This window comes from Blastomyces dermatitidis (genome assembly GCF_000003525.1).
Source record: "Blastomyces dermatitidis ER-3 genomic scaffold supercont1.6, whole genome shotgun sequence".
Taxonomy (NCBI): Eukaryota; Fungi; Ascomycota; class Eurotiomycetes; order Onygenales; family Ajellomycetaceae; genus Blastomyces; species Blastomyces dermatitidis.
In genome coordinates, this window is record NW_025544779.1 from 499145 (window position 1) to 571233 (window position 72089).

Here is a 72089-nt window from a genome sequence, read left to right on the forward strand (position 1 = left end):
ATTCACTGTGAGAGACACTCTTCAATGATTCTTCAACTCTGATTCTAGATGTTATATATTGACTTTATAGTGTATCTCAAGATTGAACTGAAGACAGAATTGATGTGAAATATGAAGATTTGAAGTAAGTATTTAAAGAAGTGTTCAGAATTCAGAGTTTTCAATTGATTAAAGAGAAAGATTCAGAGATATACATATATAAAGTAATTATTCACAGAAGTTATCAGATGAGAGTTATGAAATCAGAGTACTAATACAGAGTTATTTTCACATGATTTTCTTCAAATTAGAAAGTTAGTGTTATTAAAAATTATTATCTAATAGAGTAACTTATCAGCTCAGTAGTAATTTTCTAATTATTTTTCTTTTATTATCTGCATTCTGATGACTTCAGATGTTGAGAAATTTCTTCAGAGTTATAATCAGTTTATAATGAATGTTTCTGAATGAAGTTACAGTGATTGCAGCACAGAGATGACTCTTCAGTAATTTATAATACAATCTATTAATAATTATTTCATAGTTTATCTCAGTGTTTATGTTGAGTTTTTCATAAATTTTGTAGCCTGGAATCAGATATGAAGAATGAAGTGATTATTTATTATAATTGAAAGAGAGTATTCTGTGTTGAATTATAAATAATATAGACTTTGTGATTTACAGTGATTTCTTAAAGAGTTTGTGAATCTTCAATAGAAGTAAAAGAAGTGAAAGAAGTAAATTCAGAAGACATAATAATAATTTAAGAAAGATAATAATTTATTTTCAATAACTGATCACTGATGTGTGTAAGAAGAATTAATATAAGAGAAAATAATCTTATTTCTTAACTTAGTTATAATTTTAGTACTAACTCAGATTAAATATCATCAATGTATAAAAGTAAATAAATAATCTTGATTAATCTCTATCATATTTCTTGAAATATATTAATATTGTGAAAGAGAGTATTACTAAATTACATTATCAGATAATATCATTAAAAATATATTAATATTGTGAATATCAATATTGAAAAAATGTTAATACTTATACATTATAGTGATTTGTGAATCATGCTAGTTAAATATATATATATATATATATATTATTTCTGACTTGATTACAACTTGTACAATAATTTTTAAAAACTTAAAATTAATTTCAATTATTAATAATGATGAACTTATAACTAACTAATATAAAAAGAAAAAAACTTTTTCTACTCATTATCTTTCTTCTCTTTCTTATTCTTCTTATTATTCTTTATAATTCACTTCTCATTCTTCTTCTTCTTCTTCTTCTTCTTATCTGAGATGATAATCATCTCAAAATCTCTCTCTGCTGCCTTCTCAGAGAAGAGTTTTCACTGCTTCTTCTCAGCCAGATTAATCTGTATCTCAAAATCCTGCATTTCCTGATCTTCTGTCTCAGGTTCCATCTCAGTAGTAAGCAGATTGACATGCTCAGAGAGTAGAGCTGTCTTCTTAATATTCTGAATTATGAAGTGTATTTGAGATCTGAATAAGACCTCAATCTTCTTCTTCTCTGCCAGCTTCTACTAATCAATTAGAGAATAAAAATGTTATCAAAAATTATTATCTCTTAATAAATAAAAAACTTATCAGTTTTGACTTCTTTATCTCTTACTTTAACACTCTCTTAATCTTCTTCTATCACTGTTTATTTATAGTAACACTCTTCTTCTCTCTCTCTCTCTTTATTTTGATCTTAAATCATTCTCAGAACTTCTTCTGATCTCATCACTACTATATAAGACTCTTCACTGTCTTCTTCTTCAATCTCTTACAGATGATATCATCTGTATTATTTCTATACTTAGTTCAGTCTAAATCTATTAGAAGTGTTACTTAAAATCATTATTATTTTACTCTCTTATGAAGTCTCTTCAAGATATTATAATGTGTCTTACAATCTGTCTTCTCTTGTTTGAACATCTTCTTCTTCTCTCTCTTCAATCTGTGATAGTACTCACGCGCCTTGATAATCTGCAGAATCACAGAATATTTGAAGAGAGATGATATAATTGATTTCAGTGAGTGTTGAAGAGAGATGAAGATAGAAGAGATGATCAGAAATGATATAATAATAATAATAATAATAATAATGATGATGATAGTAATAATAATAGTAATAGTGATGATAATAATGATGATAATAGTAATAATGATAATGATAGTGATGATGATAATGATAATAATAACAATGATAATGATAATGAAAGAGAGAGTGCATTGAAATATATTACTGACTTATCAAATATAAAGAGACTCAAAGAAAATATTAACAGCTTTCAGTGATGTACAGAAACAGCTACAGTGTTACATAGAAATATTATCTTCATTTAATACATACACTGTTGATATTCTTTGTATGCAGTTATTATATAATCTGTATCAGAGATACATGCAGAAAACAGATCTTTATTGCTAGAGTAAATAATTACAGCAATTCTCTGTTTTTATATTATAAAGATAAGTTATTCTTATTTCTTTCTTCTCTCTTTTCTCTTCTTTAATCAATCACTAATTTAAAGCTAGTATGAAAACTATCAAAACACTCTCAGAAACTCTTAAATTAAAGAGTATAGACTAATCAAATTTTAAATGCAGAAGAAATCAAATTATCTTCTACAGATTCAATTACTCACTTTTCTCTTAAATAAAACAGCAGTTACATCCTCTCCTCCTCTCAATCAAATGAAACATGGCCCGCGAAAAGCGAGTACCATATCAGACTATAATGGCCAACACAGTCTCACTATGCAGAGCTGCATATACACAGCACATGCTGAACTGAGAGGCTGTGTGAGTTGCAAATCAGCAGCAGCATCTCAGAGAGAGTCATGCAGTGTTATTATTATTATTATTATTATTCTTTAATTATAGATGTATGCAGTCAGAGACTATGACATCTACCTGAGAACATTTAGTTCTCAGGGTTTTTCCTATATCTGTAAAGTTAACTATTATACATTCATCAATTTCAGATATACAAAATCAGAAAATTCCAGCTCAGAATACAAAAACTGTTTACAAATTGCAGTGTTTTAACATCTTCTGATACTTTGAAATCATTTGACAATATCATAACAAAGGAAAAGAGAACACAGTCTTAAAGATAGACACATTAAATAGATAGATAGAAAGAAATTAAAAGAAAAAGATAAAGTAAAGAAAGACTGTAATAAAATAAATTATTAAAAGATAGTATATAGCTGTTTTAACAGACTATATCTGATTGATTTCCTTCTCTTCATATTCAGATAATTCTGAATTTAGTCATTTTCTTATAGCTGCTTGAGTTTCTGATAGAAAGTCTATTAAATATTTAATTTCTGTCTCAGTTGAGAACAAGAATCTCATATTTAATTGATTTAGATCATACTTCTCTTTTAATCTGACTCTGAGACTATTGTATAATGCACAGTGTATTACAATATACTCAGAATTCTTATTTGCATTGCAGAATAAGTATTCTATTGAGTCAAATCTATCATCAAATCTTTGTATATAAGATTTAAAATAGTCATGTTCTAGTTTCAGCTGTATTATAGATGAGAATATTTTCTTTTTACATTTAATTGAATAAGATTTTCACTTAGGTTTTATTTCAAATCTTGAATAATGTATACTCTTCTTTTATTTCTGCCAGCTTTTATTTCACTTATCTAAATAAGATTCTTCTATTTTTCTCTTTATAAAAGATCAGAATATAACTTTTTGAATAGATCTGCTTAATTCTGCACTCTTTTTTACAGCTGAATCAGTCAATTCATTATCATGAATATTCATATAAGCAGAAACCCAGTGTAAATGAATTATCAGCTTTGATATTTATCTCTTTTGAATTTTCAAAACAGAGTTTAAGATCAGTTCAAGATTCATTTGATTATTATAAATCTGACTATTTCTAAGTCTTTTTAAAGCAGCTTGACTATTAGAGAATATTCATGTCTCTTTCAAACTATTTTCTCTTTTATAAGATTTTATTTCTATGAGTTTGAAAGCTTTCACTATTATAAATAGTTCAGTATCAAAGACTTCAGATTCACAGTTTAGATTTCAGAAATCTGAGATAAAATTGATATTATCTTCAGTATAAGCAATGTCTATATCTAATCTATTCAGATTCTCATTCTTTGAGTCATCTGAATAATTCAGAATAGAGTCTTTTATATTAATTGTAGAAATTCTCTTCAAATACTGTTCATATTCTTTCTCTTTTAATAGTTCACTTATTTATAAGTCTATAAGAGATTCAAGCTTTTCTCTTCAGAGAGATAACTTCTCATGATTCGCTTTTTCAATATTTAAAGAAGAAAATTGATTTTTAATCAGAGAGTATAGTCTGTAAAGTTGAGAAGATATTTTTTTTAAAGAATTATTTTCATTTCAATCAAGAAATCTATTTCAATTCAGTTCATTTTCAGAGTTAATTAATAGAAATGAAGATGAGACTCTTTCTCTGATTATATAATTTGAGCTCATCTTTATAACTCTCAGAGCATAGTTTATACAGGTCTTTTCAAATCTAATAGCAGAAGAAGAAATTGAAGCTTCAATTTTCATTGCTTTAATAGAAGATGATTTGAATGCTCTCAGAATTCTTCTCAAGACTCTGTTTTACAGACTTTGAAAGAGTTCAGTGAAATTCTCTTGATTATTTCATCAAACTTGAACTTCATAATCAGCTACTGATGTAATACAGGCTATATATAACTGTTTCATAGTCTGGAAGAATAGACCTCTCTCTGTACTACAGATGCTAGCCATTCACAGAATGCATCTTAAGCTAATTACATTTAACCCTCTATAATTAACTGATCATCACATCTGTCCTCTCAGGCCAGTCACTAATTTTCAGAGATGTTAGTTAGTGACTGTCATCACTCACTTGATAACATACACATCAAGCTTCTGGTTGCTGATCTCGGCCTCATTAGATGCTCATAGGCCTATCAATCAGCTGTCATGGCCTCACCCTGTGTTAGGAACTAATCATAGGCTTGATGACTGCAGTCCTCTCTGCCAGTATTAGGGCTTGATAGAGAGCTTGCAGGCTCTAGCCTATCAGAGTGTTCTACCTAGGGCCTAGATGCATGTCTAGACCTGCTAGTTAAGTGATTTTCAAAATCATTTCCTGTATTTGAAAGGGAGCTAGGCTCTGATGACAGCTCTAGTTAGGGACTCACTTAAGTAGTGTATAATCACTACATTAGGCTTGACTCTATATCATTAGAACCTTGACAGATGCACAGTAGAATAGTGAGATATTGACATCTCATACCAGCTCTGATAAGTGTTTACAGAATCTCACTTAACTAGTGACTTGGCTTGCAGTAGAGAGTTCTACCCTGCATCAAGCCTTACTAATTAGGCTCAGCCTCTATTACATGAGGGCTTTCATGAGTAAGAAGTGACAGGTGTCAGTGATGGGATTTGAACTCACACATCTCTAAGTCATGCAGTGTGAGAAAGCTGCAACTCTCAGTCACATGTACAGAGAATAAATCACTGCAGTAAGTGTATATGCATTGAAGTAATACTTTTTAATAACACTCAGTCTCTAATATGATGAAAATAGAGTCTCTCTGTGAGATTCATTTCTATCAGAAGTCAGAGAATCTTATATTTCTCAAGATTATCTTTATATATCTTATCTGTGAAATTAATGAAGAGAATCATCAATTTCAGCATTCTACTCTTGATATTATTCAAGTGATAGCAGAGTTCACTCTGATCACACTTTTTAAGTGTATGTTTTCTAATTATTCACATTTATATAGATATATACTGATTATTTATTAGATAATATTAAGATAATAACTTATTACAGCTATGTTATTCTCACTGTAAGAGATATATAATTGATAATGAATATTATAAAGACTCTGAGAAGTAAGTATTTTAAGAGTGCTATAACTCTGTAATCTTGATTTTTTTTATTTTTATTTTTTATTTTTTTCTTTTCTTTCTCTCTTTTTTTTTATTGTAATTTTTTCTGATTGTTTTGTTTTTTGTTTTTCTATTATTTTTTATATTTTATATATTTTTTTTTAATTAAAATGATATTAATTATAATCTATATTCAGAAAAGTAATAATATTTAATAACACTCTCTATTGAATTTTCAACAAATAAGTACTATTGTGATTCAAAGGTTGCTTAAGCCAGTGTATGATTACAGGTGTATGCTGGCTTCTTATATATTGAATCTTGTATGCTAAATTAATTAGTGATCACTAGAGCCCTCTTTACATTTGTATACTAGTAGTTCAGAAGTGACTGTGTTATTATTCAACAGTCATACATTCTTTCAAATCACATTCTCTCTCATCAGATTCAGTCACACTCACATGATCATATTATACACTCTAGCTTTATGTGAATTAGCTCATCACTAGTGTCTTGCAATTGTATAATCTATCTCTAATTTGACTAGCATTCTATGTACACTCTCACAAAGAAACTTTCACTATATTATATCACTCATTCACTAACTTTTCTCATTCTTCAATCATCATCTTTATCATCATCATCATTGAATGTTATTATCTTATTCAAGATTTCTACTTCTTCTATTTAACTCTTTTCATCTGTTCATCTATCATATTATACATGTTTCTGATGATGACTCTCTGTTCTCATAACAAGTGTTATCATAGTGCTCATACTGAGCAGTTCATTAGCAGTAAGTATAATGTATTGTGAAATGTACATGGCCAGGACTTGTTTATCTTCTAATGATTGCCAGAATGTACTATTATGAATGACATATCTTCTTCATCTTCTTATACACTCTCTTCATCTTCTTATACACTCTTGACTGTTTCTCTTCTCAGCGGGTTTCTGATTGTGTTTTCTGGCATGATTTTATATGAATGCAGATGCTGATATGTTTGTTTTTATTCATATAGAATCTTCATATGTTGACAGATCTGTGTCTGCTGATGATAGTGAACTCAATGTTGAATCATTGATCAAGAATCTGAAAAACATGATAATGAAGAAATTGTCTGTGTCATGTGTGACTGAGTCTCTTACATTTCTCTCTGCTCTTTCTATTTCTTTCTCTGCCACTCTCTCTCAATCTTCTACATCTGCCTCTGTATCTGATTCTCTCACTCTCACTATTTCTGTTTCTGTGACTCTCACTTCTGCTACTTCTGCCCTCTCTGGTTTTACTGTCTCTGCTTTTGTTATCAGCTCTCCCTGTTTCAAGAAGATGTTGTATAAACTTGATAAATCATGTTTCTCAGTATATACACTTTCACTCTTCTTACTGATCTCTAGAATAATCTATTATATGAAAACAGTGTATAATACAACTATCTGAAGCTTGATTATGAATACTGATTATTACATTCATTTTAAATATTTATAGTGAGATAATTGTCTGTTCATCTCAGAGAATCATCTTTCTTCTCAACAGTATTGAGATTATAAGTCTTTTTCTTTTTTCATCTTTTCTTTCTGATACTGATTTTTCTGTTCTTAGAGAAAATTATTATGAGTTTTACTGTGTATAAAGTCATGATGTTCACAGATATTAAGAAACTTTTTATAACTGTAAAGTTCAATATTACAGAGATATTCACTCTGATGAATTTCTTCAGAATGATAGATCTGTATCAGTCTATTCTCTGATATCTGTTATCTGACTTCATGATGCAGATGAAAGATATTCATGTTTTCAGAAACAGAAATATGAATGTTGTACTCTTTTACATCTGCAGATATGAGACTTGTACATCTTGTCTGAGATATTATCATGAAAATGAGCTGTTTGCATGCTGTATTCTACTTTCTGTATTCTTTCATGTCTCTCTCTCTCTTTCTGAGAAGTCTTGTATGTGTTGTAATTGTATGTACAACTCTAAGATCAGTGAGTGTTTATTCAGTAACTGTTCTCATCTCTGAGTTTGTAATTTTTGAACATTAACAATGATTCTTAGTTGCTTTGATATCAGAGATCATTCTAATTAAAGATGATAATATTGCTGAGACTACTTCTCTCTATTCTCAAGCTTCTTCTATTACTTTCTCTCTCTTCTCTGTGAGAAAGGTTATACACACACTGAGTCATAAGTATTCAGTACTGAGTGACTCTCACTGTTATTCATTCAGTTCTATGTCTTCTTCTTCTTCTATCTCTTTCATCTTCACTCTCTCTGCTCTGACTTCTGATTCTGCAGGTTCTGCACTCTTCTTCAATTTCTCTACATGTATGTGTATGCATTTCTATATTAGCATTCCAGTCAATCTTGTGATAAATGACATTAATGTTGTACACAGAGTGATAGAGGAATCAGAGATGTGTGTAATATTGTTATAAGAGTAGCTTGTGACTCTTGAATCTCTTACAGATCTCAAGTTTTGAGATTTTCTTTGTTTTTAATGTTTTTCAGGTGACATGGCATTGAAAATAGATTAAACATATAATATATGAAAATAAATGAGATATGTATGATAACATTTATCTTTTTATAACTGACTCTTATAATTGATGATCAATTCATTATTTCTTTTCTTTTCTTACACTTTTTTCTTTATCTGCTAGTCACTACTCTTACATAACCTCTATATAATACAGCATTCAGTGACTAGGTTCAGCAGCTTTCATCTTTGTAATTCTGTCTCATGCATTATACTGTCTCTCTTCATCTGCTCAGATCACTACAGTGAACAGCTCATTGAAACTAATCTTATCTAATCTCTGAGCATCTTCAGAGATTGAGATGACTTGATCTCACATGTCTGTGAATATTTCAGATAGTTCATCCTCTGTAATCTTCATAATTGAACTGATGTAAATAGTTGAATTCAACTCTGAATTTCTTTTTCTTCTGCAATCTGACTCATGTACAAGTCTACTACTCTGAGATCACTCTTTGTCATATTGCACTCACTGTCTGCAGTGTGTTATCATACAACTGACTACAGTTTTATCACTTATTAGAGTGTGATGTTCACCTGATTTCTTCATTACTTCTCATTCTTTTCTTATAATTATGAAAAGATTGAAATAAGTGAGATCTTCTGATTCATAAGTGTCTATGATTTCTCTTACTTCATAAGACTTTTCAATTGTAAGTCTCTTCTTTTTCAACACTGATAATAGTGCTGTAGATGATTATAATTTACTTAAGTCTTGTATCTTTGCTTTCATAAGTCATGAATCATTGATTAAGTTGTATAAGACTCATCTCTCTGATTCTTTCAATGTGTACATTCTCAGAGAATGTGATTTGAGTATTTTATATAACTCAAATCACCTAGATTGAAACTTCTCAGAACTCTCATTGTGTATGAGAACTCATGTTCTTATCTTGAGACTCAATTTCTTAACAAGTGAGTCTTGTATTCTTTTTAATTGAATTGCTCAGTTCAGAAGTAACTTATTAGCTTTTACATGTGTGTGACTGATCTCTTTCAATCTTGATTCTGTGTCTGTGACTGTTGTTTTCTTCCTCATCTTTTTCAAAGCATTCTCTGAAATGCGTGGATGCAATTCATACAACAGGTAGAATGATGAATGCTTAGAGACTGCATACTGTTGAATTCACATGGTCAATAGTGCCTGCCTGAGATATTCATCTTATAGTCTCATAGGCTTGCTCACTAGATATTTTGTCAGCATGTTGCTTAAGATTTCATTCAAGTGTTTCATCTTCTCATTTGTCTGTGAATGATATAGTGTTATTCTACAATGTCTTGTCTGTAACTGGCTTATAAAATGCCTCACTGCTTCTTCTACAAGGTTCACACTATTATCAGTTAGAATCTCATATAGTATTTCATAGTTGACATAGATCTCATTATGTAGAAACTTCATCATTATCTTCTCTGTCATTTCTGAAACTGCTTTCATGACTGACCAGTCAGTAGTGTAATCAATAGCAGTGATTATTCATCAATTTTCATTTAGTGTTTACAGTAATATGTCTATGAGGTTCATCTCTCATTGTTTAAACAGTTGTATTGTACACTTTATCTGATATTGCACTTTCTCATATTCTAATCCTTTCTTAGATTCTTTCATGACCTGATAATTCAGACACTTGTGAGTGTATGTCTGAATGTCCTCAGCCATGCTTGATCAGTATGCTCTTGATTTGAGTATGTTCATGAGTTCAGAGCTTTCTAAGTGACTGAATTTCTTGTGCATGCAAGCTACTAAGTCATGTCTAAATAAAGATTCTAGATAGAGAGCTTCTATATATTCTAGATTGTGATAAAGCATAACATTGTTTTCATTTCTCAATTTTTTCAGCTTGAAGTTCAGAAGCATCTCTTCTACTACTCTTATGAGATACTTGTCATTCAACATCTTATCATTCTTTAAGTGAGAGATCATGATGTTCACTCATTCTGTTTTCTTGCATCTTCTTAGTATGTTTAATATGAACATCTCTTGTATCTAATTCACAGAACTCTCACTCATGAAATTGAGTCTGTGACTGATTGCATCAGACATCACAGCATCTGATTTCTTTCAGTATTTAATATGAAGATTGTATACTTAGAACTCTGAGATTCAATGTACTAAGTGTTTGAAAGGTTTTATCATTGATTATAGATAGATAAGACTTTCATGATCTGTGATCATTATTGTTGTATGTCTGTTGTTAATATATCTATCTCACAACATCAGTGTGTGCTTAATTACTAGTAATTTCTTTTCATACACTGAGTAATTGAGCTTGATATCTGATAGTTTCCTATCATTGTACATCACTGAGTGCAGCTTGCTGTTCTTACTCATCTGTAGAAGAGTGTCTCTAATAGCTCATTCAAATGTATTCATCTCAATGTAGAAAGATTTATCACAATCTGATTGAATAAGTACTGAGAATGTTATTATATATTCTCTCAGTGTGAGAAAAGCCTCTTCATACACAGTATTTTAGATAATTGAATAAAACTTCTTCTTTCACAGATTTGTATTAATTTCTCTTAAGAGATCTGAGAGTGATGCAGATATTTGTATGAAATCCTTGATGAATCTGCAGTAGTATGAGACTAACTTAAGAAACTGTTGTACATGATATACATTTCTCAGCTATGACTAATTTACTATGATATTCAATTTCTCTGAAATAAGATATATACAGTCATCACTCACTACATGTTCTATGAATTTCAACTCTTTCATTTCAAACACACACTTGATTGATTTGATATAGAGCTTATACTCTGTCAGAGTTGTAAGCACTTCATTGAAATGCTTCAGATATTCATTGTATGAGTTTGAAAAGACTAGAATGTTATCAAGATATATGAGATATAAGATTTCATTCTGTTTATGAAGAATTGTATTCATCATTATTTAAAAGATGATGAGTGCATTTATCAGATCAAATGACATTGCCAGGAATTCAAACTTCTCTCATTGTGTATTAAATATGATTCATGAAACTGACAGTTTGTCTACACAGATCTGTCAGTATTCTGAGAGAAGATTGATCTTTGATAGATATCAGATGTTTTCAACTGTATTCAACTATTGTTGAATCTATGACAGTGAATATTTATTCTTGATCATAAGCTTATTAAGTGCTTGATAATTGATACACATCTGTCACTCTTCATCTGTCTTTTTCACAAATAGAACTGAAAAGCCTCACACACTTAATAAGAGTTGTATGAGATCACATTCTAGAAGATCTGTGATCTGATACTTCTGTTCTTTGAGATGCATTTGTGACAGAGAGTATGTATTCTGATTGACTGGTTTTGCATTCTCTGTGTCAATCTCATATATAAATTCTCATTCTGATAATAATTTCAGTGAAAGATCTGTTCAGAAGATCTTTTCATACTTCTTCAGAAGCTTCTTCATATACTTGTTCTTTCACATATCTTTTATCTTGAGTTTCTTCACTTCTGGGTCCTGTATGACATACAGAATGCTTTTGAATAAGATCTTGTAAATCATTCTCTTTACTTGTTAATGTGTAAGCAGATTTAATTCTTCTATATCAGAGATGTGAAATGTCCTTCTTATATCAGTTAATAGAATTATATGAACTGTTTTCTTTCTATCAGTTAACTGTATATAACATGTACATCATTGAATCTGCAGATTAAACCTTTGAAATCAATCAAGTCTGAGAATAAGGTTATATTTCATATTCTGCAGCTCTCACACTTAAATATAGCAAGATTATTCTCTGAAGTGCAAGGGAACTCTTACTTTTGCAGGTAATATCAAATATCAGTTATCAGATAATCTTATACATCAGAGATTCTTCACTCAGTGAACTTCTTTCAATCTTCAAATTATATAATCATTAATATATTACATCAAAGCTTCTGTGTCTGCTAACACTTTTACAGTTATCTCTTGATTCTTACTTAAGTGTCTCTTATACATTAACATTTCAGGTCTCAAGACATTGAGATGAGTGTTCACTTTATCATTCTTGCCTGCACTTCATTCAGAAGCCTGCTTCTTTTTTGCATTTGCAGAATTTAAAGAATCATCTAATACAGACATCTCTTTCACTTTGAAGACTTTTCATAGAATATCAGTGAGTGTCTCTGAGCTCATTGATTTTACTAGTTTTTTAACTCTCTTGCTTCTCTTAACTGTGCACACTGAGTGTAATCTTTTATATCATGATTTTAATATCTGCAGTTGAAGCAAGCTTGATGCTTATAATATCAAGATTTTCACTCAGAGAATTCCTTTTTCAGAGAATTCAGCACTTTAGTGATAGTATTCAGATCTAGATTCATTGCATCTGAGTGTATAACTTGTGTTATAGAAGTCTGATTATCTGTTCTTCACTGAGATATACTCAATTGCAGTATTTTCTATTGCAATTGACTCACTTATTTCTGTATGATGAGAATGTTATATACTTCTTTCACTATACCTGATTGTGAGATTAAGCATTTTTATTTCACTCTTAACTCAGATATAAGATCATGAATAAAGATCTGTAAACAGAATAATGTTAAAAGCTCTTCATTCAATATAAGATAGTGTAAACTGAAGTATGTGAAGTATGATGTAAGATCACTTACTTATCTACACTCAGTGAAGCATTTGTAACACTTATCTTATATATTCACTTTCTCAAAGTTATGCAAGATTCATTTGAAAAACTCATTTCATATTTATGAGAATGAATATCACTTCAGATCTGTGAGATTTATCTTTTCATCAGTTATTTATAATGACTTCACTTTTTCATGTAGAAATATAACAGATTTTAAGACTTGTTAAAATTCTGTTGACTATCTGTCTGTGAGTTCACATTCAATCTGATAATATAATTGCATCTGACTTAGCCAGCTGATTACAGCATTATTTTTTCAGTCATCATTGAAGCTTAATGACTCTGATAGATCTTCTGACTTAATGTATTTCATGCTTAAATTCTCATTCTGCACAGCAGTCTCTGATGATATGTATACTTCTGAAGAGATTGTGAATAATTATGATAAGATCTTCAGATTCAGTATAGTTATCTATCTGTATAAACATTCAATCTTCTGCTGCAGGTCTAAGATCTGATTTTCTCTATTCTTATTAATGATAATAATTGTGTTGATGAAGCTCTTCATAGTGAATACTTGATCTGCAGTGAATGTCAATTGTTATTTGACTTCTGTCTCAGCCTGTCACTGTATATACAAGGCCTCAATCTCATTTAGAATTCTTGTATATATATGAAGCTTTGATTTCAGTTCAGCAGTCTCAGCTGCTTTTCTTACTGCTTCAAGTAAATTCTCTGAAAGGTTCTGCATATCTTTCAGTTCAGATAGCAGAGAAGAGTGTTATTCATATTAACTAGAAGAGGTATTCATTTCAGTAGTTTCTGATTGATTGTATGATATCTATCATTATATCACTATATCACTGTATCATTATATCACTATATTGTTCTATTACTATATCATTATATGATTTCTGTTATCATTGTATGACTTCAGTAATGATCATCTCTTTCTTTTTATTCTTCTTTTGAGTAGAGAGTGGACTTCTTTGAATCTAGTTCACTGCTTTCATTCTCTTTCTCACATCTCATTCATTCGTGTCTCATACATGGCATTCGCCTGGGTGTGAAGTTTTCCCTTAATAAGCAAAGCAGTATCAATTAGATACTCTTTCACTCACTGCTCTTTATACACTATCTTTTGAGATGTTCTAGAATCACTCTGACATGATAACTACAAATCACTTTGTAGATGAAATTATCATGCTCTGAAGAAGTCTGTACTTCTCACCAGTTTTTAGACATGCTATCAGATGTGATTCAAAGATTGCTTAAGTCAGCATATGATTACAGGTGTATACTGACTTCTTATATATTGAATCTCATATGCTAAATTAATTAGTGGCCGCTAGAGCCCCCTTTACATTTGTATGCTAGTAGTTTGAAAGTGGCTGTGTTATTATCTGACAGTCATACATTCTTCTGAACCACACTATGTTATAATATTATGTAAGTAAGAAATGATTTCATAATCTCATTTAATATTATTTTCAATAATGAGATCAGAATGAAAATATGACTAAGAATTTAAATATATTCTTTATCTGAGACTAGATTTTTATTTGAAAAGTGAATCTGAGATCTTTAATATTTGAAGTAATATGATTTGAAATTAATGTAATGAACACAAATCATAATTAGAAGTAATACTTTTAGATAATATAATAACTGTAAAGTTTGATTCTGATTTCAGACATGATTATATAATCAGTCTAGCTGTGTTACTCTTACTACAAGAAATATATAATTAGTAATAAATATTGTGAAAATTCTGAAAAGTAAGTATTTTAAAAGTACTATAGCTCTGTGATCTTGATTTTTTTTTTTTAATTTTTAATTTTTTAATTTTTAATTTTTTTTCTTTCTCTTCTTTTTTTTATTTTTCATTGTGATTTTTTCTTATTTTTGTTTTATTTTTTATTTTTTATTTTTTTTGTATTTTATATTTTTTTTATAATTAAATTATATGAATTATAATCTGTATTTAGAAAAGTAATGATATTTGATAATACTCTCTATTAAATTTTCAATAAATAAGTACTATGTTATAATATTATATAAGTAAGAAATGATTTCATAGTCTTATTTAGTATTATTCTTAATAATAAGATCAGAATGAAAATGTAACTATGAATTTAAATATATTTTTTATCTGAGACTAGATTTTTATTTGAAAAGTGAATCTAAGATCTTTAATATTTGAAATAACATGATTTGAGATTAGTATAATGAATATAAATTATAATTAGAAGTAATGCTTTTAAATAATATAATAACTGTAAAGTTTGATTCTGATCTCAGACACAGTCATACAGTCAGTCTATTTATACATGTATATAATAATATACACAGTGAAGCTTCAGAGCGGAAGAATCTATACATATTTATAGCAGCTGAGAATTGGCAATTGAGAATGACTGAGAATTGAAGCATATACATTTGAGAATGAGATGATTGAAATCTGTGAAGTGTAATGAAATAGTCTATATAATTGATTAGATGTAGCTTATTACATTAACTCTCTCTTTTCAGAAGCAGTTTTCATCAGTTAAAAGCTACTATTTCAGATAATACAGAACTCAGAGTTCAGATCAGATAATTATATCTAACTCATTTTATAAGATATTATCAGTTATAGTTATAGAGTCTCTTATCAAGAATATTCTCAATCTCTCACTCAAGCTCATTATCTTCTTCTATGATATCTGATGACTATCAGTCAGAAGTCAGTTAAGAAGAGAATAGATTGATAATAGTGCAGTGAAGCAAGCTTGTATAAAAGATATTATAAATCTCTGATAATATATTAAGATAATAGTTATAACTATCTAGAACTTCTATCACTTTATACTTAATATAATAGTAATTCAGTGTATGAGATAAATATATAATCTGTATATTCTTAAGATTCAATCATATCAGATCTTCTATCTTATATTATTCAGCAGAGTCTCAGTAAATATTGATTCAATCTTTGTAATTCTATTTAGTACTCATTATAAAGACTTCTACTTAATCATAGATATCTCAGAGTTTTATTACTATATTATCAGTGATCTGAATCAGACTGCAGAGATTTAGTGTGAAATGTGTAATCTTTAGAGAATTTAGTACTTTCATATGATACCTGTGTATGAGAAAGAACAGACTTATATCTGTTAAAATAGTATCTTGACTATTAATAGTAATCACTGTGTATAGAAGAAGATTATATCAATCATCTTATAAGTAATTACAGAACTTATGAAGATAATTCTTCATTGTCTGAATTGTTTATTCTGATACATCATCAGTCTCAGAGTGATAAGCAGTTAATAGATAGTATGTAATCATGAGAACTTGATAGATTCTTATTCAGAGAGTGCTTATGAATTAATAATTTTGATCTGATACTATAAATCTCAGCAATTCATGTATCTGATAGAACAGGCTCTGTAGAAAAGCTTCAGTAACTTATTCAGTATTTATTTTATTATAAGATTTCAATATTACATCTTTGCTTAATTAATTCATAATAACTAGAATGTTTCTATAATTCTTACTCTCAGAGAGATCAACAGTGAAGTCAATTATCACATTTTATCAGATTCTATCAAAGATATTGAGTGATTTCAGCAGATCTTTTCTACAGTTCATTTATAAGATGATAGAAGAATAACAGTTACAGTTTCAGATAAAGTATCTGATACTGTTTAATATCTCAGACTAGTAGAACTCTCAGAAGATTATTCTATACAGTTATTCACAGTCTGAATAATCAGTTATATATGAATTATACATCTATTGCATTATTCAGATGCATAAGAGTTCAGAGTGAGAGACTCAGCATTATTTACAGAATTATAGAGTATTATTGTCATTGATTGAACATTCTGAGATATCAGTTCTTATATATAGTTCTGAGGAAAATCAGGTTACTTCTTAATATACTACTTCAGTGAGTATTTAAAGAAGTTCATCAGTTTGAGCTGTTATATATTACAATTTATTCAGTGTAGATCTGAAGAATGTTCTGATCAGTGAAGTATATATAGTATCATGAATAATCTTATCATAATTAACTAATATCTTCAGATTTAAGAGTCAGTGTTCTTAATTCATTCAGTGTATATTTGATATATTGAATAGTATATCTTATTCTCATTATAAGAGAGCATCTGTTATTGAGTTCTGACTGCTGAAGTGATAGTGTATTATAAAATAAAAGCAGCTTAGAAACTCTGATCATCATATCTGTTATTCAGTGAGTTTATAAGTTATTATAAAGTATTTAAGATTCTTATAATCTATGATTATCTCTAATTCAGAGATACTTCAGAGTTCAGAGTCTTATTCTTCTAAGCAGTGTATAATTATGAGAAGTTTCTTATCATAGATCTCATAATTACATTCAGCAGAACTTAGTTTCTTAGATATAAAGATACATAGTTATAGAATATCTTTATTATTATATTATAATATTGCTTCTTCTATCACATAGTCAGAGAAATCAGCTTTAACAACTATCTCACAATCAGAGTTAAATATTATTAGTAAAGAAGTATTAATGAATATCTTCTTCATCTGTATGAATACAGCTTCAGTGTCTACTGATCACTGAAATACTGAGTTCTTCTTTTTAAGTTCTATAAGTGATTTCATGATATCTGAGAAGTTTTATATAAATCACTGATAGAAGTTAGCAAATCTGATGAAGCTTTATACATCTTTCACAGTACACAGAGCTTCTCATTCAAGAATGACAGAGACTTTCTCAGAATTTATTCAAATCTTCTTATCAGCTTCTATGATAAAACCTAGATATTTAATACTCTTGACTTTGAAGTCATACTTATTAATATCTATTGATAGTTCTGCTTCTTATAATTATTGTAATACTTTTCACACATGTTCTTAATATTCTTTTCTGAACTTATTAGTGAAGATGAGAATGTTATCAAGATATACAGATACAAATTTATCAAGGAAATTTCAGAGTACTTAGTTGATATACTTCTGAAATGTACTGAGAGCATTGACTAGTTCAAAGAGTGTAACTATTTATTCAAAGAGATTATAACATGTTTCAAATGCTGTAAGTCATTCATCTTCTTCAGTGATATAGATTTTATAAAACACAGTAATAATATTTAGTTTTATAAATCATTGAGCTTGTTCAATGCAAGCTAGAGTTTTATTGATAAGAGATAAAGAATAGCAGTTCTTTTTAATTAATCTGTTCAATTCTCAATAGTTTATACAGAATCAGAGTTTTTCATCTGATTTCTTTGTAAAGAGAATAGAAGCTGCAGTGAAAGAGTTACTAATATGTATAAATCTCTTATTTAACAGATTATTTAGTGTCTTCTGAAGAAGAAGAAGTTCATCTCAAGACATGTTATAAAAAGAGTCTTATAATAGCTCAGAGTTCTTATCATTCTTCTTCTCTAACTTGATACTGTGATTCACTTCAGAACCTTGTAAGAGAAGTATATTTATAATATTATCTTATTAAAAGATATCTAAATATTCATGATATTATTAAGAGAGTTTTATATGAGAATCTATTATTATAACACAGAATAACTTTTCTAGAGCCTTTTTAATATCAGTCAGACTGATAGAATAGATTATTACATAGTTCTGCTATTAACAACTTCTTTTTTAAAGTATTTCATACACATTAACAGAGATCTGTGTTAGATTCATGATCTTGTGAATATTATCTTTGTGAATTTTATTATTATTAGAGAATATCAAGCTTCTGTTTTAAGTGTTCAATAAGATGCCTTGTTCAGATAGTCAGACAAGTTCTAATATAAAATTATAATCAAGATTATTAACTTCATATGCATAGACATCTTTATATTGATGTTCTCTTACATCTATAATTAACTTCATTATATAATGAGTATAAATGTCTTTTAAGTCATCAAATTCTGTGAGAAGTTGAGGTTTTGATAAGAGAATATACTGAAGATTATAATATCTTATAACTGAAGATTTAATCATTGCATAATAACATAGATCTAGACTGGCCGCCGGGACCATGAATTTCACGTTTGATTTCATTTGGTCTGGTCCCATACATTTCTTGGCGTGAATCCTGCTGGGACTAATCATTAAATAAACATGCAAAGTGACTATATATCAGATCTCAAAATGAAACCATGACTTGAAAAAAATGAGAAAGTGGTCTCATTTGGTCCCATTTAGTCCCATTCTTGGCATAAAGTTACTATTTTTAGACATTTTAAGGTTTTTTTTAGACTATTTTTAATTTTTTAAAAAGTAATGCTTTTTGGTAACGCTCAAATGAGATTTAAAGCCATTTAAAGCAATAAAAATAATTTAAATTGAGAAGTGGAAATCATGGTCTCATTTGGAAAATGTGACAAGAGTAGACAGTAAGTTCCACTGGGACAGTATGGGACTACTATCTAATGTTAGAACTGTGTAATGGGATCTGTCGAATTGACAATGAGACTATCAAAAATTCTGGTCCTGGTCTCAGACATGGTCACACAGTCAGTCTACATAGATCACTGTCTATCATGACTTTCATATTATACATGTTATCAATTACAGTAGATACAAGAATTGCATTCATTGTTATTTTCTCTTTAAATTGTTATTATCTGATCTCTTCAAGCTTCTGTTTATAAATTTGAACAAAAGCTAATTATTTCTCTATTTTATTGAGATATTCTCATAGTTATCTTCTGAATCTTTCTTCACTGCAATGTGATTGATATGAACAGGCACTAATTTATTCTTTGAATGAGAAGATACTGATCTTTCTCTTGAGTGAGAAGATGCTGATCTTTCTCTTAAGTATGAAGATACATAGGTTGATCAGCAGTTGAAAGTGATATGTTCTAATCAGTTACAGTTAATGTATACTTTATATTAATATTGATCAGCAACTTTCTCAGAAGTAATCTCAGAGACTCAGAAGTCTGTTCAAATAGTGAAAACTCTTGCTTATATATAGATATTTAAGTCTATTCAGTTCATGACATCTGTATCATTACTGATATTTCTCAGTACAGATATATAAGTGTAACATCTTCTACTACTGTTCTGTATACTCTTAAGCTTGATAAGATGATCATTTAATATTCAGAGCTGTGTACAGAAACCTTTATAAGTCTGATCTTTATCTATACTTATAAGAGTCTATAAGAGTTTGAAAGTTAATATCTTCTTAAGTATACTAATCTTCATTCAATTCTTTCAAGATTGATTACCTGCTTCTAGAATCTTGATGTTAAAGTCAGAGATAAATGTTGTAAGAGAAGTGTTTCTCTGTTGAATACTCTGTAACTAATCTAACACTTTCTGTTATATAACAGTGTCTCAGAATAGAACATTAAAATATTTGATAATATTATCAGATGTTTGCAACACTGATTTACATGCTTCTATTCATGAATAAAACTTCTGTTTCACACAATTCTTCAATTATTTATTGAGATATCAATCTTGATTAATTAATAAACTGATGACATCTTCATCTACACTCAGTTTCGTGAGCATTTTCATTCTTCATGATGAGTAGAGAGTGAGATTGAAAGTATTGAAATATATGAAAGTATTTAAGCATTCTTTCAGTGCTTTTGTATTTGATTCTGTAGATGTTGAAATTGCATGAGTTTCTTATTATAATAATTGTTAAATCTCTTTATATTAGTATTATTAAGTTGCATGTATATTAGCTATTTATTATTATTATAATTTAAATGTTGCTTAGAGTCACTGTGATATTATATCTATACTTGCATTTGAGAGTTCTCTTATATTATTGTTAGACATGATTATATCAATTATCAGATATATAATTATATAAATATCTCATATATCTGAGATATCAGAACTCTTGAATCTTTTACTGATATTCTCTTGTAAGATCTTACTCTCTTTATAAGATCTTGTTACAGAGCTAGAATAACTGATGAGTAAGCTTCTATCTGAGAACTCAGTGTTCACTTAACTATTTAACTATTTCTCTATTTCTTACACATTGTTATATATTTGAATATCTCAGTGAAAAATCATTTCTAATGAGAAGATAATATATGAATAATCATTTCTAATAAGAAGATAATGAATATTTTTCTAGTATAAGAGACCTATGCTGAATAGATCAGTATGATATTAATAGATCTCATACAATAAAGAGAAAAATATTAGAGAAGAAAAAGAAAGAGAAAGTGTGAGAATCAGTAATTAAAGTGAATATTTATATATGTATATAATAATGTATGCAGTGAAGCTTCAGAGTGAAAGAATCTATATTCATTTATAACAGCTGAGAATCAGTGATTGAGAATAGCTGAGAATCAGAGCATATATATTCAAGAATGAAGCAGTTGAAATCTGTGAAGTGTAATGAAATAGTTTATATAATTGATTGAGCGCAGCCTGTCATAGTATAAGAAGAAAGTAGTAATTAACTATCTAATTATTGTGGTTCAGAAGAATGTACAACTGCCATATAATAACACAGCCGCTTCTGAACTTGCTTACAAATGTAAAGAGGCCATAGCGGCCATCAATTAATTTAGTGTACAGTATATAAGAAGCCAGCGTACGCCTGTAATCATACACTGGCTCAAGCAACCTTTGAATGATATTATCACAATTAAAGAGAGCTATTTTATAGAGTTATAAGAATAATAAGTATAGACAGTATTGAAGATCTTCTAAAGAAATATAAAAAATAAGAATCTTTATAATATTAAGAGTTTCAGTAATTTATAAAGTAATGATATTAAATTCAGCTTTTAAGTCTATTATAACTGAAAGAGTAAGTATATCAGTACACTGAAAAAGCTGAATAATATTATTAAGAGTGAGTGCTGTCTATAATATAAAGATATTATATTATATAATCTGAATAGATAGAGTATAACTGTTAATTAATTGAGAGAATAAATTAATTTAAGACTTTTATTTATATATTATCACTTCTAGTAATATACTGATTCATTTTTTAACTTTAAAAATATAGAGTAGATATGTGAAGAAGCAGTGTATAAAAGTATTTCATTATTAAAAATAGTAATAGAAAGCAGAGTACTTTAATAGATAGATATAAAAGTTATAAATACTAGATAAATATAATAGTTATTAACTTAGTATCTTATACAGCTGTATTAGATACAGAAGCTTTTATACTAATATTTTCAATATTCAGTATTAGTAATATTAAGATTCTTATTAATACTATAAGAGAATCTGTTAAAGAAGTAAAAGCATGCTTAACTAGATATAAGATTATTACACTTATATATATTATATATTAGATTGAATTTAATATACTTATTATTATAGTTATTAAGAATCAGTTATTTAAATATAATAATATAATTTTCTACAGTGATTACAGTCTTCTTTCAGTCAGTGAAAGTAATAGATCAGATATTAAAATATATTTAATTAATCTAGTATAGAATTAGTACAGTTAGTTTAATATAAAATATAAAGTAAATAATAGAATTATTTCAATATAAATTAGTTATTAATATTTCAAAGTCAGTAATAAAGTTAATTATATATTAATTATATTATATATATAGACTATTTATACACAGCTTTATAGTTAGAGCTGTATTAGTTTTATAATAGTTATTATAAAGTTATATCTTAAACACTTCTCAGATTACTATATATATATTATAATTAATTTACATGTATTAAATATATTAACAGATCTTAAGAGTTATATAACTAATAATAAAGACTGTTTTAAATATATCAGTATCTTTTGTGCTGATTAGCAGGGCGCTCAGCCTGTTAAACACTGTTATCATTGATCTGCTTACTGCACTAGACTTGTTACAGCAGTATCATTACTGCTTCAGAGATAACATACTCTCTTACTACTTTTATACTCTCTTACACTGCTTCAATGACTGACTACTCAATTTATAAAAATCTGTTCTATGCTTTTATAATAATTATATACTCTCTTCTTCTCTTTCTTTTCTCTCTCTCTTTCTCTTTCTCTCTGCTTACTCACTTATATCTGAATACACTGTCTTCTCTCTCTCTGCAGAGAATCAGTGCTGTTTTACTCAGCTCTTGTCTCTTTTTCTTTCTATATCTATGAAGTTATCAAATAGATATCTGATGATCTCACAGGCTGCTACTTCATTAATTTCTGAATTATTCACACTGCTTCTTACAGTGTTACTTTACTTAATTTAAAGTCTAGACTGCTGAGATATCTGCAGTTATATTATAATAATAATAATCTTTACTATATTATATAATTAATAACTGTGAATCATAGATTGTCAATAATTTATTTTTTTATTTTTATTTTAATTTTTTTTTATAATTAAGCTTTATTCAGTTAATCTATTCTTCTATACTTTATTATTTTAAGTATTTTTCATCTGTGAAGATCTGTGTGAAAAAGCAATAGATAATAATTAATTAAAATTATAAAGAAGATCAGTGAGTGAGTCTTCTGAAGTCAGAGTACTTATTAAGTTCTAAGTGATAAAGAGTTATATCACTCTTTAACTTATTAAGATAGACTGTCTCATTCTCTTTTCTTGATTAATAGTAAAATTGCTGTACTTCTTTTTTAATATCAGTGTATATCTGCAGATTAATCAAGTTAAGATTTTATTCAGATTGCATACTTAACATGTCAGAGTTAAAAGTAATAATAGCTATATGCAATTGATGCAGAGTATCAGTTATTAATCTTCAGATAACTTTCAGATGAGAATAAATGTATCAGTAGTCTTAAAGAAGATTCAGAGATTAGAGAAATTTATCTGTTACTTTCTTCTCTGATCTCTGTAATAAGAGTAACTATAAAGAGTGACTGAGTCTTCTATGAAATTGCTGGCACTTGATAATCTGTTTCTCTCGCTCTCACATGCTCTTCTCTCAGACTTAATTCTCACTCTTCTTCTCACTTTCTCAATTCATCTCTTACTCAGAATCTTCTCTCTCAGATTCTCAATCTTCTATCTAGATAACTCTTATATTTCATGTGAATAACTTCAAACTGTGAATACTATAATACTCTAAGTCATTCTCACTGTGTAAATGTCTCAATTCTTGTATCTCAGAAGTCAGAAAACTCTCTCTTTCAGTCTTATATTGTAATGTCTCTCTCAACACTCTACTGTCTCTTAAGCATGATCTTTCTTTGAAGCTATTAACTGAAGTTTGTATATCTATTAGTAATAATTAGACTGACTGTATGACTGTATCTGAGATCAGAACTAGATTTTTTAATAGTTTCATTATCAATTCAACTAATCTTATTACACAGTTTTAACAATTGATAGTAGTTTCATACTATCTCAGTGAGACTTACTGTCTACTCTTATCACATTTTTCAAATAAGATTATGATTTTCACTTCTTAATTTAAATTATTTTTATTACTTTAAATGACTTTAAATCTTATTTAAGCATTATCAAAAAGTGTTACTTTTTAAAAAATTAAAAATAGTCTAAAAAAAACCTTAAAATGTCTAAAAATAGTAACTTTATGTCAAGAATGAGACTAAATGAGATCAAATAAAATCACTTTCTCATTTTTTTCAAGTCATGGTTTCATTTTAAGATCTCATATATAATCACTTTGCATGTTTTTTTAATGACTAGTCTCAGTGAGATTCACATCAAGAAATGTATGAGATCAGATTAAATGAGGTCAAATATGAAATTTATAATTTCAGCGGTCAGTCTAGTAATAATACTCAGCTGTATACACTGTTGAACTCTCTCTCTTAATTAAGAGAGATATTTATATCATCACTCAGTTTAGAGAATTCTCAGTATAATATATCAGATCACAGATATACTCTGAATTTGTATCTTATCTCTATCTGTAATATCTAAGATAATATCTCTGATACACTGACTGAACTGTCTTCTCTTAAGAGAGATATCACAGAGACTGATTCATTATTACTGAGTATAATCAGCTTAGATAACAGCTTAAAAGTTTTCTTCAGACTTCTGAATCTTCAGAATAATATTCTCATTAACTCAGCAATTCTTGTCAATGATATACTCTGAAATATTAGTAATCTTCATCAGTCTGTTCAGTAAGATGATGATCTTGCAAGCTTAAAGACTACTTATTCATATTCTGAATCTCTTCTATCTATATTCTGTGACACTCTTAATTATTATTAAGAATTCAGAGAGAGACTTGACAGCTGAAATAGAAATTCTTAAATGAATAATAATACTTATGTTCTGAATTATTAGCAGATTCACTCTGTCTGTTACAGTATTAATATTAATATATCTTGCTTCTACAGTATGAGTGATAACTTTCTTAGCAATATACAGATCAGAAGATGTAAACAAGAGTTATAGTAATTAGAAGAACTGACTGTAAAGCAGCTTCATATTATCTCTATATTATTTATAAAAGATCTTTTTATAGTTCTTTACTTTCATTTTCTGTCACTGCAGCTCAATGAGTGTCTGCAGTTTCTTTCTTAATTATTTGAAGATACTTTGATAAGTTGTATATCTGACTCAGTATCAGCAATGTAAGAAGATAAGAGTATGCAGTCAGCTGATCACTCTGCTTCTTATAAGATCAGAGAAACTCAGTGTGAGTATAATAAAAAGAGAAAGAATCATAGAGATAAGCTGTGACAATGACTTTCTAAGAAGAACACACAGCTTCTGAGTATGATAAAGAAGCATCAACTCTGACTGAAGATAAAGAGATGTTTTTCAGTAAGAATGAAATTAATACTATATCAGTGAGTATCTATACTTTGAAAATAAGAGAGAGAAATGTATACAGCTGAACCTGCTGATGTCATAGTAGTATCTATAGCTCTGAAGAGTGAGACATAATGCTCATTTATGTATATGAAAGTAATATCATGATTGATTATAAAAGACAGTCTGTCTCTTCAAGCTGTTCATCAACAGTTCTTAATAGACAGATAAGAGTAACCTTATTTAATCACATTCTTATCTTTCTTCTCAGAGACTAACTGTACACAGTTACAGCTGAATAATACTTATTCTTTTATCTCTCTCTCTCTCTCACAGTGATTTGCATGTGACAGCTGTGAAATGAATACTGTTGCTGTATAAGTTCTATTTTCAGACTTTGTTCTCAGATATTATTAACTACTGTACTGTGCTTTAATATCTGAAAAGAGTAACCTGAGATGAGCACTCTGTGACAGTTTCTCATTTTCTAATATATATAGAGAATCTCTCTTCTCTCTTAAATTCATCTTTCTTTCAATTTCTTTCTCACTTCTCATTCTATATCACTGTGAGAGTGAAACCCACTCAGAGACTCTTATTAACTTAAAGATAACTGAGTGAAATCAAAGAATCTATTTCTCTCTCACTGAAGCTCTTCAGAGTTCTTTTTTTTTCTATTCACAGTCTTCTTACAGCATGAGCTGTTTCTAGTGAGTTATATTTTCAGAGCATAATTATTCTTCAATTATAACATCAGCTGATAGTCTCTGTGATGAGCTTTGTAGCATCATCATCATCAGTTCAGATATAGATATGAATAAATATCAGCTCTTAGTATAAAAGCTGTGAAGAAAGAGATCTTATACAGACTATAGCTATTCAGTGTATGAGACTCTATTTAATGACTCAGCACTCTCTGAAATGAGACAGTCACTGAAAAAATGTAAAATTCTTAACTTGAATATAATTTTGATAAGACTCTTTCTCATATGACTCATGATGAGATTTATTTCTTTACTGATATTGAGATAGAAAACTGCAAATCAGGGAATTCATAACATTTTTAAGATAGAGTATATAAAGAGAGAAGTACTGAAAGAAGAAGTACAGCATCTGTATACAGAAATCACTAGAAGAAATAAGCTGATTAACAGACTTGAAACTGAAGTCTGTGAGCTAAAGTATTAATGTCAATATCAGATCTGTTATATTATTTCATCAGAGTGAAGAACTCTTCTATATAAATATCAGTATTGCTCAGAATATCTTTCTCTCATTGATATAATCTGTGAAATGTGTTATCAGATTATCACTGATGTTATCAAGAGCTACTAGATAGAGATTTTTATGATCAACTTTTTGTCTAATATCAAAATCATGAGTGATGAAAAGAGATGAGAGAGTTGAAGATCTACATGTTAATTACTGAGTCAAAGCTAAGCCAAGTCTCACTGAGTTCTTTGACACTCTGTCTGATATTCTCTTTTTTCAGCTTGATCTTCTCTTCAGCTGATTCCCTTTCAGCTCATACTTTTTGAGTCACACTTCTTCAACATGTACATTTATAGATGTATTTAGAAACTCTGCCAGACTGGGGCATCAATGTCTCCTTGAAATCACATACTCAAAGCTGTAAGTGGGACACGCCTAAGTCTTCTCTAGAACAAGTGATTATATACTATTTCTCTGCTTCATTCTCACAGTAATGCTCACTGATCAGTATTTACTCTATTTATATATAATTGTTTTTCATTACTAGATATGTTTTACAGTTCAGCTAATTCAAAGATGTATTAAAAATTTCTATCTGCTAATACTGTTGCAATTGCAATAACATAAAAATTACCTGCACTAGAAGGTCTCATTCAGAGGCATCACATAAGTCATTGACACAGCCTCAGTACCCTTTCTGAGAGGTTATTGTAATTAATCATCTCCTCATCAGTGACAGCTGATGACAATGAATTATGCATTTCTCCCCGCGATTCATTTCACTTCTCCATTCTCATATTGCTACAGTACTACAAGGCATTTACTGTCACTTAATGTTTATTTGTTAGATCCCTTCTCTCTACATTATGTAAGTGCTCATTCAGATAATTTAGATAAGTTCATTGTTTATTTAGAAGTTCTCATGCAATCTTTGTTTGAGAAGATTTGAATGTGTAGAGAAGATCTAACTCTATCAACTATGTAATATCATTGAAAACCCAACATCATCTATGAGGTATGCTGTTTTATAGTGAAGTCATCATCTGTCATAGAAGTGCTTTATGCAGTAACTAATAGATCATGAATATTGTCTGAATACTGTGACTTCTTTCATTCAAAAGTGTATGTCTTCTGCTCATCCGCAGTCAGGGTTGAATTGAGAATAACAGAATATGAATAGGTCAAATCATTTTATGATGAAGCCCTGACCTGTTTTTATGAATAGGTCATGAATCTTGTTTAAATACTGTTGCCTCTTTCTGTTCAAAAGTGTACTCATGCACTTGTGCTTCTGTGTCTCATTAATTTAGTTTCATGTGATGTAGCTCTATAGATCTTTCTACATTTATCTCAGCAGGCTCAGACCTCTGACTCAGTTTGAACAGATTGCAGCATTATTATTAACTAGTTAATCTAGCATGACACTAACCTACTTTTGATACAAGTCATGTGCTCAGAGCAATTCTCACCAGAGAGTCTGAGAAGAAATGATTCCATCTTCAATGAAGATTTCTGAGATTTATAAGGATTTTTCAGATTCTTTAATTTTGACTTTCTATTACTATATATTCACATATCTTTGAGATTTGAAAATCACCTTAGCTTATAGCTAAAGAGAAGAAGAATAGAAATATTTCTTTAATATTTCAAAAAAATCTATATTTAAGATAGATATATACTCTTGAAAATGATCATATTTTTTAATCTCAGAATTTCTAAGAGCTTTTTTTTATATGAGGAATTGAATCAAAATTTCTGTGTTTAAAAACACACTGATCAACTTTGAGATAATACTTCTATTTTAAGAACTTGAGATATGAATATAAAAATCAGATACATTGTGAGTAGACTGACTGTGTGACTGTGTCTGAGATTAGAACTAGATTTTTTAATAGTCTCATTATCAATTTGACTGATCTTATTACACAGTTTTAACATTAGATAGTAGTCTCATACTGTCTCAGTAGAACTTACTGTTTACTCTTATCACATTTTTTAAATAGAATCATGATTTTCACTTCTCAATTTAAATTATTTTCATTACTTTAAATGACTTTAAATCTTATTTGAGTATTATCAAAAAGCATTACTTTTTAAAAAATTAAAAATAGTCTAAAAAAAACCTTAAAATGTCTAAAAATAGTAACTTTATATCAAGAATGAGACTAAATGAGATCAAATGAAATCACTTTCTCATTTTTTTCAAGTCATGATTTCATTTTAAGATCTGATATATAGTCACTTTATCTGTTTTTTTAATAGCCAGTCTCAGCAGAATTCACACCAAGAAATGTATGAGATCAGATCAAATGAAATTAAATGTGAAATTCATGATCTCAGTGATCAGTCTAATTATGAGAACATTATTCTTCTAAGATTTTAAAATAATATAGAAATGATGAATCTATGAAGTTGAATTAAAATTCTCTTTTATACTCAGAATACTGAGTAAATTCTTTCTGTATTACTAATAATCAGAGACTGTTTCTTCTCAGATACTTTGTAAGATATTATCACTTATATAATCTAATTTTACTATTTGAGTTAGCTTATTACTTATTTGAGATTAGCTTATAATATAATTATTAATTCAGTATTAAAACTGTTAAGAGTTCTGTAATTAATTAACTCTTCTATCAGCAGACACTAGTGATGATTGAGCTCTTTTATCTCAGTAGTCTACAGATTATGAGACTGTTAATTGAGTATTATCAAAAAAGCATTACTTTGTTTAATTTCAGAATGAACTTAAAAATTTCTAATAAATATTCTAAACATTTTAACAGTATTAAGAGATATTTTAGAAGTATGCTTTAGAAGTTCTATAAGTTCTAGAACTGAGTGATTCAGTTCATTATTAAAAAGAAGTTATTATAAAGAGATCACTGAAGAGAGTCACTGAGAGAAAGTACTGTACTCTGTGATAGCTGATCTGAGAGAGAGTATTAAGAGTTCTGTGATTGATCAGCTCTTCTACTAGCAGGCACTGATAATGATTGAGCTTTTTTATCTCAGTAGCTTACATTAGAAGAGCTGATCAATCACAGAACCTTTAATATCTCTTCTCAGATCAGCTATCACAGAGTACAGTACTTCTTCTCAGTGACTCTCTTCAGTGATCTTCTCACAATGATTTCTTTTTAATAATGAACTGAATCACTCAGTTCTAGAGCTTATAGAACTTTTAGAGTATACTTCTGAGATATCTCTTAACACTGTTAAAATATTCAAGAATATTTATTAGGAATTTTTAAGTTCATTCTGAGATTAAACTCATGTATGTTGATTACAGCAGAGCTCATACTTAACAGTCTTATAATCTGTAGGCTACTGAGACAAAAGAGCTCAATCATCATCAGTGCACTGCTGATAGAAGAGCCAATCAACCGCGGAACTCTCAACAGAAACAGCAATGAATATCTGAAGAAGTGTCTGAGCTTGCTGAGATAACTCTATATCTTGTTACTGAAATCAACTCAGAAAATTTCATAATCTAGCAATTTCACCTGCAATTCACTTCACTTGCAATTCATTGTCATTTCACTCACTTACTTGTGATTCATTTTGCCTGCAATTCTTTTGACTCTTCTACACAGCTCTCTGATTTCAAAGAAGCTGTGAATGTTGCCACGTGTGATTTCTTTCAATAAAATTTCAAATGACTGAGCTTTCTTGAACTGATGATGAGATATCAGCTAGTAGTGCACTGCAGTGCTTTCTGTTATTGTTTCTCACTCAATATTACTGTGTTTTTTATACTGAGAAGTAAAAGTACAGAAGTATTCTGAGTACAGCATTGAAATGAGATGATTACTCTGTCAGTAAGAATAGAGAGTGATGAAAGTTAGAACTGAAGAGTAGAATCATTATTCAAAATTTTATAGAATTGTTAAGAGAAAAACATATTCATTTGAACTGTGAGTTCTTAATTGTCACAGAGTCACAGAAATCAGTTCAATAGCCTCTGTCATTCACAGATCAGTATGATCACAAGTTGACTGTCTCTGAGTCTATCAGGTTCATGAACTGTAATTCATGAATCTGTCAGATCTATTAAACTCTGTCTTCAGTATAATGATCTAGGTCACTGACTCTACTGCACATGTTCTTAAGTACTGATTATAGTACTTCTTCTCTTAGTTATTATGCTACTGACTGTATAATGTAGTCTCTGATCTTTTATCAATCTTCTTCTATCACTGTGTCTCTGACCTGATTGAACTTCAGTTCTTGAGTGCAGATACAGTTTTAAGAGAGTATTAATATCAATGAAAACTCTCAGTAGAAGACTGCACTGTTCAAACTCTTATTATCACTTTTCTCACTCTGAGTATATATATATGAACTTCTTCTCATCTCAGATTCATCTCTCTTTCAATTTCTTTTTCATCTCTTATTCTACACTGTTAACTGAAATCTGCTGTGAAGTTCTTGCATATTTAAAGATGACTGAGTGAATATAATAGAATCTGTTTTCTCTCTCTAAAGCTCTTTATCATTTCACTTTACTGATCTGTGACACAGTTATCTTTTCATCTCTTAGCTATGATATCAGCTGATAATCTTCACACTGTAATCATCATTTCAGATAAAAAAATAGATAAACAGCTTCTGATATAAAGAATGTAAAGATTACAAAGAAACAGATTATATATAAACTACAGCTATTCAGTCTATGATGAATCTGATAATTTAATAATCTCTGATTCTCTGAAGTCTGAAATGAAGCAGTCACTGAAAAAACAAAAAATATTCAATCTTGATATGATTTTAATAAGACTCTTCTTTATAAGACTTGATAAGACTTCTTTCTTACTAATATCAAGATAGAAAAGAGTGAATCAGAAAATTCATACTATTTTCAAGACTGAGTGTATAAAGAGAAGAAAGCTAGAAGAAGAAGTGCAGTATCTGCATGCAGAGATAATCAAGCTTGAGACTAAACTTCAGAAGTTGAAGTATTGATTTAAATATAAGATCTGCTATAATATCTTATCAGAGTAAAGAACTCTTCTGCTGTATAAATATTGATTTTATATAAGATATCTTTATACTGTCATTGATAATAACTATTCAAAGTATTGTAGTTCTATCACTGATATTCTCAAGAGCTATTAGAATTAAATAGAGTTATTTTCTCTCATTTTTTTTAGTCAGTGTTAGAAACATTATCTTGATTGTAGTTTTATTCTAGTTTTGAGATATTGCTTGTTTCTTTCAAATACTACTTGTATAAGCTTTTTAAGAAGAGTTAGTACCTTCTTTTCTCTCTAAGAAGAAAATATATTTTTAAAGAGACTGTTTATAAGATGTCAATTAGAGAGTTTTAACTAGACTGACTACTGAGATTATGAATTTCACATTTGATCTCATTTGATCTGATCTCAATCATTTCTAGATGTGAATCCTGCTGAGACTAATCATTAAATAAACATGTAAAGTGACTATATATCAGATCTCAAAATGAAACCATGACTTGAAAAAAATGAGAAAGTGATCTCATTTGGTCTCATTTAGTTTCATTCTTAGTATAAAGTTACTATTTTTAGACATTTTAAGGTTTTTTTTAGACTATTTTTAATTTTTTAAAAAGTAACACTTTTTGATAACACTCAAATGAGATTTAAAGTCATTTAAAGTAATAAAAATAATTTAAATTGAGAAGTGAAAATCATGATTTCATTTGAAAAATGTGATAAGAGTAGACAGTAAGTCTCACTAAGACAGTATGAGACTACTATCTAATGTTAGAACTGTGTAATAAAATCTGTCAAATTGACAATGAGACTATCAAAAATTCTGATTCTGATCTCAGACACGGTCACACAGTCAGTCTAGTTTTAACTGAGTCAACTATTAATATAAAACAAATCTAAGTAGCTAACTAACTAGAAATGAAAAGGTTGAGTCATCTTCCTGCATCAGTGTTGACATAATTCACGTGATCTTGATAATGTTCAATTATTCCACTATTCATTCTACTTTATCTCAGTAAACTCAGTCACTTCACTCTGAGCTAACTCAATCTGAACTACTGCTACTTTCTGTCAAGTTCTACTAATATCTGAGTTAATCAACTGTTACAGAGCTTATACTAAATTTAAATAAGATATTCTCAGCAAACTCTTTATAAAGTATCTGAGAAAAAACAGTTTCTGTTTATTAGTAATATAAGAATAATTTACTTTAATTATAATATTTAAGATAGAATTACTGTATAATATTACTTATAGATTATTTCTCTATTATCTTGAAGAATTAATTTTTCAATTTTATATTAATTAATATAATTTTTATCTGAAAATATATATATTCTGAGTATGAAGTATCACATTGAAAACTGCTACTATAATTTTAAATATAAGAATAATTTACTAATTTTTTAATCATGATTATATCTAGTCATTCAATATCTTGATCTTGCTATTAAAACATCTATTCAGTTATCAGAGACTATAGTCAAAGTACTGAGTGTATTTTTCAGTAACTTTTAATAACTTCTGATAACTTCTAATCTCTTGACAATCTCACACAGTATAGATATGCTATAACTTGTTATAAGCTATATCAGATCAGATAGTATTGATAAGTAACAGAATGTTATTCAGTATTATCTTCAATAAATACTTTAAGACTTATATTCAGATTCTCAGTGTACTCTTCAGTTATACATAGAACAAGTCTGTATACTTTAGTACATGATATATGAATATAGCAACACTTTATTCATTGTCAGAACTGACTATGAAAAGAGTCTTATTCTTCAATTCTATACAATTCTGACAGAAAAGATAATCTATCTTAGAAAGAATTAACTTCTATTTAATATGAATAGAATGAACACTTCTGTGAAGAAATGCTGCAGCAGGTGCAATTTAAGTCACATATCTGTATTTAAACAGCTACTCACTATAAATATTATCAAGACATCTCAAGGCAATAGTCACAGTGCTATAAAGATCTTCATTTCTCAACTATTTTACTGTAATGTTTCGATAACATGAGATAATTTCAACTGTCTTTTCTATCAGTTATAAGGCATTGTAGACAGATGCTGTGAGTCATGATAATTTAATTATAAACAAGCTTATAAGATATTGATATCAGTATCAGTAATCTCAAATTCTGAAGAAGTATTAATAGATTCAAGCTCTGTTAACTCACTGTCTAATATGTTATATTCATCATCTACATTATTGAGAGACTGTATTGATTGTAGAGAGAATTCATCTTTAAGTAATAAAGAATATTAGCTGAAGTATGTCTGATATTGAGTGTCTTGAGATTCAAAAGATATACTGTCTTTTATCAATGATTATAATATGATGAGAAGAGATAGTAAGTTATAAAATAGCAGAGATGATAACAGAATGACTAAGAATTTAAAAAATATTGATTTAGTAATGATCAGATAGATATTTAGAGTAAATATATAATTTCAAAGTCAATTGAATATTTTATATAAGTGAAGTTGATTTTTTACATATAATGAAACTGTTTCTTCTCAGACTCTCTATAAGATATTAGATTGTGAGTATAGACTGGCTGCTGAGACTATGAATTTCACATTTAATTTTATTTAATCTGATCTCATACATTTCTTGATATAAATTCTGCTGAAACTAACTATTAAAAAAACATGTAAAGTAACTATATATCAGATCTTAAAATGAAACTATAACTTGAAAAAAATGAGAAAGTGATCTCATTTAATTTCATTTAGTCTCATTCTTAGCATAAAGTTACTATTTTTAGACATTTTAAGGTTTTTTTTAGACTATTTTTAATTTTTTAAAAAGTAACACTTTTTGATAACACTCAAATGAGATTTAAAGTCATTTAAAGCAATAAAAATAATTTAAATTAAGAAGTGAAAATCATGATCTTATTTGAAAAATGTGATAAGAGTAGACAGTAAGTCTCACTGAGACAGTATAAAACTACTATTTAATGTTAAAACTGTGTAATGAGATCAGTTGAATTGATAATAAGACTATCAAAAAATCTGATTCTGATCTCAGATATAATCATATATAGACTGACTATCAGAATTATAAATTTCACATTTAATCTTATTTAATCTGATCTTATACATTTCTTAATATGAATCTCACTAAGACTGACTATTAAAAAAACATGTAAAGTGACTATATATCAGATTTTAAAATGAAATCATGACTTGAAAAAAATAAGAAAGTAATCTCATTTAATCTCATTTAGTTTCATTCTGAATATAAAGTTACTATTTTTAGATATTTTAAGGTTTTTTTTTTAGACTATTTTTAATTTTTTAAAAAGTAACACTTTTTGATAACACTTAAATAAGATTTAAAGTCATTTAAAGCAATAAAAATAATTTAAATTGAGAAGTGAAAATCATAGTCTTATTTGAAAAATGTGACAAGAGTAGACAGTAAGTCTCACTGAGACAGTATGAGACTACTATCTAATGTTAAAACTGTGTAATGGAATCAGTCAAATTGATAATGAGACTATCAAAAAATCTAGTCCTGGTCTCAGACACAGTCACACAGTCAGTCTAGTCACACAGTCAGTCTATGTGAGCATGTGTAGACTGGCCGCTGGGACCATGAATTTCACATTTGATCTCATTTGATCTGGTTTCATACATTTCTTGACGTGAGTCCCACCAGGACCAAGCCTCAAAAAAATCTGAAAATGGACCATTTCTGAGAGAAATGGTGTGAAAAATGACCAGATTTAATTCAAGAACAGTGAAATGAGAGTAATTTTCCAGGATAAACTGTGAAAGATGATCATTCTTTCAAAATCAGAATAAGACTGAGACTGAAGATTAAAATCAGTCTCATTCAGTTCATTCAGTGATTACTTATATAATCAGAATTTGATAATAATTATTAATAACACTCATGAAATAACTAAATACATTCTTGTGCAAGTTTATTCTTCACTTTCTCATGAAAACTACACTTCTCTGATATACTGTGATCAGAGATATTAAACTGTCTGATAATTTCATGTTTTATAATTATAAGTTTCTTGATTGTTTCTTCTTATAATTATTCTCAGTAATAGTGATAAATATCTTGACTTAAGTTGAACTTTCACTTCAGTCTCACCTCTGTCAATGAAATTGCTAGAATATCACATATCATCAGTGTAACAGTTGAATATATACTCTCAACAATTTTTCATAACTCTAGAATTGATTTAATATGTAAATTCATCAGATCATTTTGAAGATAGTAGTCAAATTCAGTTTTATAAGTATATAGTTTTGTCTGATTTTCAGTTGTAATTAATATATACAAGTTCTGTTTCAAAGTTAGTATTATAGTTCTATATGATATGAAGTATTATCAAAGATCATTACTTACTAGAGAATTGTATTTCACTGTCTTCACATCTTAAATATCTACTCATTCAAATCTCTGATAGTTGATATTATAGTAGTCTCAGACTAATTTGACATATGAGTCTTATTTCTTCTCTGTTCAATCTTGAGAAGTGTAGATATTAATTCAATGAGAGAAATCTAGTAGAGCTGCTATAGTATAGTACTCTGCAAAAGATTGTTCTGTTTTACTGTAGTAATATATTAGTTTATTTCTTACAGTAACAATAGCCTGTGCTATAGCATTATCTCAGACTGAATTTCTTTTTAAGTAATTTAACTGCTTCTCAAGATAAGTAAATAAACTGTTATACACTTATCAGACTGACTGCAGCATTGATGTATAAGTGATTAAGACTGTCTTTATTATCTTATAAAACTGAAACAGTAAATCAATCACATATTTCAACTGAGTTCACTTTATATTAGAAAGTTTCAATATCTGAATCTTTTTCTAATCAGAGTATTGCACTCAATAATCAATCATCTAACACAATTGAAGAGTCTGAACAGTTATTTTATATATTGAACTTTACTGTGTTCTAACATTCTGTATCATATTCAGTGATGTGACTGATTTATTTATTTATTGAATATCATGAAATCATTATTATTATTTAGAAGAGATATAAATTATATTAGTAATATTTCAAATCTATGATATTTAAATTATTAGTCAATCTATTCAAAATTAACAGTAGTATTATTAAAAAGCATTATTAAAAAGCAATATTAAAAAGTATTATCAAAAAATATTATCTTTTGCAAAGTGAATGCAAAGATTACTTAAGTAACTACTTTTATCTCATTCTCATTTCAAGAATCAGTCATCTTATTATTCTTTGTCTCAATGTTAAGATTCTTTATCAGTGTTTGTATCACAAGTTAAATCATATGAGTAATGCAGAAAATATAATCTTATTTATTATTTCAGAAATGCAAAGTCAATTTTTGCTTTAAGCTCTTCATTATAGTGTAGTTATTTGCAGCATTATCAGTTGTAATTGTAAGAAGACTGAAACTAATATCTCAATAGTTATTTTTAATCACAGTTATTAATATCTCTGTTATATAATTCTCAGTATGACTACTGATCAATGATTCAAATTCAATTAATGTCTCTTGATAAGTTCAGTTCTCATCAATGTAATAACATATAACTCTTATAAATACAAGATTATTTATACTAGTTCATGCATTCACTGTGAGAGACACTCTTCAATGATTCTTCAACTCTGATTCTAGATATTATATATTAACTTTGTAGTATGTCTCAAGATTGAACTGAAGACAGAATTAATGTGAAATATGAAGATTTGAATTAAGCATTTGAAGAAGTGTTCAGAATTCGAGGTTTTCAATTGATTGAAGAGAAAGATTCAGAGATATACAGAGACAAAGTAATTATTCATAGAAGTTATTAGATAAGAGTTATGAAATCAGAGTACTGATATAGAGTTGTTTTTACATAATTTTCTTCAAATTAGAAAGTTAGTATTATTAAAAATCATTATCTGATAGAGTAACTTATCAGCTCAGTAGTAATTTTCTGATTATTTTTCTTTTATTATCTGCATTCTGATGACTTCAGATGTTAAGAAATTTCTTCAGAGCTATGATCAGTTTATGATGAATATTTCTGAATAAAGTTGCAGTAATTGTAGTAGAGAGATAACTCTTCAGTAATCTGCAATACAATCTGTTAATAATTATTTCATAGTTCATCTCAATATTTGTGTTAAGTTCTTCATAAATTTTGTGACCTGAAATCAGATGTGAAGAATGAAGTGATCATTCATTATAATTGAAAGAGAGCATTCTGTGTTGAATTGTAAATAATATAGACTTTGTAATTCACAGTGATTTCTTGAAAAGTTTGTGAATCTTCAATAGAAGTAAAAGAAGTAAATTCAGAAGATATGATAATAATTTGAGAAAGATGATAATTTATTTTCAATAACTGATCACTGATGTGTGTAAGAAGAATTAATATAAGAGAAAATAATCTTATTTCTTAGCTTAGTTATAATTTTAGTACTAACTCAGATTGAATATTATTGATGTATAAAAGTAAATAAATAATCTTGATTAATCTCTATCATATTTCTTGAAATATATTAATATTGTGAAAGAGAGTGTTACTAAATTACATTATCAGATAATATTATTAAAAATATATTAATATTATAAATATCAATGTTGAAAAAATATTAATACTTATACATTATAGTGATTTGTGAATCATGATAGTTAAATATATATATATATATATATATTATTCCTGACTTGATTACAACTTGTACAATAATTTTTAAAAACTCAAAATTAATTTCAATTATTAATAATTATGAACTTACAACTAAACTAACTAATATAAAAAGAAAAAAACTTTTTCTACTTATTATCTTTCTTCTCTTTCTCATTCTTCTTATCATTCTTCATAATTCACTTCTCATTCTTCTTCTTCTTCTTCTTCTTATCTGAGATAATAATCATCTTAAAATCTCTCTTCACTACCTTCTCAGAAGAGAGTTCTCACTGCTTCTTCTCAGCCAGGTCAATCTACATCTCAAAATCCCGCATTTCCTGATCTACTGTCTCAGGTTTCATCTCAGTGATAAGCAGATTGACATGCTCAGAGAGCAGAGCTGTCTTCTCAATATTCTGAATCATGAAGTGTATTCAAGACCTAAACAAGGTCTTAATCTCCTTCTTCTCTATCAGCTTCTGCTAATTAATTAGAGAATAGAAGTATTATTAAAAATTGTTATCTCTCAATAAATAAAAAACTTATCAGTTTTGACTTCTTTATCTCTTACTTTAATATTCTCTTAATCTTCTTCTATCACTACTTATTTATAGTAACACTCTTCTTCTCTCTTTCTCTCTTTATCTTAATCTTAAATTATTCTCAGAACTTCTTCTGATTTCACTGCTACTGTATAAGACTCTTCACTGTCTTCTTCTTCAATCTCTTACAGATGATGTTATCTGCATTATTTCTATACTTAGTTCAGTCTAAATCTATCAGAAGTGTTACTTAAAATTATTATTATTCTACTCTCTTACAGAGCCTCTTCAAGACATTATAATATGTCTTACAATCTGTCTCTTCTTACTTAAACATCTTCTTCTTCTCTCTCTTTAATCTGTGACAGTGCTCACGCGCCTTGATGATTCACAGAATCACAGAATATTTAAAGAGAGATGACATGATTGATTTCAGTGAGTGTTAAAGAGAAGTGAAAGTAGAAGAGACAGTTAGAAATAATATAATAATAATGATGATAATGATGATGATGATGATAATAGTAATAATGATAATAATAATAATAATAGTAATGATGATAATGATGATAATGATAATAATAATAATAATAATGATAATGATGATGATGATGAAAGAGAAAGTGCATTGAAATATATTACTGACTTATCAAATATAAAGAGACTTAAAGAAAATATTAACAGCTTTCAGTGATGTACAGAAACAGCTACAGTGTTATATAGTAATATCATCTTTATTCAATACATACACTGTTGATATTCTTTGTATGCAGTTATTATATAATCTATATCAGAGATACATGTAGAAAACAGATCTTTATTACTAGAATAAATGATTGCAGTAATTCTCTGTTTTCATATTATAAAGATAAGTTATTCTTATTTCTTTCTTCTCTCTTTTCTCTTCTTCAATCAATCACTAATTTCAAGCTGGTATGAAAACTATTAAAACACTCTCAGAAACTCTCAAATTGAAGAGTATAGACTAATTAAATTTCAAATATAGAAGAAATCAAATTATCTTCTATAGATTCAATTATTCATTCTCTCTTAAATAAAACAGTAGTTGCATTCTCTTCTCTCTCTCTCAATCAAATAAAACATGGCCTGTGAAAAGTGAGTATCATGCTAGGTCATAATAATCAACATAGTCTCAGCATACAGAGCTGTATATGCACAGTGTATACTGAACTGAAAGACTATGTGAATTATAAATCAGCAGCAGCATTTCAGAGAGAGCTGTGTAGTGTGAGAAAGCTGTAACTCTCAGTCATATATGCAGAGAGTGAATCACTGTAGTAAGTACATGTATATTAAAGTAATACTTTTTAATAACACTCAGTCTCTGATATAATGAAAATAGAGTCTCTCTGTGAGATCTGTTTCTATCAAAAGTCAGAGAATCTTATATTTCTCAAAATCATCTTCACATGTCTTATTCATGAAATTAATGAGAGAAATCATCAATTTCAGTATTCTGTTCTTGATATTATTTAAGTGATAGCAGAGTTCACTCTGATCACACTTTTTAAGTGTATATTTTCTAATTATTCATATTTATATAGATATATACTGATTATTTGTTAGATAATGTTAAGATAATAACTTATTATAACTATGTTATTCTTACTATGAGAAATACATGATTAATAATAAACATTATAAAGATTCTGAAGAGTGAGTATTTTAAGAATACTGCAGCTCTGTAATCTTGATTTTTTTTTATTTTTATTTTTTATTTTTTTCTTTTTCTTTTCTTTTTTTTTTTTATTTTTCTTTCTCTTTCTGTCTTTTTCTTTCTCTTCTTTTTTTCTTTCTCTTTTTTTTTTTTTTTTTTTTTATTGTGATTTTTTCTTGTTGTTTTATTTTTTATTTTTTTATTATTTTTTATATTTTACATTTTTTTTTTAATTAAAATGATATTAATTATAATCTGTGTTTAGAAAAGTAATAATATTTGATAACACTCTCTATTGAATTTTCAATAAATGAGTACTATGTTATAATATTATGTAAGTGAGAAATGATTTCAAGGTCTTATTTAATGTCATTTTCAATAATGAGATCAGAATGAAAATGTGACTAAGAATTCAAATATATTCTTTATCTGAGACTAGATTTTTATTTGAAAAGTGAATCTGAGATCTTTAATATTTGAAATAATGAGATTTGAGATCAATGTGATGAATACAAATCATGATCAGAAGTAATACTTTTAGACAACATAATAACTGTAAAGTTTGATCCTGGTTTCAGATATAATCATACAGTCAGTCTAAGCATGTGTGAAGTCTCTTATTAATTCAGAAGTTAGCAGGACTTGACAGAAGTCTAAAGAAGTTTAGTTAATCATGCTAATCTGAAAATATTGAGAAGAGAGGCTGAGTATGCTGAGATAAGTTCTACTATCTGATACATCTCATTCTCTTTTCACTTATACATCAGCTTCAGAATCATCTGAGAAAGGAGTAAAATAATGTATTCTTGATGATCTAGTGTCTCCTCTAATGCATTGCCTTTCTAATGGCTGAATACTAATAATTTGCTCTGATCAGTGAACTCAGACATGGTGCTTCTTATCTGAGTGTGAATCAGTCTTGATAAAACTATCAGAGTAATTCAATAACTTCTTTAATATGTTATCTTTGTGATTGTCTGAGGCTAGGAAAGAGGTTGACTCTTGTCAATTGAGTGAGTCATCAGCAATGTCACTTTGGCTTGAGTGAGCCTTCTTGATGAGGTCATTGGAAAAATCCGACAGTTGAAGTGATGATGAGATAACATTGACTGAGGAGGAGTTGAACAGGATTCATTTGTCCCAGTTAATGTCATTGAGACCAGAGACAGTGAATGACAGAGTAGAAAAACCAGCAAACTTCTCACTTACTGCATTCTTAGAGAGATCATCAGACACAGGGAAGAGGGGCACAGGTATGAGCATTGAAAGAAGGTGCTGAGACTCTTCACCTGACTGAGGATCAGAAGTGCATGCTTTCAGAAGATGCACTGTGTGCAGCTGAGATGAGAGAGAATCATTGACAGGTTCAGGGGAGGTGGTATTGTACATGAAGATAGCCATGTTATGAGATGAGATGATGAAATGCTCTTCTCCTCTCAATCTTGATTCAGGACTGAAGCAGTGGATTGCTTCACATCTTGCTCATCTGCTGAGAACACTCTAATATAGTTTTTCCTCAGAAGTCAGTGAAGTGATGTCTCATTCTCAAAACTATAGTTCTCTACAGAAAGTTAGGGAATTTGCAAGAATGCTGATGAAGATGAACTCTTAGAGAGTGTCATGAACTTGTATATAATGATAATAAAATGAAACCTCATGCAGTGCTGACATCTCTGAGAAGTGTCAGAATTCTGAGTGAAAAGACAACAAAAACTGAAGTCTCATGCAGTGTCAGCATCTCTGAGGAAGTGAGCTTCTTGAGAAGGTGAGTCTCATGCAGAGTTGGTATTCTTGAGGAAGTGAGCCTCTTGAGAAGTGCCAGAATTCTGAGTGAAAGAGCAATAAAAAGTGAAATCTCATGTGATGTCAGATTCTCTTGAGAAGTAAAGCTTCTTAAGAATGTCATATTTTTGAACTATTAGTCACTGGAGTAAAATCCCTGAGGGACATCATAATCTCAGTAGAGAAGATCACAAAATTAAAAGCCTGTAAGGAGTCAACACTCATCAGGGAATGATGTTATGCTGAGTGAAAAAGTCACAGAAAAGATGTCATGAGAGTTGTCATATTTTTCAAGTGAATAATCACAGATAATGTCAGGAAAAAGAGATTATACACTACTGAATATCATCAATATTGTATTACTATAATATTTCTCATCATCATCAGCTTACTACAACACTCATCTAATACTTGCTTATGCTAGCTCTCTTGACTTGCACATATATTTTACTATAAATAGCTCTATCTTTTGTATGAAATAGATATATTAGATAGTGTATAGATAATATAACAAGCAGATCTTGATATAAATAAGATTCATATGTCTTCAACATATTCATCTGTGACACTCAATCTGACAGTTATGAGCCTGGTAAGCAGCATCTGAAGAGAAGTGTGATACACTGATCTCAATTCTCATTTGAATTTGACAATAATCATTTGAACTGAGATGATTGATTCTTATTTATATACAGTCTGATCTAATTGACTGTTATACTCAATTCTCAGTAAGCAGTATCTGAAGAGAAGTGTGATACATTAATCTCAATTCTCATTTGAATTTGACAATAATTATTCAAACTGAGATAATTGATTCTTATTTGTATACAGTCTGAAATACTTGACTGTTATATTATATACTGATTTCAATTCTTATTCAAACTGATAACTATCATTCAAACTGAGATAATAGATTCTCACTAGTATATGTTCTGATATACTTGACTGTTATATACTCTGATTTCTGATCATATTCATAAATACTTGAACTGATTCCTCAATTCATTCAATATAACTGATATAACAGACAAGACAATGTCTAGTGCAACTGTACATCTTAGCATTTCTGAAGATTGAAAACTTTGATACAAGTATATACAAGGATATGTAAAGAATAAGAAGATATCAGACTTCATCAATCTTAACAAACCTGATATCTTCTCTGAACTAGAAGAATCTCTGAAACCTGAGTATTCAGATAAAGTCACTGCGGAGGTCAAGATAGCATATGATATCAAGGTCACTGCATGGAAAATCAAATATATGAAATATGAGAAATTGAATGAAGATATGACAAAGATACAAGATGTTATATAAAGAACAGTAAATATCACAGAGCTATAACATATATGCAGTGAGAATGATGATATGAAGAAGATTATTTATTCATTAAGAGATAGACTCTCACTCACAATCACAGATTATCAAGATAATGTGAGAACCTGATATCATGATCTCTGTAAAGCACTGAAAAACAGAGATATAGAGAAGTGATTAAATAACTGATCACTCATTAAAGATGATATTAAAGAGACAGATATAGCTGAACAGTTCAACTTGAAGAAAGACTTCTTAAATGTGAATCTAGCTATTGATGCAGAATATGTACAAGCATGAATAAAGAATATCTGACATGATAAAGATGTCATATCTTTGATTGAGTTAGTTAAGAACTTCAAGAAAAGATATAGAGAAATGAGTATTCTCAAAGAAGATAAACCTATGAACTTTGCTATTCTTAATCAAAGATCTCAGCAATTATCACCAGTGATATTCAGAAACTGCATCTGCAGAGCCTGTCATTGATACACTCAGTACTACTATCTCAATTCATCAAAGAAGCCATCTGAATGAAAGGAAAATAAGAAGAAGAGAACTCAGATTGATCAAGCTCTTAAAAATCAAGAATTGAAGAGATGTGTTAATCATGCAATATCTAGAGATTTATTCATGAATACAGATATAATAGATGTTAATGAAGCAGTTCTAGAAGAAATGATTCTGAAGCAATCAGTTTCTAAATCTATCAATCATCAATCTATCAATCATCAATCTATTGATTATCAATCTATTAATCATCAACCTATCAATCATCAATCTATCAATCAACAGATTCAGAAAATATCAATGAACTCTTCAAATTCACACTTCTATCTCTGAAACTCCTGGATCTTTGATACTGGCGCGGAACAGCATATATGTAATAATCAAACACATTTCCTATTCTTTACACCTGTGAATGAGAATGTGAAAGTCTATACAGGCGATTTCAGCACTAAAGTTGAAGATTATGAAACTGTTAGAACTATCATGATAAATGAAGCAGGAAAGCAGTTCAATGTCAAACTCATTAACACAGCTTATATTCTGAATTTCCATACAAATATCATCACATGAAAATCATGTTTTCATATAGAAGGCATCTATTATGATGAAAAAGACTTCAGATTGTGAAAACACGCAGATAATACAATCTTTGCATGTATTGAAGTATTTGAGAGATTACTAGTTACAGAATATAGTGATATAACTGTTTTCTCAACTATATTGAAAAAATCCACTATCAAAGTCAAAGCAGCTATCACATCACACACATCTAACATCACTATATCTGAAAAAATGATATCTTCAAATTCTTCAACTTCTACAAATTCTTCTTTCAATCTATCAATATGCATAAAATCTTCTCAAAAACCTAAGATCTCTATAGCTACTCAATCAACATGATATAAGAGATTAGAACATTCATTGAAAATTATCATTCAAAAGCTTGTAAATAATACAACTGGTATTTAAATCATCAATCTAGAAGATGCTGAGAATGAGCTTATCACTGAGCTTTGTAAACTCTGTCATCTATCTAATATAAAAAATCAAATATCTAGACATCTTCATATTAGATCTTAAACATTATTCAAATATCTACATGCAGATATCACACATGGCCCTACACAGTGCTATAATAATGAGTGTTATCTCATATATTTCATGTGTGATTATCTACATTTTCATATAGCTATAACAGCTATCTGAAAATCAGAAATCTGAAAAGCTCTTAGACAAGCTATCAATTGAATTAAATGTTAATTCAACTGTACTATAAAGATTATTCATATCAACAATGATACTACAATCAAGAAAGCAGATAATTTCATAAATTGAGTGAATAATGAGGGTCTAGAGATGAAGTATTCTTCAGAGTATATTCATGAGCAAAATGATGCAGCAGAGCGAGCAGAAGCAATATTAATAACAAAGACAAGAACTCTACAGATAAAATTCCTTCTATCACAATCACTTTTTCCTGAGATTGTACTTACTGTCATCTACCTAGCAAATCAAATCTCTACTAGAATTCTAGATTGAAAGTCACCTCTACAAGTATTGAAAGAATTTCTACAAATCAAACCTCACTTCTGTGCTCATCTTCAAATCTACAGATGTCACATCTATGCAAAGATACCAGATGAAGTTCTCAATAGAAATCACTCACAGAAGCTAGATTTCTGAGTATATATTGAATATCTAGTTGAATATGATTCTACAAACATCTATTGAATTTAAATTTCACACTTAGAACAGATGATAAGAGCAAGAGATGTGATGTTTGATGAGAATAGAAAATTCAACTCAGAAGACCTGTACATTGAAAGATAACTAAGAGATTGAGTATTTAAGAAGGTGAAGCTTCTATATATGAAAGTTCAAGAATCATCAATGACTACTATAAATCAATTGAAAGAGATTATAGATGCAGATATTAATGTTTTTCACTCTGAAGAAAATGCTCAAAGCTCTGAAAAAATAGAGGAGGAAAATAATGTTTCAATTCTTTCTACACCAGATTCAACACCAGATTCAATGCCAGAGTCAACAGATTTCAATGTTGATATTAATACTCATTCAGCTGTGATAGATAATTGAACACAGAACATTGCATCTAGAGCTTATAATATCAGTGCTGATTTTGATGAAGCTAATATCATTGAAAGTTACAGAATATGAAAACACAGAGCTGCTCATCTTGTGACAGTTTCAATTGTCAAAGACAATTCTTATTGAATAATCAATGAGACATTCTCTCAATCACATTCAGACTTCTACAAGTCACAATATTTATTTTCAAATACTGTTTTCACAGTTATCAACAATACAGCTACATCAACAGCATTTATATCAACTTCAAGAATTTATAGATCTCAAATGTCAGATTCACTGAATCACTGAGCAGATATCAAAAAACACTTACATTATGAAGAATTTGAGAACACTGCTAAGCAGAAATGAAATAGTATATCTCTGTAGAATACATATGAAATTACTAGCAGATTACAGAGAGATGTTTCAGTTATTTCTCTATAATGAATATTTATCTACAAATTCAATGATGAAGGTTTTCTTTTAAAATACAAAGCTCACATCTGTGTATAAGAAGATCTTCAATTAACTACAGATCTCACTACAAAAGCTCATACACTAGCTGTCAGAGATCTCTGAATCTTGTTAGCTTTAACAGCAGTATTTGATCTAGATGCAGAATAGCTAGATGAAATTAATATCTTCATTAATAGTGATATTGATGAGTTAGTATATATGAAACTATCTGATGAATGATGAAAGTTGAAGAGAATGCAAAATTTAAAGTATATAAATCATATGCTAAAACTTCTATAAGCACTATATAAATTATACAGATCACTTCTTCTCTGGTTAAATGAACTATCTTTAATATTGAGAATACTAGACTTCATCTCAATGTCAGAGAATTGATGTCTCTTCTCTAATAATTAATTAATTATCTTCTTCTATGTGAATGATATTGTCATTCTATCATGATAAGAAGATTTGAAAGAAAGAGATCAACTAATCAAAGATCTTAAAAACACATATAAGATCTGACAGATGAGAGATTTGAAATGATTTCTCAACATACAAATAATATATGATTATCTCAACTTGAAGCTCTGACTATGTCAGAATGTCTATATTAATAAGATAGTTAATACATATCATCTCACACACGTCTGCAAGGCATATACATCACTAACTAGTGCACTGTTAGAGTCTTTTAATAAGTCAGTCATATCTGTAAAAATTCATCATTATCAATAATGTATCAGCTTCTGTATCTACTCAGCAGTGATGACTCACTCTGATATCATATATACAGTGAGTAAACTAGCTACATTCATGATAAATTCATTGAAATATCACTCATTAGAGATGAATAGAATGATATCTTATCTACATGATACAAAGAATCTTGCTATTTAATATAATGATAACATTGACAGATCTCTATAACTTGATCTCAAACCTGATATTATCAAAGCTATCAGTGATGTCTCTTTCACAGATAATTCAGATTGCTGCTCTATATAAGAATATATCTTCAAACTATTCAGTGAGACTGTTGATTGAAAATCAAATAGACAGATAATTATAACTACATCTATCACAGAAGCTGAGCTTGTTACAATCTTACAAGCTGATAAGAAGTCTATCTGATAAGATAGATTCTTTCAATATATTTAATTTGAACCTGATTATAAGATCTGTATTCAATGTGATAACTGTTAAACTGTTGACATTCTTACAAAGAAAGACCTCTCTATAATCACAAAGCTCTGTCATATTGATATATATGGAAGCTGGCTCTGAGAACATGTTCAATTCAGTGATATTACAGTTGATTGAGTGCCTACGGCTCAGATGCCAGTGAATGGCCTCACTAAGACTCTACCATGTCAGAAACATACAGAATTTGTCAAGATGCTAGACCTAGTTGATATATCAGATATCATCAAGTTATAAGCAGAATAATGATATAAATTATCTATCTTGATGTAATCTCTACAGATTCATCTACACTCTTTTTATTACAGCTTCATTTACACATTCATTTACATATATGAGTTCTAGTCAGAACCTCTCAACCGCTCCACCACGAACTCGCTCGATTTTTCGAATAAGAACCCGCCGATAGATCCATCGAAAAGCCCTCGATCATACGAGCATTTTGACCCCATCGCCGACCGCATACCCCGTGTGGTGGTGGAGTTATCCAGCCAAACGTGAACCGGACGTTGTTCGAAGCTCCTGTGTGGGATTATCCCCCGTTCTCCCCTACCACACCACAACCCCGGGCCAGAGTGCCATACAAATTGTAAGGTGAAGTGACCTAGCCATATGCACCAATCTTCTCGATTTTGGAAGACCCCCGACCTGTAGTTGTGGAGATATCCGAGGAGCGACCTCCGCGAAAACCCTGTCCATCTTTGATGTTCCAAAACACCAACGCCAAGTCTCACCCTCGTACCGCCCTTCTCAATCTGGCCCATCCCCGGCAGAAAAATACAAAAAGATACCTCGGCGATAATATCAAGCACATAATCAACGGACTCTTCTGAAGTGCAACCTCCACGGTCCGCCGCCAGTGTATCTAGACTTCAACACCAAGTCTCACCCCTGTACTACCCCTCTCAATCTGGCCCATCCCCAGCAGAACGATACAAAAAGATACCTCGGCAACAGTATTCAATACATAATCAGTGGACAACGAGTCAACAGCACACCAACAACTATAAAATCAGTATACCCCAAGGTCTGACTGAGCCTTTGATCCCTGCACAGTGAGATATATTAAATCTAGTTTTAATACCTCAATATTCAATAGATTCTGCAAGGGATTGAGAACAGCAACACTAGGTTTCTATTGAATTTGAGAATTAACTCTATATTGATATAATCATTGACAAAGTCTTCTATTTTGAGATATAAATAACCAGTTCCTCTACATCCCGCTGGCAATATTTATATTATCATATAGAAACAGACTTATATTCTCTATAATATCAAGACTCTGAAGAGGGAAAGTCTTGGTAGAGAGTATACAGTAGTGCATATCTTAGCAGTTTCTATCTCATTCTTCTGCAGCAGTTAATGCAAAAAAAAAAAAGATCTTAGAAATAGTTTTTTACTTCTCTTGAAAAAGTAAGATGTTTTTCTCTGGGTTTTATACAATATTCTTACAAAGAATTAAAAACAGAGTTATTTTCTATCATAATTTCATATTCTTTTAAGTAAGAATTACTTTTTCAGTGGCTGAAGAGCTTTCATTAATACTTAATTCTTTTTTACACTCTTTATTAACTGATTTGAGTTGCACACTTGTTGTGTGAGGAGAATTGGATGATTTAGAATAAAATTGAATAGTTTTAATCAATTTCTCTGCAAAAAATTAATTTATTTTTTGTCAGTTTTTCTCTTAAAAACTGTCATATCATCTGATTTATTATCAATTGATATCATACTTTTCCTCACTGTATCCCAAGAAAGAGATTGTAAAGATTTTATTGATTTATCTTAAAAATCAATTTTAGTTTATTAGATTCTCTTCAAAAATCTAACCTAGTTACTGAACTAGTGTGAAAAAAATCAGGTGTTTTATACACAAAAGTCTTTTATTCTTCTTTTGAAACAGTCTGACCAACTTTTCAATTGAAAACAGACTTAGAAATATCTCAATTGAAACAGTCTGACCAACTTTTCATTGAGTGAAAACAATGAGTTCAAAAATACACTCAGTTGATGTGGAAAAAGATGCTTTCTCAAATGCTATTCCTGAGATTGAAATTCTGAAGAGAAGAAAGAAAGAAGAAATAGAGAAACAACAAGTTCTTGAAATACAGGAACTTGAAAAAGCAAGCAAGATTCTTGAAAAGCAGTGTCTGAGTGAGATGAATGAAGAAGTTCTGTTAATTCTTCATGCTCAGGCCAGACAACTACAGGAGGTGATCAAGTTCAAACTTGGAATCTCAAACACAGTTCAAAAAACCTTGAAAATTCCTAGTACAATCACTGACTCTTCATCTTACTCTTCTTCTTCCTTTCTTCCTACTTCTTCTTCTTCTTTGAATCAGAAGAAAACATATGCTCAAGCAGCTGAATCTGCTGTCTCTAAACCTGCTGTCTCAAAACCTGCTCAAAATCCTGAGAAAACTGAGAAGAATACTGCTCATGCCTCTATTCATAGAAAAGTGAAAAAGAAAATGCAAAAAGAGAAAAACTTCCAAATCTCTAGAAATAGAAGACTCATTCTCAAAGTCTCAAACCAGGACATTCTGCAAAGAAACAAGCTAAACTCAAATCTCATTTTCAGAATCAGAAATGAAATTAATCAGCAGTTCTTTTCTCAGTTGATGACTGATATTGAAGTTCAAAAACCAGTTATAGCTTCAATTGAGTCATCATTCTTTGAAAACTCTATTATTCTGACTACAATGCCTGAATTCAGTGCTGAATTCCTTATTCAGAATGAGAATCTCTGAAAGTCAGCAGTAGAATCATTGCTAAACACAACAATTCTATCTGAAAGAGATGAAAAGTGGGGCAAATTCATTCTTCATGATATTCCAGTTGAAATTTTTGACTGTGAAGAAGAAATGCTACTTCTCAAAAATGAATTGAAAGAATACAACTTCATTCAACTGAGAAAGGAGCCTGTATGACTAAATTCAATTGAGTTCAGACAAAGCAGGAGAAATGCCTCTGTTCTAGTATATACAAAAACACTTGAACAGTCAAAGATCTCTGAAGTAAGAGTAGCAGGTTTGAAAATGAGAGTTCATGAATACAAAGACTCAAGAATGAATCTCAAAGCTCAAACACAGTGTTCAAACTGTCAAAGATATGGACACTTTGCAATCTCATGTTTTAGAGACTCAAAATGTGCATTCTGTGCCAGAGATCACAAAACTAGTGAGCATAAATGTGAAACATGCTCAAAAAGAGGTGAAATTTGTCAACATACTCTGCTTAAGTGCTCTAATTGCAAAGAAAAACATGCATATAGCTCAAAAGAATGTATGTTTGCTTCTAGAACTCAAAAGAACTGGAGAAAAGATGAAGCTCAAAGTCAATCTAGAACTGAAGAGAAGAGTCAAGCCAGTAAACTCATAACTGCAAGCTCAAAAAGAAGAAACTCTCAATTATCTAAGTCTTCAAACTCCAATTCTCCAGCAAAATGTAAACAGAATTTGAATCCTCAAACTTCTGTTAAGATTAGAGAATTGAGAAATGACTCTGATGATAAACTAGATATAATGCAAGCAGTTGAGATTCCTACTTTTCAGAACAGTTATAATCTACTATCTAATGATAGTGATTAGATTCTTCTCTACTCTCTTTTAGTATGAATATACAACAAAAACAATAAAAAAAGTTTAAAAACTCTTCAAAAATCACATTTATTCAAAATAATGTGGATAGAAACTCAAATTGCATTTATTCTTGTCTTCAAATTGCATTTGAATAAAAAGTTGATTTTATACTGCTTCAGGAGCCGAATTTTGATGCTGAGCAAAAATATGTCATTTCTCATTCAAGCTACTACTGCTTTTTACCTCAAAAGTCTGAGATAAAGTCAAGAGTAGTGATCTATGGAAGAAAGAGATCAAGATATCAATTTAATCTAAGATTTGATATCATGTCTGACCCTGATATTCTGATGGGTGATATTATAGATAAAGAAAATGAGTTTGATACTATACAGCTCATAAATATCTATAATGAAAAGTCATTGAAGAAAAATAACAATACCTGGACAATTGATAGAGGATTTCTGAACATAACTCCATCAAGAAACTCTATAATTGCAGGAGATTTCAATGCACATCATCCCTGATGAAATTCAGAATGCAAGAGAGCAGTGAGAGCTGATAATCTGATTGAATGAACCTTTGATCATTCAATAGATTTGGTTAATAAGTCTGATCAACAAACATTCTTTAGAAAAGGCATGAAACAGAAGTCTATTATAGATCTAACATTCATGTCATAAAATCTAATGAAAAGAAGACTTATAAACTGGTTTATTGATTCAAATGAGACATCAGGATCAGATCATGAGATTATTCAATTTGATATTGAACTGAGTGAAAAACAAATGAGTGAAAATCCTCTTCTCTCTAATCAGTATAACTTTGAAAAAGCTGATTGGAAAGCAGTTGAAGAAAGCATAAAACTGTTAAAATCTGAAAGACAGAATGAGCTATATTGGAATTCTGGTCAAGATATCTCAAATGAAATACTTGAGAATAGAGTGAAGCTTATTACATCTATCATTCTAACAAGTGTTAGAGATAATATTTCAAAAAGAAAATCTTCTGAGTATTCAAAACCTTGGTGGAATGAGAATATCTCATCTAAAAGAAAAGAATTAGCTACTGCTAGAAGAGATTGAAAGAATGATGTAATATCTGATGAAGAGTTCAAAACTGTCAGAAATGAATATTTTTCAGATATTAAAAGAGCTAAAACAGACTGCTGGAATAAATTTCTTGAAGAAGCACAAGAGAAGGAAGTTTTTAAAGCTTTTAACTATACTAAAACAAGAAGTGTAGCAAAACTTCCAGCTCTAGAATATGAGTTTCAGAATGAATCATATACAGCAAACTCTTTTGAGGAAAAATGTCAAGCTTTCATGAGAATTCTCTTTCAGAACTCACCAGATTCAGATTCAGATTCAGAGGAAGAGAATATATCACTTCTCAACTACATTGATGAAAATGACTGGGAATGGCCTGATCTTACACAAGATGAATTAGAGTCAGCTATCTTCTCAAGTTCTGTTAAAACTGCTGCAGGTTCTGATTCAATTAATCACTTGATTATTCAAAATACATATTCCTACTTAAAGAATGAATATTTTGAGCTCTTTTTCAATCTCTTGAAAAATGGATATCATCCTGAATGCTGGAGAGAAGCCACTGGAGTGATTCTTGCAAAACCTAATAGAAAAACTTCAATTCCTAAGTCATATAGAGTAATATCTCTATTGAACTGTTTAGGAAAGGTTTTAGAAAAGATAATAGCTACTTGACTATCTTTTATAAGCTCTATAGATGATTCTCTTTTATTCAGTGAACAAATGAGAGGTAGAAAACAGTGTTCTGCAATTGACACTGTTCTCTCAGTTGTTCATGATATTCAAATAGCAAAGCATGAGGGTCTGGTCTCAACTGCAGTTTTTATTGATATAAAAGTAGCATTTGATCATGTTTCAAAGTCAAAGTTAATTCAGACATTGAAGATATTAAAACTGTCACTTTCCCTAATAAAATGGGTTAACTGTTTCATGTCTAAAAGAATTATACAACTCTTCTTTGATGAAATGAAACAAGACAAGACTGAGATAAAAATAGGAGTACCACAGGGGTCTTCAATCTCACCCATTTTATTTGCAATATACACTGCATATCTATTCAAAAATAGAAATATGAGAATAGTGCGATCTCCGAGTTATGTGGATGATATTGGTCTTGTCTACAGCTCAAAAACTATCAAAGAGAATTTGAAAGTAATTAAAGAAGCTGCAAAGGAAATCTTTGTTAGAGCAGATATCAATCAAATTCAATTTGATATGGATAAAACTGAGTTAATTCATTTCTTTCCTAGATTCAATGAGAAAGAACTATCTCTAACTCTTTTAAATAGAGAGATTAAACCCAGTGTAAATGTCAAATGATTAGAAGTATGGTTAAACTCTAAGTTGAATTTTAAATATCACATTCAACAAAGAACTGTCAAGGCAGAAAGACTATTGAACAACATAATCAGACTATCAAATACAGAGAGGGGTCTATCCTTCCAGGCTATGAGACAGTTATATATAGCCTGTATTACATCAGTAGCTGATTATGGAGTTCAAGTTTGATGGAATAATCAAGGGAATTTCACTGAACTCTTTCAAAGTCTGCAAAACAGAGTCTTGAGAAGAATTCTGGGAGCATTTAAATCATCTCCTATTAAAGCAATGGAAATTGAAGCTTCAATTCCTCCTCCTACTATTAGATTTGAAAAGGCCTGTATGAACTATGCTCTGAGAGTTGTAAAGATGAGCTCAAATCATATAATCAGAGAAAGAGTCTCTTCTTCATTTCTATCAATTAACTCTGGAAATGAACTGGATTGGAATAGATTTCTTGATTGGAATGAAAATAATTCTTCAAAGAAAATGTCTTCTCAACTGTACAGACTATGCTCTCTGATTAAAAATCAATTTTCTTCTTTAAATGTTGAAAAAGTTGATCATGAGAAGTTATCTCTCTGGAGAAAAAAGCTTGAATCTCTTATAGACTTACAAATAAGTGAACTATCAAAAGAGAAAGAATATGAACAGCATTTGAAGAGAATTTCTACAATCAATATAAAAGACTCTATTCTGATTTATTCAGATGGCTCAAAAAATGAGAACTTGAATAGATTAAGTGCAGACATTGCTTATACTGAAGATAATATTAATTTTATCTCAGATTTCTGAAATCTAGGCTCTGAATGTGAAGTCTTTGATGCTGAACTATTTGCAATAGTGAAAGCTTTCAAACTCATTAAAATAAAATCTCATAAAAGAGGAAATTGTTTGAAAGAGGCATGGATATTCTCTGATAGTCAAGCTGCTTTAAAAAGACTTAGAAATAGTCAGATTCATAATGATCAAATGAATCTTGAACTGATCTTAAACTCTGTTTTAAAAATTCAAGAGAGAAGAACATCAAAGCTGAGAATTCATCTGCACTGAGTTCCTGCTCATATGAATATTCATGACAATGAATTGCCTGATTCAGCTGTAAAAAAGAGTGCAGAATTAAGCAGATCTATTCAAAAAATTGTGTCCTGGTCTTTTATAAAGAGAAAAATAAAAGAATCTTGTTTAGACAAGTGAAATGAAAGCTGGCAGAAACAAAAGAAGAGTATACATTATTCAAGATTTGAAATAAAACCCAAGTGGAAATCTTGTTCAATTAAATGTAAAAAGAAAATATTCTCATCTATAATACAGCTGAAACTAGGACATGGCTATTTCAAATCTTATATACAAAGATTTGATGATAGATTTGACTCAATAGAATGCTCATTCTGCAATACAAATGAGAATCCTGAGCATATTATAATGCACTGTGCATTATACAATAGTCTCAGAGCCAGATTGAAAGAGAAGTATGATCTAAATCAATTAAATATGAGATTCTTATTCTCAACTGAGACAGGAATTAAATACTTAATAGACTTTCTATCAGAAACTCAAGCAGCTATAAGAAAATGGCTAAATTCAGAATTATCTGAATATGAAGAGGAGGAAATCAATCAGATATAGTCTGTTAAAACAGCTATACACTCTCTTTTAAGAATTTGTTTTGTTATAGTCTCTCTTTACTTTTTCTTTTTCTGTATCTTTTTCTTTCAATTTCTTTCTATCTATCTATTTAATGTGTCTATCTTTGAGACTGTGTTCTTTCTCTCTTTTCTTTTGTCATGATATTGTCAAATGGTTTCAAAGTATCAAAAGATGTTAAAACACTGCAATTTGTAAACAGTTTTTGTATTCTGAGCTGGAATTTTCTGATTTTGCATATCTGAAATTGATGAATGTACAATAGTTAACTTTACAGACATAGAAAAAACCCTGAGAACTAAAGTTCTCAGGTAGATGTCATAGTCTCTGACTGCATACATCTATAATTGAAGAATAATAATAATAATAATAATAATTCATTTACATATTCATTTACACTTTCATTTACATGTTACATTCACTGAAGGGGGTGTGTCAGGAAAAAGAGATTATACACTACTGAACATCATCAACATTGTATTACTACAATATTTCTCATCATCATCAGCTTACTATAACACTCATCTAATACTTGCTTATGCTAGCTCTCTTGGCTTGCACATATATTTTACTATAAATAGCTCTATCTTTTGTATGAAATAGATATATTAGATAGTGTACAGATAATATAACAAGCAGATCTTGATACAAATAAGATTTATATGTCTTCAACATATTCATCTGTGACACTCAATCTGACAGATAATGACAGTTCTTGAGGTGGAAAGATCAACTTGAAATCTTATCAATTCTTGGAATTTTAGAGTTCAGCAAGCACCATAGCATTGAGTGTGTTTGAATTTATATATGAATAGATTGTAGATTCAGTGGCTGCATCATGACACAGACTTGTGAAAGCAGTCAATAAAGCTTAGAGTAGATTTATGTTTCAAAAAGAGCTTAGTGATAATTTCAAATTCATTGTAATTTACAACAAACAAAATCTTTCATTATCTCAAATCTGCTCAAGTGTCACTTGCTTTCTCTTCTTCCCTGCTCTAGACTTCTGATGTTTCATGTAGTTCTCACTCATTGTTCAGGAAGAAGAAGGATAATGTTTCTCCTGTTTCTGTAAGAGCTATGTTTTTTTTCAGAATTGTACCAGACATGTCACTCACTATATCTTTGTCTGGTGATGAAAAGTGACTGTTCAAAGCATCAGACTTGTTAAAATTAATTGTAAAGTACTGATTGTCTTCATGAATAAGGAGGTAGATGCCTTTGCAGTGACAGTCATTGAAATAGCTATATAGCATACATAGACTGACCGTGTGACTGTGTCTGAGACCAGGATCAAACTTTACAGTTGTCATGTTGCCTAAAAGCATTACTTCTGATCATGATTTGTATTCATTACATTGATCCCAAATTCTGTTATTTTAAATATTAAAGATTTCAGATTCACTTTTCAAATAAAAATCTAGTCTCAGATAAAGAATATGTTTGAATTCTTAGTCACATTTTCATTCTGATCTCATTATTGAAAATGGTATCAAATGAGACTATGAAATCATTTCTCACTTACATAATATTATAACATAGTGCTCATTTGTTGAAAATTTAACAGAGAGTGTTATCAAATATCATTACTTTTCTAAACACAGATTATAATCAATATCATTTTAATTAAAAAAAAAAATGTACAATACAAAAAATAATAAAAAAATAAAAAACAAAATAACAAGAAAAAATCAAAATAAAAAAAAAAAAAACAAAAAAAGAGAAAGAAAAAAAGAAGAGAAAGAAAAAAAGAGATAGAAAGAGAAAGAAAATTAAAAAAAAAAAAAAAAGAAAAAGAAAAAAATAAAAAATAAAAATAAAAAAAAATCAAGATCACAGAGCTGCAGCATCTTCAAAATACTTACTTCTCAGAGTCTTTACAATATTTATCATCAATTATGTATTTCTCACAGTAAGAATAACACAGCTGCAATGAGCTATTATCTTAACATTATCTAATAAATAATCAGTATATATCTATATAAATGTGAATAATTAGAAAATATACACTTAAAAAGTGTGATCAGAGTGAACTCTGCTGCTACTTAAATAACATCAAGAGCAGAACACTGAAATTGATGATTTCTCTCATCAATTTCACAGACAAGATGCATGAAGATGATCTTGAAAAATATAAGATTCTCAGACTTCTGATAGAAATGAATCTCACAGAGAGACTCTATTTTCATTATATCAGAGACTGAGTGTTATCAAAAAGCATTACTTTAATATATATGCACTTACTGCAGTAATTCATTCTCTGCACATGTGACTGAGAGTTACAGCTTTCTCACACTGCATGACTCTTTCTGAGATACTGCTACTGGTTTGCAACTCACACAGTCTCTCAGTCCAGCATGCACTGTGCATATGCAGCTCTATATACTGAGGCTGTGTTGATCATTATAGCCTGGTGTGATACTCACTTTTCACAGGCCATGTTTCATTTGATTGAGAAGAAGAGAAGAAATGCAACTGCTGTTTTATTTAAAGAGAGATAGATAATTGAATCTGTAGAAGATAGAAGATAATTTAATTTCTTCTGTATTTGAAATTTGATTAGTCTATACTCTTCAATTTGAGAGTTTCTGAGAGTGTTTTAATAGTTTTCATATCAGCTTGAAATTAGTGATTGATTGAATAAGAGAAAAGAGAGAAGAAAGAAATGAGAATAACTTATCTTTATAATATAAAAACAGAGAATTGCTGCAATCATTTGTTCTAGTAACAAAGATCTGTTTTCTATATGTATCTCTGATACAGATTATATAATAACTGTATACAAAGAATATCAACAGTGCATGTATTGAATGAAGATGATATTGCTATGCAATACTGTAGCTGTTTCTGTACATTGCTGAAAGCTGTTAATATTTTCTTTAAGTCTCTTTATATTTGATAAGTCAGTAATATATTTCAATACACTTCTTCTTTCATCATTATTATCATTATCATTATCATTATTATCATCATCACTATTATCATCATTACTATCACTATTATCATTATCATCATCATCATCATCATCATTATTATCATCATCATTATTATTATTATATCATTTCTGGCTATCTCTCCTGCCTTCATCTCTCTTCAACACTCACTGAAATTAATTATATTATTCTTCTTCAAATATTCTGCAGTCCTGTGGACCATCAAGACGCGTGAGCATCATCACAGATTGAAGAGAGAGAAGAAGAAGGTGTTTAAGTAAGAGAAGACAGATTGTAAGATATGTTATAATACCTTGAAGAGGCTCTGTAAGAGAGCAGAATGATAATGATTTTAAGTAACACTTCTGATAGATTTAGACTGAACTAAGTATAGAAATAATGCAGATAGCATCATCTGTGAGAGATTGAAGAAGAAGATAGTGAAGAGTCTTATACAGCAGCAGTGAGATCAGAAGAAGTTCTGAGAATGATTTAAGATCAAGATGAAGAGAGAGAGAGAGAAGAAGAGTATTACTGTAAATAAGCAGCAGCAGAAGAAGATTAAGAGAGTATTAAAGCAGAAGACAAAGAAGTCAAAACTGATAAGTTTTTTATTTATTAAGAGATAATAATTTTTAATAACACTTCTGTTCTCTAATTGATTAGCAGAAGCTGACAGAGAAGAAGAGAATTGAGATCTTATTCAGATCTCAAATGTACTTCATGATTCAGAACATTGAGAAGACAGCTCTGCTCTCTGAGCATATCAATCTACTTACTGCTGAGATGAAACCTGAGACAGCAGATCAGAAAATGCAGGATTTTGAGATGCAGATTGACCTAGCTGAGAGAAAGCAGTGAGAACTCTTCTCTGAGAAGACAGTGAAGAGAGATTTTGAGATAATTATCATCTCAGATGAGAAGAAGAAGAAGAAGAAGAAGAATAAGAAGTGAATTGTGAAGAATAATAAGAAGAATGAGAAAGAGAAGAAAGATAATGAGTAGAAAAAGTTTTTTTCTTTTTATATTAGTTAGTTATAAGTTCATAATTATTAATAATTGAAATTAATTTTGAGTTTTTAAAAATTATTGTACAAGTTGTAATCAAGTCAGAAATAATATATATATATATATATATATTTAACTATCATGATTCACAAATCACTATAATGTATAAGTATTAACATTTTTTCAACATTGATATTCATAATATTAATATATTTTTAATAATATCATCTGATAATATAATTTAGTAACACTCTCTTTCACAATATTAATATATTTCAAGAAATATGACAGAGATTAATCAAGATTGTTTATTTACTTTTATATATTGATGATATTCAATCTGAGTTAGTACTAAAATTATAACTAAGCTAAGAAACAAGATTATTTTCTCTTATATTAATTCTTCTTACACACATCAGTGATCAGTTATTGAAAATAAATTATCATCTTTCTCAAATTATTATCATATCTTCTGAATTCACTTCTTTCACTTTTTTTACTTCTATTGAAGATTCATAAACTCTTCAAGAAATCACTGTGAATTACAAAGTCTATATTATTTATAATTCAACACAGAATGCTCTCTTTCAATTATGATAAATGATCACTTCATTCTTCACATCTGATTCCAGGTCACAAAATTTATGAAAAACTTAACACAAATATTGAGATGAACTATAAAATAATTATCAACAGATTGTATTGCAGATTACTGAAGAGTTATCTCTCTGCTACAATCACTGTAACTTCATTCAGAAACATTCATTATAAACTGATTATAACTCTGAAGAAATTTTCTAACATCTGAAGTCATCAGAATACAGATAATAAAAGAAAAATAATCAGAAAATTACTACTGAGCTGATAAGTTACTCTATCAGATAATGATTTTTGATAACACTAACTTTCTAATTTGAAGGAAATTATGTGAAAATGATTCTATATCAGTACTTTGATTTCATAACTCTTATCTGATAACTTCTGTGAATAATTACTTTGTATATGTATATCTCTGAATCTTTCTCTTTAATCAATTAAAAACCCTGAATTCTGAACACTTCTTCAAATGCTTAATTCAAATCTTCATATTTTATATCAATTCTGTCTTCAGTTCAATCTCAAGATATACTACAAAGTCAATATACAATATCTAGAATCAGAGTTGAAGAATCATCAAAGAGTGTCTCTCACAGTGAATGCATGAACTAGTACAAACAATCTTACATTTATAAGAGTTATATGTTATTACATTGATAAGAACTGAACTTATTAAGAGATATTAATTGAATTTGAATCATTGATCAGTAGTCATACTGAGGATTATATAGCAGAGATATTAATAACTGTGATTAAAAATGACTATTGAGATATTAGTCTCAGTCTTCTTATAATTACAACTGACAATGCTGTAAATAACTATACTATAATGAAGAGCTTGAAGCAAAAATTGACTTTGCATTTCTGAAATGATAAATAAGATCATATTCTCTGCATTACTTATGTGATTTAACTTGTAATACAAACACTGATAAAGAATCTTAACATTGAGATGAAGAATAATGAGATAACTGATTCTTGAAATAAGAATGAGATGAAAGTGATTACTTAAGTAACTTTTATATTCACTTTGTAAAAGATAATATTTTTTGATAACACTTTTTAATATTGATTTTTAATAATGCTTTTTAATAATGCTACTGTTAATTTTGAATAGATTGACTAATAATTTAAATATCATAGATTCAAAATATTACTAATACAATTTATACCTCTTCTAAACAATAATAATAATTTCATGATATTTAATAAATAAATAAATCAGTCACATCACTGAATATGATATAGAATGTTAGAACACAGTAAAGTTCAATATATAAAATAACTATTCAGACTCTTTGATTATATCAGATAATTGATTATTAAGTGCAATACTCTGATTAGAAAAAGATTCAGATATTGAAACTTTCTGATATAAAGTGAACTCAGTTGAAATATATGATTGATTTACTATTTCAGTTTTATAAGATAATAAAGACAGTCTCAATCACTTGTACATCAATACTGCAGTCAGTCTGATAAGTATATAACAGTTTATTTACTCATTTTGAGAAGTAGTTGAATTACTTAAAAAGAAATTCAGTCTGAGATAATACTATAGCACAGGCTATTATTACTGTAAGAAATAAACTGACATATTACTACAGTAAAATAGAACAATCTTTTACAGAGTACTATACTGTAGCAGCTCTACTAGATTTCTCTTATCAAGTTAATATCTACACTTCTCAAGATTGAACAGAGAAGAAATGAGACTTATATATTAAATTAGTCTGAGACTACTACAATATCAACTATTAGAGATTTGAATAAGCAGATGTTTAAGATGTGAAGACAGTGAAATACAATTCTCTAGTAAGTAATGATTTTTGATAACACTTCATATCACATAGAACTATAATACTAACTTTGAAACAGAACTTATATACATTGATTATAACTGAAAATCAGACAAAACTATATACTTATAAAACTGAATTTGATCACTATCTTCAAGATAATTCAATGAATTTATACATCAAATCAATTCTAGAGTTATAAAAAATTGTTAAGAGTATATATTTAACTGTTATACTAATAATACATGATATTCTGATAATTTCATTGACAGAAGTGAGAATGAAGTGAAAGTTCAACTCAAGTCAAGATATTTATCACTATCACTGAAAATAATTATAAGAAGAAATAATCAAGAAACTTATGATTATAAAATATGAAATTATCAGATAGTTTAATATCTCTGATCACAGTATATCAGAGAAGTATAGTTTTCATGAGAAAGTGAAGAATAAACTTGTACAAGAATGTATTTAGTTATTTTATAAGTATTATCAATAATTATTACTAAATTCTGATTATATAAACAATCACTGAATGAACTGAATGAGACTGATTTTAATCTTCAGTCTCAGTCTCATTCTGATTTTGAAAGAATGATTATCTTTCACAGTTTATTCTGAAAAATTACTCTTATTTCACTGTTCTTGAATTAAATCTGGTCATTTTTCACACCATTTCTCTCAGAAATGGTCCATTTTCAGATTTTTTTGAGGCTTGGTCCTGGTGGGACTCACGCCAAGAAATGTATGGGACCAGACCAAATGGGATCAAATGTGAAATTCATGGTCCCGGCGGCCAGTCTAAGCATACGCTGCAGCGTGCCTTTCCGTCGGTAACGCATCTGCACGAGGCTACTGTGCTCAGTCCATGATCTGAGACTTGATTATTATCACTTGATAGGGAAGAGGTCTCAATTTATAGCTATGAGTGAGTGTTGTGCTTCATTAAGCCAAAAGTCGCTTTTTCAAGGTGTACTTCTGTCGGATCTGACTAGTTGGTTTGCTGCGGCGCTTGCAAGCTTGGGCCACAATCTGTGATCTGAAACTGTGGCACGCCATTTTGATTCGTGATTGAACTCGGCCACGCGATCCGAATACATGGTCATGATTTGCTAACTGAAACCGTGGCCCTCATCATTTTGACTCAATTTTCCACTCAGCCACGCGATCTGATCATTTATACAAAAAGAGAATACAAAAGTGTCCTATTCAAAATCACACTGTGCAGAAAATGGAATTCATTAATCTGAATGAAAGGATGAAAGTACACAAATGTAGAAATTGAAATTGCAGGAATGTAAAAATTGAAACATGCGCTTTCATACACCAAGAAACAGCTAAGCCTTGCAGCTTGTTGGATGTGGAGGTGTCGTATTGATCGTTAACCAGGTACGATGAGATGCATAGCGCTAGTCCGTAGTTAATCGAAAGCCCAAACAGGGACTCAGCGTTAGCCGCTAAGAAGCGGCGCAGCCGGTTCAATATGGGAAGACCTGCTGAGAATAACGCCAGCGTGATTCTGTTTATTCTCACAAAACTTAAAAGTATGTAAGACCCAGTGCAAAGATATCATTCTAGGTCTGTAAATTTAGAAAAGTTCTTAGAGCAAATGTAGGAATTGTGCTGGAGCAGAAATTGTGCTGTGACAAGTCTTTTTCTGTGCTCTACTTCTGTGTTAGAACAACTTCTACTACTGCTGTGCTAGAACTACTTCTACTTCTGTGCTGGGACAACTTCTGTGCTGAGACTACTTCTGTGCTGGGACTACTTCTGTGCTGAGACTACTTCTGTGCTGGGACTACTTCTGTCCTGGGACTACTGCTGTGCTGGGACTACTTCTGTGCTAGGACAGCTTCTAGTGATCAGGGCGGTAAGTCTCCAATTGTTTCAAATGTGTGTGAAGGCGTCTAAGTGTATTCCTTGTTGATCCATGAAAAATTGTTGACTCATCTGAAATGTAATCAACAGAAAACCTGTGCTGTATGGAAACACAAAATGCGCTTTGCAAGAAAAACCAGGACAAAAAGGACCAGACAGCCACCCAAGTTATAAAAAGTAAAGGTTCACAAAGTACTATGTGAGACAGATGTGAAAAGCAGGAGACTACAAGAGCAGATGAGATCAAGGAGCAGAGAGAGAAAGGAGAGTGTGTACATTACACAGTCAAAGAAAATGAATATATAAACCGCAGCCGGAAGCACTATGCTGAACTTGGGTATTCATTCTCTTGGCATAGGGGCCTCGTTGGATATTTCCAACGAGCGTCAGTGACCGCAAGGTGCCCGCTTTTTCCGCCCCGCGATTGAAATTAATTACCCTGTGCCATTAACTTCTATTTACCATGTTATGCTTACTAACTCTAAAGATGAAGAAACAGAATTATTTCTAATCTATCTGGAGGCCCTAAAATTTAAAAAAGGCTGGGTAGGGGAGTCCGAGCGAACTGCTGTGTGAGGCCTTTTCTCAGGGAAAAAGTCTAAAAATGCACTTCGTGTATTTTCTACAAGTCTCTTTTTAAGTGAGCAGTAGTATTATTGATTATTAAGATCTCAATACTGATAGAATAAGACAATTTTAACTTCTGATGAGCATATTGAATGAAGCAGTAGTTAAATAATGATTATATCAACAAGGAATTCTGAATTGGCAGTGATTTTTATGCAAAATGAGTCTCATAATCTGTGAAAGGTATAAAGCTTGTGTGATTGAAAGGTTGCTAGCTTGTGGAAAGTTATTGTTGGGGGTCCCGCGGTTGGTCGGCCCTTCTACCAGCAGGCGCTGGTGGTGATTGAGCTCTTTTGCCCCAGTAGCCTACAGTTATATGGTGGAGGGATTAGTAAGCCAGATCACGTGACCTGACACAAACAACATTGCTCATTCCTACAACTCTCTCAGTTCCCGTAATTCTTGGTATTATCAACAACCCGAGACGATTCATAACAAGATGCCCATTAAACAACAAATTCAACTGTCAGCGACCCTGAATGCAATGCAAACAGAGATGGACTTTCTTGACTCCTCCTTCTTCACCAAAGCAGGCCATAAGAGCTTGCCAACTGCTGCAGAGGTTGGCTCCCTCTCAGAACAGTTCAACAAACATCCACGGCCCGCACCAGTTAAATTTGAGCATCTAAATCTTCTTGTCAAGTTTGGGCCGTCTGTGGCAGTTGAAGAAGCCCTAACTCTCCGCATGCTTCGAATGTCTTTCACTGAGAAGATACCTGTCCCGGAGGTGTATGGTTGGAGAGTTTATCAAAACTCTGTGTTCATTTATATGGAGCTTATTCAGGGAGACACGCTCCATGATCGATGGGATTCTCTCAATGAGCTGGATAGGAACTTTATTTGCGGCCAGTTACGGGAGATTATTTCTTCCCTTCGGCAAATTGAGCCAGATCCTTGCGACTCATTTATTGGTATGCATGTATCCTGCAATGTCTATCAGCGGAGTCGCTTACTGAGGTGTAGGATCCATCAACCGCGCATGTTTGCACGATTATGTCTTTGCAACCATCCCTCAATCAGGCCCTTTTAAAAATGTGAAAGCATTCAATGACTGGTTTTCTTCTCTGCCTCAAAGCTGGCTTCCTGATTCAAAGAGATATCGGGATCCTTATCAAGACTATCTACCAGACAATGGGGCCATCAGGTTGACTCATGGAGACTTGCATCGGGGCAATATTCTAATTTCACCAGCTGGTCACCCACGTGTCCTTGCTGTAGTTGATTGGGCTCATGCTGGTTGGTACCCGGAATACTGGGAGTATTGCAAGGCCTTATACACATCAGACTATAAGGGGGAATGGCGCAATGTTTGGATTCCCAAATTCTTAACTGCGTACGAGCCTGAGTTTGCTGCTTTTGGTGAATATGTGCTGCAGATTGGAGCAGTGTAAGTATTGATGTTGTACTTAGCCTTCTAAATTACATTTGTCATGATCATTTACCGAGCTTTTCTTTCCAATATCCTTCATAAGCTATGTACTCGAGTGTGCTTCACCCTGTACTGATGATTGACCAGAGAAACAATTGCTAAATGCCAGAAATCAAAATGAAAAATGGGATTTACTAATAAGGGCCTCGTTGACCAGTTGAAACTCCGCAGTAGCTCATATCAGAAAACAAAAATAAGCAACATGATTCAAATTCAAACAGGGCCAGCCCAGTATCACAATCAACAGTAACAATTATGGCATTTCATTTCACATTCAATTATGCGCAAATTCTGAGTTCACTGACCCCTGCCTCGACCACGCCCGCCGCCAACCGGGTTCAAGCCAACACCGTGATTTGGAGGATCGCGTGCAGACTGAACAATCTGGATCGCATTTTCATTGAGATATTGATGATGGACTAGATGGTGTACATAGTCCATTGTCCATTCTTGGCACCTTCTGTTGGTGGTCTAGATTTCTTTGGTGTAAGCAATCGTGCCTATGTAAACAAAATCCGAGAGCAACTTACATCATTGACAGGAGCCAGGAAGTTTTGGCTAATTGCTGATGGAGGAATCTGCGTCGCTGCAACTTCAATTGCACACTTGGGGGAGGAGTCTGTGACCAGCGGGGCCTGAGGATCCGAATCTGGAACAATGTGTTGAGAGTTGATTTGCCTGATCGCAAGTCTGGTATATAGCTGCAGGGTTAAGTTGATCGCATAGTTCCGCTTAAACTCCAGCCGGTAGCCGGCCATCGGGGCGCCAACAATGTGGATCATGGTTCCGCGATCCTGATCGGAAGCAGTAGGTACAAAAATCGCAAAATGGGCACGTTGGCTTGCCGTGTTGCGGTACGCGATAAGAGAAACGTTTCAAGGGGCCATTCTGAATGAAAACGAACTAGCAATTAGACAACTAGAGTTGTCGAGAAGGCGCGTGAGTTAAAGGCAGTGGAGGTAGATATAGCAAAGGACAAAGCAGAGGCTTGATGTTGGAGACTGTTCTTTCTTTCCATTCTCAAAGGAATCTGCGGCCTTAAATATTCCATTCGGGTCTTCTGAAAGGACGTAACCGCCCGTAACAGAGAATTAAAAATATCCAAGTATGGGTGCTTGCTGGAACAGGAGTCATCTGCCATCATAGTAGCGCTGACAAAAATCCTAAACTTGATCCGGGCTGCGGGAGAATTGATTGAGAGCGAATCGGCCATTATGGGGTGTGATCTGTTGAAACATTGTAATGCGGCGCAGCATCTCGATGCTGGCGATTGCTGTGAAGTCTCCGGGGTGTCGGCGAGCAACATCTGGAGTCTGAGCCAATAATGTGACCTTGTACTATGTCCAAAATCCAACTTAAGCGCCTTGTTGGTGAGTTCACAGGGGTTGAGGAGACCCGATTGGAAATACTCAAAAGTCAACAGCTTCTCTTTGCCGCAAGAACTCAAATTCGAGTCCTGCTACAGGCGATCAAGAATCGAGAGATGGAAAGAGCGCCAAATACAGAAGCGCTACTTATGAGACCTTCCTTGCCACCAAAGGCAGCTTTATGGCTGAATCTGAACTTGAAGTAACGGAAAGAAGCAAAGAGATTTGCAAAATGCTACTTGATGAGAAACAAACGATTCCCGAAGGCACGATATTTCAGAATGACCGATTCCGGAAGGCTTGCCAAAAGCTACAGAGTAAAAATGAATCAAGAGTTATTCAAGATATATCTCGGTTGATTGTGCCTGCGGCGGAGACATTAGCTACTTGTGGCGCTAAGAATCTGGAGTGTTTGGTTGAAAGATGTCTCGAATACTGCTAGCTTTCTTGTGCTGGAATAACTTAATTTTTGTGTCCTATCGTGATGGTGACGACTGGGGATACATATGGCCTACAAACAGCAAATTAAATCAGTAAGCCATTAAAGCTGAAAGCGTCGAGAGAGCTCACAATGATAGTGGTTGATTGTATTCAATCATCAGACATCGCTGGTCAGACATCAGTTGTTTGGCCTGATCATCCATTTTGCTGCGTTTAGATTTATTTATTTTTGCCATTGTCAAGACGCCTCTGGTTGTAATGTTTGATGTTGCAAAGTGATTGTAGCTTCCCAAAGCAAACTGAATGAATCGGGGCTTTCTTATCTCAGCAAGCTCAGACGCTTCTCCAGATAGTCATTGCTGTTTTAACACTGAATTGATGATTATATCATGAGCTAACCTCAAATAAGCAATAAGCTAACCCAAATAGTAAAATCAGATTATGTGAGTGATAATATCTTACAAAGTATCTGAGAAGAAACAGTTTCTGATTATTAGTAATATGAGAATAATTTACTCAGTACTCTAAGTATGAAAGAGAATTTCAACTCAATTTCATAGATTCATCATTTCTGTATTATCTTAGAATCTTAGAATAACAATATTCTCATAATGTATCTGATTTTTATATTTATATCTCAAGTTCTTAGAATAGAAGTATTATCTCAAAGTTGATCAGTGTGTTTTTGAATACAGGAATTTTAATTCAATTTCTCATATAAAAAAAAGCTCTTAGAAATTCTGAGATTAAAAAATATAATCATTTTTAAAAGTATACATCTATCTTAAATATAGATTTTTTTGAAATATTAAAGAAATATTTCTATTCTTCTTCTCTTTAGCTATAAGCTAAGGTGATTTTCAAATCTCAAAGATATATAAGTATATAGTAATAGAAAGTTAAAGTTAAAGAATCTGAAAAATTCTTATAAATCTCAGAAACCTTTATCAAAGATGAAATTATTTCTTATCAGACTCTCTGATGAGAATTGCTCTGAGCATATAACTTGTATTAAAAGTAGATTAGTGTCATACTGAATTAATTAATAATAATGCTGTAACCTGTTTAAACTGAGTCAGAGAGTCTGAGCTCACTGAGATAAGAGACTTTTCAATTGACTGATAGTCATCACGTGACTACTATCTGATCGGGTGAGTGTTCTTTCTCTCAGAAGCTATGATAATATCAGAAGCGTACTTTTTCATCACTGTCTCATTTATATTTAGAATTAGCATTGATGATATAAATTTCATATATATATGAGATAAGATTGATTGAGAACAATCTTATAATTATAACTAGACTGACCGTGTAACCGTGTCTGAGATCAGAATCAGAATTTTTAATAGTTCTATTATTAATTTAACAGATCTCATTACATAGTTCTAACATTAGATAGTAGTTTCATACTGTCTACTCTTGTCACATTTTTCAAATGAGATCATGATTTTCACTTCTTAATTTAAATTATTTTTATTGCTTTAAATGACTTTAAATCTCATTTGAGTATTATCAAAAAGTGTTACTTTTTAAAAAATTAAAAATAGTCTAAAAAAAACCTTAAAATGTCTAAAAATAGTAACTTTATGTCAAGAATGAGATTAAATGAAATCAAATGAGATCACTTTCTCATTTTTTTCAAGTTATGATTTCATTTTGAGATCTGATATATAGTCACTTTGCATGTTTATTTAATAATTAATCCCAGCGGAATTTATGCTAAGAAATGTATAAGATCAGATTAAATAAGATCAAATATGAAATTCATAATCTTAGTAATCAGTTTAATTATAACTGATCTACTATGAAAAATTATTGACTCATCTGAAATGTAATTAATAAAATACTCATACTGTATAAAAACACAAAAGCTCTTTGCAAAGAAAAATATATAAATTATAATCTATGTTTAGAAAAGTAATAATATTTAATAATACTCTTTATTAAATTTTTAACAAATAAGTACTATGTTATAAAATTATATAAGTAAGAAATAATTTTATAATCTTATTTAATATTATTCTTAATAATAAGATGAATGAAAATATAACTAAGAATTTAAATATATTCTTTATTTAAGATGTGATTCAAAGATTGCTTAAGTCAGCGTATGATTACAGACGTACGCCGGCTTCTTATATATTGTAATATTGTACGCTAATTTAATTAGCAGCTGCTATGGCCTCTTTACACTTGTACATGTATACTAGTAGTTCAGAAGCAGCTGCATTATTATCTGACAGTTGTACATTCTTCTAAATCACATTCTCTCTCACTAGATTCAATCACACTCATATAATCATGTCATATGTTCTAGCTTCATGCAGATTAGCTTATTACTAGCATTTTACAATTGTATAATCTATTTCTGATTCAGCTAGTGTTCTGTGTATACTCTTACAAAGAAACTTCTACTATATTATATCACTCATTTACTAACTTTTCTCATTCTCTAATTATCTTCTTCATTATTATCATCATTGAACATTACTATCTCATTCAAGATTTCTATCTCTTCTTCTATTCATCTCTTTCTATCTGTTCATCTATCACATTGTATACATTTCTGACAATGACTCTCTGTTCTCATAACAAGTATCATCATAGTGCTTATATCAGACAGTTTGTTAGCAGTAAGTGTAATATATTGTGAAATGTGATCAGAACTTGTTTATTTTCTAACAATTATTAGAATGTATTATTATGAATAACATATCTTCTTCATCTTCTTATACATCTCTGATCATTTTCTTCAGCAGGTTTCTGATCATGTTTTCTGACATAATTTTACATGAACACAGATACTGATATGTTTGTTTTTATTCACATAGAATCTTCACATGTTGACAGATTCATATGTGTTAATAATAGTAAACCTGATGTTGAATCATTGATCAAGAACTTGAAGAATGTGATAATGAAGAAATTACTTATACTATATATAATCAGATCTTCTGTATCTCTCTCTGCTCTCTCTATTTCTTTCTCTGCTGCTCTCTCTCAATCTTCTACATCTGTCTCTATGTCTGATTCTCCCGCTTCTGCTATCTCTGTTTCCATGATTCTCACTTCTGCTACTTCTGGTTTTACTATCTCTGCTTTTATTATCAGCTCTTCTCATTTCAAGAAAATGTTGTATAGACTTGATAAATCACATTTCTTAGTATATACACTTCTGCTCTTCTTATCAATCTCTAGAACAATTTATTGTATAAAGATGATATATAACACAACTATCTGAAGCTCAGTTACAAATATCAATTATTATATTTATTTTAAATATTTGTGATAAGATAATTATTTATTCATATTAGAGAATCACTTTCTCTCTTAACAGTGTCAAGATTATAAGTCTTTTTTCTTTTTCATCTTTTTCTTTTCAACACTGATTTTTCTGTTCTTAGAAGAAATTATTATAAGTTTTACTATATATAAAGTCATGATATTCACAGATATCAAGAAGCTTTTCACAATTATAAAGTTCAATATTGTAGAGACATCTGTTCTGATGAATTTCTTTAGAATAATAGATCTGTATCAGTCTATTCTCTAGCATCTGTTATTCAACTTCATGATGCAGATAAAAGATATCTGTGTTTTTGAGAATAGAAACATAGATGTTATACTCTTTTACATCTGCAGATGTGAGACTTATACACCTTGTCTGAAATATTGTTATGAAAATGAGCTGTTTATATACTGTGTTCTGCTTTCTGTATTCTTCTATGTCTCTCTCTCTCTTTCTGAGAAGCCTTGTATGTGTTATAATTACATGTACAACTCTAAGATTAGCAGATGTTTATTCAGTCACTGTTTTTATCTCTGATTTTGTAATTTTCATATACTAACAATAATTCTTAATTACTTCAGTGTCAGAGATCATTCTGATTGAAGATGATAATATCACTGAGACTACTCTCTTTCACTCTTAAGCTTCTTCTATTACTTTCTCTCTCTCTTCTGCAGGAAAGATTGTGTATACACTGAGTTATAAGTATTCAGCTCTGAGTGACTCTCACTGTCATTTGTTCAGTTCTGTGTCTTCTTCTTCTTCTGTTTCTTCTGTCTCTGTTCTCTCTGCTCTGACTTCTGATTCTGCAGATTTCATACTCTTCTTCAATTTCTCTACACATACATATACACATTTCTATATTGGCATTCCAGTCAATCTTGTGATAAATGATATTAATGTTGTATATAGAGCAGTAGAGAAATCAGAGATATGTGTGATATTATTGTAAGAGCAGCTTGCAGCTCTCAAATCCCTTGTAGATCTTGAGTTTTGAGATTTCCT

The 72089-nt window shown here is 30.2% G+C and overlaps 8 protein-coding genes across 9 annotated transcripts; 5 read left to right on the top strand and 3 right to left on the bottom strand.

The window, feature by feature from the left end:
* Positions 1–5505: 5505 nt before the first annotated feature.
* On the top strand, positions 5506–5757 carry BDCG_17188 (uncharacterized protein; the record flags this gene model as incomplete). Its single annotated transcript, XM_045426334.1, has 2 exons — positions 5506–5521; positions 5587–5757. Coding segments are annotated over 2 exons (186 nt in total), but the record flags the coding sequence as incomplete, so codon positions are not given.
* Positions 5758–6919: 1162 nt separating this feature from the next.
* On the top strand, positions 6920–8083 carry BDCG_17189 (uncharacterized protein; the record flags this gene model as incomplete). Its single annotated transcript, XM_045426335.1, has 2 exons — positions 6920–7252; positions 7958–8083. Coding segments are annotated over 2 exons (458 nt in total), but the record flags the coding sequence as incomplete, so codon positions are not given.
* Positions 8084–41969: 33886 nt separating this feature from the next.
* On the bottom strand, positions 41970–42161 carry BDCG_17190 (uncharacterized protein; the record flags this gene model as incomplete). Its single annotated transcript, XM_045426336.1, has 1 exon — positions 41970–42161. A coding segment is annotated over one exon (192 nt), but the record flags the coding sequence as incomplete, so codon positions are not given.
* Positions 42162–48460: 6299 nt separating this feature from the next.
* Positions 48461–49059, bottom strand: BDCG_17191 (uncharacterized protein; the record flags this gene model as incomplete). The annotated part of the gene is made up of 1 exon (XM_045426337.1): positions 48461–49059. Exon 1 carries the CDS (start codon positions 48881–48883, stop codon positions 48461–48463), a length of 423 nt encoding a protein of 140 aa, XP_045281393.1. The 5' UTR covers positions 48884–49059.
* Positions 49060–50017: 958 nt separating this feature from the next.
* Positions 50018–50872, top strand: BDCG_17192 (uncharacterized protein; the record flags this gene model as incomplete). The annotated part of the gene is made up of 1 exon (XM_045426338.1): positions 50018–50872. The coding sequence occupies exon 1, from the start codon at positions 50108–50110 to the stop codon at positions 50870–50872; it is 765 nt and encodes a 254-aa protein (XP_045281394.1). The 5' UTR covers positions 50018–50107.
* Positions 50873–64938: 14066 nt separating this feature from the next.
* On the top strand, positions 64939–67197 carry BDCG_05781. 2 transcript variants are annotated; one of them, XM_045421475.1, is made up of 3 exons: positions 64943–65469; positions 65522–65945; positions 66075–67021. In XM_045421475.1, the coding sequence occupies exons 1-3, from the start codon at positions 64998–65000 to the stop codon at positions 66106–66108; spliced, it is 930 nt and encodes a 309-aa protein (XP_045281395.1). In that variant the 5' UTR covers positions 64943–64997; the 3' UTR covers positions 66109–67021. The 2 variants fall into 2 exon arrangements, with proteins under 2 accessions (XP_045277354.1, XP_045281395.1); XM_045421476.1 differs by having other exon boundaries at positions 64939–65469; positions 65522–67197.
* On the bottom strand, positions 65853–68119 carry BDCG_05782 (uncharacterized protein). The gene is made up of 3 exons (XM_045421477.1): positions 67925–68119; positions 66518–67865; positions 65853–66458 (listed from the first exon to the last, which is right to left on the bottom strand). The coding sequence occupies exons 2-3, from the start codon at positions 66767–66769 to the stop codon at positions 66285–66287; spliced, it is 426 nt and encodes a 141-aa protein (XP_045277355.1). The 5' UTR covers positions 66770–67865; positions 67925–68119; the 3' UTR covers positions 65853–66284.
* On the top strand, positions 67327–68085 carry BDCG_05783 (uncharacterized protein; the record flags this gene model as incomplete). Its single annotated transcript, XM_045421478.1, has 2 exons — positions 67327–67357; positions 67411–68085. 2 exons carry the CDS (start codon positions 67327–67329, stop codon positions 67794–67796), a joined length of 417 nt encoding a protein of 138 aa, XP_045277356.1. The 3' UTR covers positions 67797–68085.
* Positions 68120–72089: the final 3970 nt, after the last annotated feature.

Bases quoted from the DNA above. Each gene is read 5' to 3' on its own strand.
- BDCG_05781 (XM_045421475.1), top strand. From the start codon at position 64,998: ATGCCCATTAAACAACAAATTCAACTGTCAGCGACCCTGAATGCAATG. The intron at 65,470-65,521 runs GTATGCATGTAT...ACTGAGGTGTAG, and splicing joins TCCTTGCGACTCATTTATTG to GATCCATCAACCGCGCATGT. The intron at 65,946-66,074 runs GTAAGTATTGAT...ATGATTGACCAG, and splicing joins GTGCTGCAGATTGGAGCAGT to AGAAACAATTGCTAAATGCC.
- BDCG_05782 (XM_045421477.1), bottom strand. From the start codon at position 66,769: ATGATCCACATTGTTGGCGCCCCGATGGCCGGCTACCGGCTGGAGTTT. The intron at 66,459-66,517 runs GTAAGTTGCTCT...AAAGAAATCTAG, and splicing joins TCCTGGCTCCTGTCAATGAT to ACCACCAACAGAAGGTGCCA.